This window comes from Xylocopa sonorina, chromosome 11 (genome assembly GCF_050948175.1).
Source record: "Xylocopa sonorina isolate GNS202 chromosome 11, iyXylSono1_principal, whole genome shotgun sequence".
Taxonomy (NCBI): domain Eukaryota; kingdom Metazoa; phylum Arthropoda; class Insecta; order Hymenoptera; family Apidae; genus Xylocopa; species Xylocopa sonorina.
In genome coordinates, this window is record NC_135203.1 from 5,301,807 (window position 1) to 5,371,217 (window position 69,411).

The following is a 69,411-nucleotide window of genomic DNA, read 5'->3' on the forward strand; positions in this document are numbered from 1 at the left end:
GCAGCCCTTCGTCGGTTTGGGGACGGCCCTCGTGTGGACAGAAGGTTTGACGTCTTGCGACAGGGGTGAGTCTGCTTCAGGTGTATAGTACGCGTACTGTCCTGGATAATTAGGGAATGTTCGTGGATTATTCTTAGTTTGAGCGCGCGTGGGCGCGTAATCGAGGTACCATCGTCGATTAATATTGGTTACTTTTAAGAAATGAGTTGAACGTGCTAGTAATTATTTATATGATTTGATTGAGATATTTTGTAATTCTTTTTGCACGGGGAAAGCAATTAATTGAAATCTCTGAAGCAAAAACATTTCAACCCCTTTCGATCGTTTTCAAGTAAAACGTTGTACAACTCAATCGTTCGAATCGTAGCTGGCAAAAGAAGATCGCACGGAAACGCGAGTGGGCAGACCTTTTTGATCCCCCTTCCGCTTCGCATAATTGCATAATTCGCAAAGAAACACGCCCCGTTTCACGATTCGGCGCAAAACCGAGGGACGAGCAGTTTTCCGCGCGGCGAGCGCCTCGTTTTTCTCGTTTTTGCGAGCGGAGCACCGCAACCACGGCGGGGGGAAACGAGCGGCTCGTACCGTTCGCGATGAGTCGCAAGAAGAGCGACGAAAGTAGCTGCACTCGCGTCCACGAGGACGAATTAGAGGTTGCTGATGCGGAACAGAGGCTTCTGATCCGTGGGGTGGTTGAAGCGAGTCGCCTGCGGGGTGCGAACGCAGACTGAGTAAAATATGTGACTTATTTCTCCGTTGCTGCTAAAAAACTCTCAGCCATAAAATTTCGTAACTCAAAAATTCCATGTTTCTAAAACATTGATAAAACCGTGTAGCGAATAATTCTTTCGTGCAATTAATTTGTCGAGTGCACGGAAATCAATCTAAAAGCAGGCACTATATTTTCGTTTAAACCGCTGATCTTCGATCTTTAAACCTCCGTCAACACGAATCACTTTGAGCAGAGCCTGCCGCGTCCTAGCAATTTTCCAATCAAAGGACAGAAGACAGCTAAGCGAGGAAGCCAGCGTCCCTGGTCGGTTGATACTTTAATTAAAAAACCAGCCGCGCGACACGGCGAACCAGGCGTGTCGATAATCAGCGAGTGTCCTTTGCCCCCTGTTTGCTCGCGTCCTTTATCCGTGACAATCTCGAGGAAAATCCTCGGCTTTCGACCGAGCGCATAATCCTGTCGCATTAAAGCGTCGTCTAGTCGTTTAAAAAAAGGAAACAGGGGGAGACAGAGAGATAGAGAGAGAGAGAGAAAACCGAGCGAACAAAGCGAAGAGGGCGAGAAAAGCGAGCTGTGTGTATTCTTTTCGCGTTGCTCGTGCCGCGAGAGGCTTGGCTCGGTGAAACGAGAAAGACGCGGTCAGAGAATGAAAGCGGCCGCGAGAGAGCGGTTGGTAAGGGATGAAACGTGGGACGAGGAGGTTCGAGGTCTCGTTGAAAAAAGAGAGACGAGCGAACAAGTCGGCGGCACCCTTGGGCGATGATACGAAAATAGTGACACGCGGCCAGCGGGATTGATCCGCGACACGTGCCCTCAATGCTGCAATCAACGTGGCTGACTGACGTTGCACGAGACGAGACCCGCAGCCGCGATGCTTTATTTATGAACGATTTGAAAGCCTATCCGATGGATCAGGATCGTCCGCGGCGTTTTAAAGGGAGGATCGCTGTTTGACGATCCGATAAAGGGCATCGCGGTGGTTCCTTTTTTTTTTTAATGAGCTGGGGTTACCCTGGTAAACGGCTAGTGTCATATTCCGCGTGGAAATCGGACTGAATGATTCATTTTTATTAATCGAAAAATTTGAGAACTCTTCTATTCTTTTTCAACGCGCTACAATTAATAATACTCGTGACGTATCAGATTCTGAAAGCGTCGCATAACTCCTCCAGCGCATCCCAACACGATTCCAACACCCCCGCGAAAGACTAGAAAAGAATATCCTCGAGAAAAACAAACCGCAGCGTTGAAAGCATTTAAAACAGCGGCCAATAAAGGGACAATCGATCAGTCCACGGTTCGACACTCGGTCCACAAAGGGCCTGTCACGAGCGAGGACGCTTTAAAAGGTCCGGGGGTGGAATCTCTCGTTGGCCACGACAATGAGAAGCCCGTGACAGGGATATCTTGCTACCCCCGTGGATATCCACTTATCCGTGCCGGCCACGGTGTCGTCCCCAAGATCTTGGTGGTGTCGCGAAATTTTCATCCCCCGCGCCACGAATTATTCCGTCGATCAAGGGGAACCGATGGGAGAAAGAGAGAGAGAGAGAGAGAGAGAGAGAGAGGGCCAGCGCTTCCCAGCGATATCCACGACCACCGTCCTGGGCTCCTTTTGTCCGCTCGAATTGCCGTCCCCTCGCGACCGAGATGCCTCTAAATTGAAAAGTCCATCCGTGGAAACGGTGGGACGGTCCTTCCGGCCCGGGTGTATTACGGACAGACGATATTGGACCATTGTGGGGCGCTCGTCGAGAAAAATATATGGCTAAATAGAACCGGTGGACGCGGTGTTTTATGGTTAAACGGAGAGCCGGAATGCGCGGGGAATTTATGTCTTATTCCATTGGACCCGGCTCGGTCTACCGTATTATTGATCCTTGATTAACCGGGAGCCTGGAACACTCGTAATTCGCTGAACCACCCCACGCGTGAGAACGTCTCCAGTTCACCGGATCGACGACCCTCGTTTTCGATTGTTTTCACTGGTAAGAAGGCGATGCTGGCAAAATAGAAACGATTTATTCTAAAGTAAAAGATATTTTCACCCTAATTGCGTGAAGTTTCTAACAAAATATTGCTCTCTCTATCCGTCGACGTCGAAAGTACTCTTCGAACCGAACCATCGAAGTATCACAAGATTCCTCACCATCCACCCCTGAAAGTATCTAATTATTTTGATCCTATCAGGAACAGTTGATCGAGCCCGTGGTTTCGTACACTGGGAGGTTCGATTTCCCTTCACCTGGTTCACCTGCGTCGCATTTTTCACGGGGATTAGTCGCGACGCGATCGCCGTCCACCGTACCACCCCTTCGTCGCGGGAGCTCCTTTGCATCGGCTCCAATTCGGGAGGATTTGTTTCGTCACTTGGGGTGTGGTAAGCCGACATGAGACCAACGCGCTCCCGGGCGCCGCTCCTAATAACGAGGAATTATCGCCGCGATACAATGAGCCCGCGGGAAATCCTCTTTGATGTCTACCACGGAAAATAATACCGCCCTAATAGAGCGAGATTACGCGCGACGCCGTCGTCGCGTCGCTCCTTTGCGACCACCAGCCAGTTCCTTGATTTGTGTGTTCAATTTCGGCCTCACACATGGAGGGGTGCTCGGTTTGTGGGCTGGGTTTTAAAGTGTAGACGAGAAATTCTCGGTTTAAAAGAGGAAGTTGAAGGAACGTGACTTTCCAAAATGAAAGCGCAAGAAATAAGAGACAGAAGTAGTACTGTATGTAACGTTTTCACTAAAGTTTGTTATTGAATTGATAGAAAGTGGAGGCTCGAGAGAGACGCTGACTCGAGGATTATCGTATTCACTGTATTTATCACGAATTAATCGTCAAGGATAAAATAGATTGCACCCCCTCTGCCTGCTGAGCTTTTCGCTCTTAATCCCGACACGCCTTAAACAAACCAGCGAAAGAAATCCAGCCGGTCGTCTCCCCCAAATCTCTCGCAAATTAAATCCCGTCGTCTCCCACAAAGCCGGCCGAAAATTACCCCCTGTCGAACCGCGATACAAAAATCACCGTTTCAATTACGGCGAGGCCGCAACGGCCGTGTCGAAGGAGCACGTTCGGTTGCCAGGAACAATCGCGCACGCCCCCGAAAAGTGTTCGCAAACGCGCCCACGCGGTCCCGCCCGTGCGACATCGGATGTATCAGAAGGCTAATTGTCTTTCGCTGTCAGTTGCACCCCCTATTCGGGCTTGTCCGAGGCACACCGCCCTCCAGGCAACGGCGATCGCCTCCGTACGACTCTTGGGCGCGCGAGCACGCCTCGAATTACACGCTACGAAGGATAAAATAATTACACGTCGTCCCCCACTCGCGCCTCCCTCATTTTTTTCTCTCGCGACGAGAGCCTCTCGTGCCTTCTCGTCCCACTCCTTCGCCACTCTGTTTCTTTTACTCGAACGTAACGTGTTTTAGGGGCGAAGTTGCTTATTGGAAGACTCGAAGGAGCGATTGATCTATAAATCGCGAGGGATGAAATAGGTTTCTGTTAGAAGACGTTTCAAGCTTATCGGAGTATTGTTATCTGCGGTGAAAATGATTCTACGTATAGTTAAGGAGCAAGGGGTGGCACGTGCGATTGGAGAAAACGCGAAAGTGCCATTTAGATAAACGACAGATAGTTTTTAGCGAGATACGTGCGGGTTTAACAAGCGTACGATAACGCCGTTTACCCCTTTCGTTGTCTAGCGAGAAGAAAGGGTTGATTCTAACGGGTTATTATGCCGTTTTCCATAATTTAATACTTCCTCGGTAACAGCGTTGATAATTACACGGTACCGTTCATTGATTGTTACTTGCTGTCTTTCCGTGCCGCGGAAATTGTCGATTCTCTCGCGCGAAATGGTCGCAGGTGATCGTTACGGGTAAGAAAGAAGGTGTGGCAAAATATAGACGCGGGAGTGCGACTTACTCCGTAAGTGTGGATTTAACGAAGTGACTTATCGATGGATCGTTCGCGTGTCTAAGAACGCGAACGCAATCGTTTGCAACTCCGCCTTGTTAATTGCTACTAAAATGGTCATGCAAATGTCACGATATCGCGCCTCCTCGTATTCGTCGCTGTTTAAAACGGCGACGTTCCTATCGGTAAAAGGACGATCGTGATAACGAACGAGACACCGGGTATTACCAATAAAACACCCGGGTAGATATTAATTTCGCGTCTACTTTCGCACAAATAATCGCGACTTCTCTCGTATCGCTCGCATTCGATCGAATGCCTGATGCAACTTTTATCGAAGCTACCGCCACGATCGTTTATAGTGTTTTATTATCATCGATAAATCGTACACACAATATACAATACATATATATCGTTACGCAACATTCTAATTTGCAATTCACTCGTTAACATTCCAAACCCATCCGCACACGCATTTAAAATTATCTTATACTACCATCCTTCGCGCAAAGGATTCTCCTGACGATCTTCGAACCATAAATTATATCGTCGCGCACGTTTAATAATTTATCCCGCCAGCATTGAAATCGACCGCGCATCACAATATCCCACGCGTTTTATAGCCACCGTCGCTATTAGCCAATCATTTTCTATACCGTCGCAAGTATCCCCGAGTCTTCTATTAAAGTTCACCCCCTTTCCGTTCATCCGTCACCCAGCGTCCTTTTACGCCCCCGTGAAACGCCGCGCACCTGTGCGCTCGCACACGCGAGAAGCCAGCGGGAAATCGAAGGTGGATAAAATAGAATTTATCGGGCCGCGTAACTGAGACATAAAGCGGCTCGTACCACTCGCTCGAGCAGATTCATTGGACAAGTTGTCTAACGGCGCCCCATGCTGTTCCCACAAATGGCGTACGCGCGCCGTTCAACGTCGACTCGGGACTTCCTGTTACGAGCGCGTCCGCGAGCGTGCAGGTGGAGAGAAAATCCCTGACAGGGTAGCTTCGCGGTGACGAAATAAACGACGCTGTCGGAGAACCCGTGGCGAGTCCCCAGTCCAGTCCTCTGGACGCTGATAATCCGTAAATTTGCGACGCGCGGACTCGAGTTTCCGGTTCGTTTCGACGGGATATCGACTGTCGCTCGCGACTATGATTATTCAAATGCCACTTAGCGGGTGTAGTATCTCGCGTGTCTGTTTTATTCGAATTCTTTTCTTTTTAAATTAAAAATTATATTTAGTGAGGTACGCGTGGTTTTTGTTTTTTATTGGTACTATTGTATGACTATCGAGCTCGAAGGGAAGCGGAATCGAGAGAATCTTCTGTCGCCCCTGTCCTGAAATGCGTGCAATAATATTAATTAGCGAAGAACATCTGAATTTTTGCTTTTAGTGATCTATTAATGCTTGGTGGTGTTACCTGAGGGAAGAACGCGACGTTGTCCTTTCGCCAGCTGTTCGATTCTGATTTCAGTGCATCAGCTTTCAGACTGTTCATCGCTGGCTTCCTGTCTGACTCTGATCGGCCAGGAAAAATGATTTCATTGCCACTTTTCAGGTTCCCATCGCGCATTGGATATTCTCGTTGCTTGAAATATTGTTGGTATTGATTTACCACTGGAAATTGAATCTCCTTTCGGGGTGGTTCGCCTCGAATGTACTCGTTCGAGGCTCCAGCCACTATTCTCTCTCTCACTTCGATCTTCGACTGACCACCTACTGAATAAATAAAAAATTCAAACACTTCATTAACCACAAACTTAATCTTGCAATTAACAACCGAATAATTTAAGTAACAAGGAAATGAATGAATTTATTGATTGATCGTACGATTCTCTAAGTCTCTTACCTCGTTGAGTAGTAATTTTATCGTACTCTCTATACTTCCCTCCATGGAACTTGCTGAAGAGCCTGAAAAATCCGCCGTTGTAATTATTCAGGTAATAAATCAGCCCGTTCATGTCTCTGGGACACTTGGGATACGCCTCGTAACACGCTCGACTGTTCCCTCGGTTGCTGTAGCCGAGGATCATCGCCCGGCCGAAATACAGCAGCGGTGACGCGGCGGCGACGTCGATTTTGGTCAGCCAGCTGAAAACGCGGATAAAAATCAATCGAGGCTCTCGTCGAACGGACGAACGTCTGACCCAGAAACGACGACTCGAATCGATGTCTCCGGGCGGCACGTACTCCGTGAAAACGTTCCGGCCGAGGAACTCGAAGAAGCCGGATCCTCGTTTGCCTAACGATCGGCCAGGAAGCCGCCCGCTGGCCATCTCGCAGAGTATCCTCGGCACACACTTGTGGTCGTCGTGGCGAGATATCGCGGACAGCGCGTCAAGTAGATTCAGCTGGAATCCGGGCGACAGACCAGCCGTCCCGGACGGGCGGTTCGATTGCTGGTAAACGGAAGTCGGTTTGGGGTTGCTCTGATCCGACTGCAACCAGAAAAGTCTCGAGAATTCTAGACGTGGACGGACGACGCGGTTCCTTGACGGATTTTGGGCAGGTTTATTTTTTTTTCTAGGGCGTTGGATACTTTTAGTGATCGTATCTTGCAAATAGGAATTGATTTAGAAGGTTTTTTTTTCTTTCAGTTTCTACGTTCATCGTTCTGGGTAGTATAATAAATTTATTAACGATTTTAAAGTGTAATATGTTCTCTGACGGATTTTGACCATCGATTTATTTTTTTTTTGGCGTTGAGTACTTTTAGTGATTTTACTTTGCGAATAGGAATTGATTTAGAAAGGTTTTTTTTCTTTTAGTTTCTACGTTGCATCATTCTGGGTAGTATAATAAATTTAGTAACGATTTTAAAGACTAATATGTATATTCTGTTTTTTAGGTGGAGTGTAATGGATGTGTTTAAGTGGCGCCAAAAAAGAAACCAGCGTCCCTCGTTTCGCCTTGATACCACGAGGAATGAATCTATCAATGTCCTAAAAGAACAATAAGAATTGAAACGGATTTACGGTAATGTTTTATGCACTTCCATAAGAACTCGTAATTAGTAATATATTAAACTCTTTACGAGGAGTAAAATTACAGGCATCTCTTAGACAGGATGAACAGGATGAAGGTTGGTATTAAATTTCACGGGGTAATTTATTGTTAATTTAAGTACGTATCAAATAATAAACTGTGCGATGCCTTTTACGACAATTCCACGGAGGTTTCCACTTGTCCCGCGTAATTATTTATTATTCCTATTAATACGCTCTTCTGTTTCAGTGGCCTCGCACGAGTACGATCGAGATGTGAAACAAGCCAGCGACATCAAATGGACCGAATTAATTATCAAACGTACCGTGACAGCATCGTTGAAAATACCCGAAAAAACGTCCATGAAAGAGATCTGTCTGCCAGTGGACCCGTTCCCCCGACCTTTTCCATTCGTCACATTGCCGCTTTCTCGATCGACGAGATCGACGGCCAGTTCATCGATACACCTACGCGATCAACGTTGTTTCGCACTTGAGTTACACGACCAGCAATAATATCGCGATTTACAATACTCACTGCAGTAAATCTGTCGCGTTGTAGTCCTTTCGAGCCTCGTCGAAGTCGCAGTGACGTGGATATCTTGGATACTGATACTCAGCACGAGCATCGTAACGAAGAAGGAAACAAGTTAGTACAAATCTGAACGCCAGTTCACAGGTATTCATTTTTTTTAATGTCTCAATCGATTTCTTTCTTTGGTACACTATACGCGTTGGATAATTGGTTTCGACAAATTTGTTATTTCGAATCGTCGCGCGTCACATATTAATTTTTTCAAATGTAATTGGTTTATCCCGATTTCGATGGACTTTGGGTTCGCCAAACGTCGAATTCCGTTCGCGGAACGCTCGAGTGTTTCGCCTTCGCGGATGATCGTGTCACAGTTCCACGGCAACTGGAACTTTCTTCGAAAGCGTTCTTGGTACACAAGCTCGTTCAGGCGTAGGTAGGAAGAAACGTCATCGCGGGCTACTCTCACTTCGCTGTGACCGTTTTTCGCGCGCGTGCCTCGTCCACGACGCTCGCGTTCGCCGCTCCGTTACGGTTTAAAACAGGTACGTCCTGGATTATTTTCCAACTCCTTTATTCATTAATCAACAGAAGTTCCATCGACGATACATCTCTCCTTCGTTCACCCAAATATACATGATTCCATATTTCGCTTACAAAAATTACAAAAAGCTATAACATTTCGTTTAACAGTGGCTACAAGGATTACGCAGAAGTACAATTAATCAACAAATATTGCGGAAGCAATCAGTTTCAGCTAACGGAACACGATGTTACGAACGTGTCCTGAAATCGTCGATTCTCTCTTGGTTAGTTTGACCTGCGTCGAACAGGATCGACGATCCAAGAGGAGAACCGACACAAGCACGCCGTCTCGCGATATTTACAATCGTCGCTGGGATATCGCGCTGGAACGGCACGAGTTTACAGTTAATCGGTGCGCGCCGCCTCGTCGCAGCCTCTTCCTCGTTTCGCCAGCTGATGACAGAGTCGCGGGCTGCCCACGATGTCGCCCAGGAACACGCTCAGCAAGTAGTTCTCCTTCATCGGGTTAGGCGATGATTTGTACTCGCTGGAAAACGATTGATACCCCGCGTTAGCGTCTCTAACGAGCTGGAATTGTGAAAGCGTCACGGGGCGCGTGCGCGCCCGCCGCGGCGGGAAATATAAATCGTGGCGGCGAACGAGCCAAAGCAACTGGATCGCTCGTGTTTTTCCGCCGCGCGCTAACAAGAGCGACGCGGAGTGTGATTAATGGCAGAATTTATGGGCGTGCAGCGCCGCAAATGTACCAGAAAATCATTTTCGCTATGCCGCTTTTACAATTAGACCCTCGAGTCCGCGTTACGATTCGTTCCGCACATCGATGAACGATTTATTATACCATAACATCCAAGACGATATAATCGAACGAGAACGAAATTGACAATCAGATTCCATCCGCGGGTATCTCATAAAAAAATCATGAAACCATCGAACCCAATATCCCAAACCCCTGCTACCTCGAACCACCCCCTAACCGCCAACGAAAATCCGTCCATCCCTAACCAAATTGAACCACGAGACACCTCCTCCCCCACATTGACCGCTAGGAAAACTCTTTAAACGTCCATTCTTCGGCCCCAGAAGTTCTCTGCGAGGGACTCGACGATCCCAGTCCCTCGCACGGTCCGTTAAATCTCTCGAAAACCTCTCTCGACCAGCTCCAACCTTCGATACATCCTACCCACTCGCCCCTTCGCGCGCCAGCTTGTCCGTACAGGTGACAGAAGCGATTAACCGGCTCGTCTCGTCTCCCACGCTGCGCGTTGCCCACCTCGTAGCCGGAGAAGTCGCAGATAAGCCGTTCGAATTCGGAGAGTTTCGAGAGACGGTCGTAAAACGACGGTGGTAAGGGTTGGCGGGGCGCCGCCAGCCGGAACGAAGAGTTATCAGGACGCATTAGGACGCCCGTAGGAGAGGGCCGCCATTAGGGGCTATCTGCTGCTGGCGTTACTTACAACCGAATCTAGCGCGAGCTTCGTGGCTGGCTACGATCGAGAACCGGTAGCAGGGATTTCTATTAGTCCTCGCTGGTTGGAAGAAAGCGACGGGCCATTTGGAACGCAGGGGGTGGCTGCCTGCCACTTGGTCGACTCCACGCGTCAGACGATTTATTTGGTCGATCATCCTCGACGTGGACGTCGAGGGAACGCGAGGGTTACGCGGGAATTATTCGGCGAGGTTCTATTCGTTTGGAAGTTTACGAGCTGGTGGTGGAGGTACCTTTAGGTGGAAGTTACGAGTGAGAGAATAATCGAGTAGACTCGTTGAAATTTTCTGAGTTACAATGTCGAAACGGACAAATGTGATTGTGTAGGTATTCTTCTATTCGAGACGATGAATGTCGATGATGTTTCCATTTTTGTTTTAGTCGAGGTACATTTCGATATCTGCGGTTCTAGTCGACCAATGGGTTTAGAGATTCATCGAGGTATTGTGTAAATTTTCTGCTCCCAACGCTTTCACTTCAGTTTCCGCGAACGATAAATCTTCTCAGAGTACAATAGAGGCAAAGAACACGCGAAACACCAGCTACAAACGTCCGTGATCCAACTGTCAATCGATTCCGAAGACTTCGATGTTCCAGCCTGTACGTGACCCGGCGTCGCAAGCGATCGAACTTCTTTCGTCACCCCCGTGCAATTGAATATCAACGCGACTTTGGAAATCGTGGATGTTTGAAAAAATTTCTCCTCTTCGAGCGAATACCTCGATGACCCAGAGAAATTGTTTCTTAGGCAGGGAGCAGTGTGTTTAAGTGAAAAAGTAGAGCAAAAAGAAGACGAGCGAGCGGCAGGGGTCAGGTCGCTGATCGATTCACGGCTGGTCGAGCAAACGGGCCAATAGTTTTCCACGAGCGCATTAACCAACCAGTTATCAAGCCTCGAGAGCAAAACGAAGATGAAAAACCAGTCCTCGATGCCGTAAACTTCGGGGTAATGGTTACGCGCATCCCTCGTTTCACTCGCACCTCACGATTATAAAGTTACAATTTCATAAACGATAACATCGAATGCGTAAGTAGAAATATACTTTCTCTTACATCGACTGAAGAATAACTTTGTGTTATTTGTGTTCGCGTCTAACCGTGTATAATTACACAGAGAGCAATGTTTTTATTGTATGTATCGTGTAAGAGGCGAGTTTCTTCGTATTACATTATGAATTCCGGGAGACTTATGCAAATGTACGCTGAAAGGTGTACAGAGTTCGTCAAAGTAAAGAGCGCGTCGTAATAATTAAAACATCAAACAAATCATCGTGTCTCTCTCTCTCTCTCTGTTTCTATCCTCGTGTCGATAAAAATTGCGTAAGTGTTGGTTAAAGATGATCGATCGTAGCCAATGCAACTTCGATAGTTGGAAAGAGAGAGAGAGAGATCGCGGACTTTGTGAATGTACAAATCAACGATCACGATGAATGAGGTAGCGCTTTGAATAATAAATGTGGTGTGAAACGATATAAACGAACGAGATTGAAATTGATGAGAGGATGGTAGAGAGCGGTTGAGCGTACGGGTGGATGCGAACAGTTTCAACAGGGTCGATGGAACCTCCGAGAAAACAGGAGCAGAGGCTTCTTGCGTAAACAAGAAACGATGTCGATGATGGATAAAGGAATCGGTAGTACGAGTGAACGTTGACGTACAGCGTTCGGATTCGATCGCGAGACATCTCGCCTTCCACTCGGTCTCTCGATTATACGAACGAAACCAGCTCGTGTCGAAATGAAAACGATCGACGCGACAAAAAAGTCGCGTCGCATGGAAAATCGATTAGCTGAAAAGTGGACCAGAGTTTCGCAATATAATTCGCTTCTTATGAACTGTCCAAGCGAATGGAAACAAGGTAGGGTCAAAAGTGTGGAATAATTGTGCGATAAGGTGCGAAAGAAACGTATGAACAGGCAGGTTTTACAAGTGGAGCAGCAAATGCAGCGTGTCGAGCAAATTACACGACTAGGCGACTGTAATAATTAGTTATGACAGTTAACGATCGATCGATAATTACGGAGAATCTAGTTTGGCCCCGACCGCGAACGCACGAAAGAGAAAATTATCAAAGTGCAAGATTACATTCGATTAAGCGTTACCTCTTCGCGAATCTTGACGAAGGATCTGCGAAACGTACCTGAAAACAACATTCCAATCCAGAGCCCGTTCCCGACTTCGTTTCCGCAACGTTTGGCTCGCATATTTAGCGCAGATCCTTTCGTAAATGCAAACGTTAGTGCCCAACTCTGACACCAGCTTCTTTTCCACTTGACCGACGTCCAGGATTTCCTCGTCATGGACCAACTGCGGCGCGCGTTTCACGCGGCTGACATACGTATCTGAAAACGAGCGGCAAACGGTGGTAAAGTGTGAAACACCGTTTCGCAATTATTAACATAAACTCTTGTAAAACCTCGCACCACACCATTCATCGAATTTCCAAACTTCCTCTCGTATTTCCTCACTCGAACAATATCTATCATTTATTTTATACCCCTTTTCCACAATCTAATTGTCTTAATTCGAACGTTTCCAATATTATACCCACGACAGCCCCTCACTGTCAGCCGGGTTAATGCACGGTACGTGTACCGATGCAACCTCTTCACGCGGCCAGACAGGTTACTGTCATCAATCCGAGTGGCGATCCTCGTTTCAATCATTCAGAACCGTGAAATGACGGTCTCTAATTAATGACCAATCGGCCAGACAGTTTCTTCAACGTTTACCATAACGAATATCGACGTGACCGACGCAACAGGATCGCGCGTTCGCCTGTCGTCGATGACCGCTCGTCAACTTGCAGACACGCGTCGTCGACTACTCGTTTCATTATATTATCGACTATCGAATCTGAGCATTCATTTTCCGCCAATTTCATAATTTCTCCGCGCAACGAACCCCTCGACTTTAATCCGCGAATACCAGCGTGAACGAAAAGCGAGCTCGATGCCATTGTCAGAAACGGTTGGCGCGTATCGACGTCAACGTTCTCCAACCGGAAACAGCAGCGCGTTATGCGGACGTTACATGGGACCCAGCCGTGGAAGTCGCAACAAGTGGAACGCTTTCGCTTTCGCTGCTCGCCGATTCGATTCACGCGTTCAACCACCGGTGGGTATACTCGGATTAGGATTATCTGGCTGGCAAAGTTCAGCTGGTTTTTCGCTCCAACCCGATCGGCCGCGAATTACCATGGGAGAACATTGAACTTGTTCGCGTCGAACGTTGTGGCAAGTGGAGGAACGCGAGTGTCGCTCTGGTTCTCTCGCGTGGAAGCGAAATCACGCGTTTAAGTGTCTCGCGTTCAAATCAGTGTGGTTTGTATTCTTTTCTAGCGTGTAACAAGGATTTTGGCAAGGATCTTGGTGTTGTCCGCGTATTCAATTCGAAGAAAAACGAGGAACCGACTTTTTACTTTGTTGGATCGAGTAGAAGCGTTCTCTGATGAAAACATAGAAGAAAGATGGTATTTACCTGGACTCAACGAGTACGCGAGCTTCTTCACGAAGTTCGAGATCCTCACAGCAGCGATGAGCACCGGGAAGCCGACCAGCTCTAGCGGAAGCTGGAACGCTGGTTCCTGTTGTGGAGCAGGCGCGGCGCTCACCAACGTCACCGCCAAGAAGTAACAGCCCAACAAGTGAAACACGCGGCTCAATCGCATCGTGGATTGCTACCTGGCGAACGAATCAAATTATTCCTCTTTAACTCGAATCACTCGGTCGACTCGATACTGCGTCTCACTACTTCGAAACTAGACAACACATTCGTCACGAGAGCGTGCGCGTTCGCGCTCGCTAGGGATCCATCGATCAATTTTCCACTCGCACGACTTCCGTTCATCTCTCCGCTTTCCAACGATCATTCATAACCCAGCCCAACTATGTACAGTTACGCGCTCTTGCGTTAATATAATCTCGACGAGCTCGAACTCTGCACTCTCCGCGATCTTCGAATTCAATCGTACACAGCGTGCGCGTGACTGTACATAGTTCTACTCTTACGTGGATCAGAAATTCATTTCTATCTTATCGATTCCCCATTGAAAGTTTTGATCGCGCTCTACGACAGTCACAGAGACACACAAACAGTTTCTACAGACTCATTCGATCGAAACTGGTTCCCCGTCCGATCGATCGACGCGTTGTCCCCTAAATCGGCACGGTGGTAAATCGACGATAATCGAGTCCCGCGGACCTGTTTCCCGTGACAGCACCGCGACCAGGAGGAGCACCGGCAGGAAAACGTGACAGCGAGCTAAGTTGTTCCTTTGGTAAAAACTCGTGGCTGAATGTTCCTCCGGGTGGCCGTAGGCCTGGTGCCGCTGGTTCGCGCCGCCGGTCGAGAGAAAGTGATCGCCCCTTCCTTGGCGTCGCGTTCAAACGAACGGCGACAGGCCGCGATTGCGACATTTCGCGCGTCACCAGAACCCGTACGTGACGTTCTCTCGCGGTTGGCTCTCTTCCTAGATCGAGCGCGTCCTCCGCGAGGTCGTCGCGGCGCTTTCGTGGACCCTCAGAATCGAACCTTGAACCTCTGGACCCGTTCCAGCCGCTTCTCGCGTGGTAAGTTCGCTTTGGACGCTTGGACACTTTGGTAAAATCGATCGTTTATGTTTGGTGCAACTGTGGTGGGTAATGGAGAACGCTTTTGTAATGATTTTTTGGGCTATTGAATGAGAAGTTTAAAAGGATTTTTAGTTTAGATTTGAGACGACAAATTTTGTGACAGTGGCTTGCTGTGAATACAGGAATTGTAGAGAGATTCGATTTTTAGGGTTAGTGGGTAGGGTTTTTGAAAGTTACGTGGAGTTTTTGTATAAATCGTGCATCGAAGATGTTGGCAGTCGTTTTTGTCAGCAGCGTTTCCAAACAGAATCTAGAAATGGTGCCAGCCACTTAAGTGCGATCACGCAGCCGATACTCCGTAAGAATATAATCGGTTTCTTGCGTGGCACAGTGAACGAGACGGATTACGCGCGCATCTAGTCGGAGCGTTGCTCAATGAACGCGATCCTCCGTGGTGGTGCCCTCGATCACGTTTGCCAGAATGTGTGTCGACGATGCACTTTTACCTCGCCAATGAATCGACGATCCTCTTACGCGATTAACTTCCTGCGTGGAAATTACTTTCCCTCTATCACTCAACATCCCCGTAATCACGATTTCGATTACTCGAACTCGATTATTTCGACTACTCTATCGAAAATTAATTATACTTCGCCTGAATCCCGTTCGCACGTGAGCGTAGATCGTTCGTGAGACGTCTAGAAGCGTCGCGACGCTGGCTCGCAACGGAGCAGCGGGCGGTCCGGGGTTTTTCGACGTGGATTACGATTCCTCGCGAGTTGGCGCGATAAACGGACCGTCTACGATCATTTTTGCTGGAACATCGCGGATCCTAACTGCTCTACGGTGTTTTTTGGCACTCGCTCGCTCGCGATCGTTCGCTTGGCATCGCGCTTAGGCCGATAAAGGCGCCGGAGATTATTACAATAACTTCTCGCCGCAGCCAGCGCCGCTGTAAATTGTCCGGATTGTTTTCGCGCGGAATCGCATCCACTTTTTTTTTTACTTCGAGGAACCGGAAGACGTTCTTGAGACTACGGTCGTACGCGTAAAAAGGAAAAGTGCTTTGCACGGAGAATTTACAAGCTGGAGGATGGGACGTGGTGTAGAAAAACTAAAAGGCGTGAGACACATACAATTTATACAATTTTATTGTTAAATTGCTACAGTACTGGTTGAACAAATTCGTACGGACGTAATTAATTTACTCTAGACTCACATACACACGAAACACAAGATTATGTTAAATACACATGAGAAACGATGGGTAGAAAATTATTTTTCCAACTTGTCGTGAGGCGATCGAACGCTGAGCTGGCGTTTTGATGCATTAAAGCCACGTAGATAACGAGCCACGGAGAGGATAAATTGGCGTAACGCACATTAGATCCAGCACTCTTTGCTCGTTCTGATGAGCGCGAGAAATAATCGCGAGAAGCGTGTTCCAGCGAGAGGGGCCATTACCTCTGTGACGTCTGGCCGCTTCTGCGAATGTTTTCTACGCTTGCCAGGCATTGTGCACCGATGGTAAACAATTTGTCTTCCAGACACTGTGCCGTGCGAGACGTGGAATCAGGTAGAGAAGTTTCGTGAACTTCGAACGATACAAAAACAGGTGAAACATAACAAGAATGCGTCAAGTGAGGAGCTTTTCAAAGGACTCGACAAGTTTTCTCAATTACTTCGCGTTTAAACATGTTTTATTTTCGACGGTGAAAAATACGCACAGCTACAGCTATAATACAGTTATCCGTAATTCTACACTTCGTGTAGAAACGTACAAGCACAGCGAAACACAGAGTTCCGCTAACTAACAAATAAATAATCGCGAGTTTAACATTTTTTTTCCTCTCGTAAGAGTACACGAGACATTTTAGACACTGCTGTATCTCTTAATCCTACGTCGATTGAATCCAATCTACTAATCCAACGAGTATCCATTGGAGTCGAGAACGATTATAATAAAACTCGTATCCTATGTACACTTAGTCTACGCGCAAATCTCTTTCGATCGACCAAAACGTACGATCTCAAAGCGTTAGCCAACTTCGACGTTCGTGTAACATTTCGAAAATCGTGTCGTTACGATTACTCGCGATCCGATTCTTCTTTCCACGGAGAAATTGTCCGCGAACTCTCGAATCGTCGTCGAAGAAACCAGTAAGGAGGATCCGTCCGCGGTATCACAGGCAGCGTCGTCGCGTTCCTCGTCAGGTCGTCGACGCGACACGACCGCGTCAGCGCAAACGGATCTTCTTCATCATGTTGAGAACGCTGGAGCCTGGCAGCGGACAGGTGGGGTAGAAGTTGTGGCATCCCTGACCCTCCAGCCCGGATATCAGCTGACCCATGTGCGCCGCGAAGTGGTACCTCGATGGCACTTCCGCCATAGTGCTCAAACTCGTGTCTCTGAAAAGTTTCCGTCAAAACGTTCATCGTCCGTTCCTCCTCCTTCATCGAACCGTCGAAACCGTCGCTCTACTATCGTCAAATCGATCGATTATTCATGAAAGATCGGCAAAGTTCAAGGTTAACTACCATTCTTATAGATCGAAGCTAGCGTTAACGAGGCATGCTCTGTTTAATCAGCTGCAGAAAGTACATTTGAATAATTAATTAGGCATGGATATATGTAGAACGCAGAATTGTCAAGTTCGATGTTAAGCGATTCCAGCGTGATCCCGCGATCGTTTATCTTGCCATATTAGTCGAATTAATTGAAAAATGAATCTGGATACCAGTGTCATTAATTTGAACACCTATCAAGCTGATTGCACGGTTATATGTACTAGATAAGCCCTGAATAACCGCGACACGCGAGACCTACATTAAATACCATCGAGTTATTCCAACTCCTCGCAAGCTCTCTTTCGATCCAATGAAGCGTACGATGTAACACTTCGACAGCCTTCCACGCGTACCTACGTTGCATCCGCGAAGCGGAACTATCGCGAGACATCGATCAAATCCAATAATTTCATTCCACACCTCTCGATAACCGTTCGCGTTTCCTTTTACCAGTTGTTATCCACGAATCGCGCGGTTCACTGACGTTCTCTTCGCGGAGAAAATTCCATAATTCACGTGCTCGCGAAAGCGCGTAGAGAGCAGAAGTTGACGCGTTTCACGAGTACGTTTTGCAAGGTTCGCGCGGCGAAAAGTGCGTTTCGAAACGCGGCAACGAACAGCCTGACGCCAGTGGATGGCTGATACGCGCGAAATCGGCTCCACTTTCGCAACGCTTGGCCATGATAAACTGGTCGGGGGTACCAGGAGGCACGTAAGAACAGGCACAAGGCGAGACGCCTTTTACTTTCGATATCGACGAGCGTCGGTAAACGCGCGCCCCGGAATCCGGTTACGCTCCTGGCGAATAGGATTGAAAATTATACGCGTACGCGACCAAAGAGCCTTTCCCTGGTGCACGCGTGCGCGCAGGCTCCGAAGAAACGCGGGAAAGATGGCCACTTCCGTTCGCCATCGACGCCACACGCGTGTCGTTTCTTCTCTGATCGAACTGATTTGGAATTGATGAATTCCTTTGAACTTTAATATTCTCATCGATTCTGTTTCGCAATGCATCTATACACGTATGCTGCTGAGCATTTATTAGCGCGATATACTTGTTAAGCTTTTGATTAATTGGTGATTTCTATTTCGCGTTTGAATAATTCAATTGTTTACTTTTGCTCCTCGTACAGATCTCTATGATTGATCGCTGTTTCTTATTTGCACAGTCACTTTCTAGCTACGTGGTAAAAACGAAATTACTACTTTGCGCTTATGTACAGATAGCAATGTTCTGTTTCTGATGGCAACCGTAGCTTCTCGCTGGAAGCTGTAAACAAAAGACTGCAAGAAACTTTTTCCTTGATCTACTGAACTGCCAAGCTGCCTCCATCAAATATGACAGAAACAAACTGATTATATATCTGGCAATATAATAATATATACTACTAGAATTATCGTGTATATAATCGCGTACCATTAGTCATCAACCAGAACAGCTTCCAATTAGTCAGTTGAAGAATGGCCTCGCAAGAAATTGTAAGATCCTTTTGTGATTCGATGGAAGTCATCGAAATGGATCGCTGCTTAATAAATCCACGCAGAAGTTCGCGTGATCGCGACGAGAAGTAACGATCGATGATGTCGCGGCAAAAAAATGACGTCTACGTGAAACGAGCGAACGCGTTTCTTGATTCTCTGGAGAGGAGGCGGCAGGAGGAAGGAACCACGTCGTAAGAAGCAATTTCGTCACGCACGGCTCGCGAAGAAGACGTCTCCACGGCTGTAGAAGGGAAACCACCCCCATAGACGTTTACGATAGCAACCCTGAGCGAACGCAAGACGGCTTCTTACCTTTTCCATCTTGATCGGTTAAGCGAGCCAATAAAAATCGTCCTCGCTACGGGACGCGGCGTTTACACACGCATAAAAGTAAATATGAAGATGCTGGGATACTTCCGGTACGTTAACCGTGGCGATCCTCTAAGCGTCTTTGCTCGATGCTCGTTTTACTTTTAACTCCTCCCCTTTTTTATTTATAATATCCCTTGTCTTCGTGTGTTTTAATTCGATTCAATTAGTTTGATTTTGCGTAAATTAGCATTGCGTTAATTAATCTTTCCAAAGATTTCTATGGCATCGACGAAAGACAAACTCTGACGATAATTTTATTCATACTCTCGCGAACGCCTACCTTTCGACGCAGGAATTAATCCGTTAATTAATTATGAGTAGGAAAAAAAGGCGCGCGGTCCGCGAGTAATTCAAAGCTTAATTGCTGTCAATTAGAGCACGCGTGGCCGAAAGTAAATTCACCTTTTCAACGGGGAAAGTGGAAGAGTCGCGGGTATTTTCGCGTGGCGAACGGAAGCGTCGCAGCCCTGCCGTGAATTAATCGTTAAAGCGGAACTGCCATTCCAAATCGTACATCCTGCGACATCGAAAGCGAAGAAGGAAGAGGAGTTTATCATCGATTGCGAAACGGAACGATCGATCATCTGTCGAAAGCGTCGTCGAAGATTGAAAAAAAATAAGTAATTTCAGGGACAAAACGCTGTCATTCCTGGCCAACCTCGACGCGTCGTAGAAAGTTGAAGGATTGGATAACCCGTGAAATGGAAAGTGCGGATTGTTATAGTAAGATAGAAGCGCACACCTTTTCAACACGGCTTACGTAAGAACTTTCACGTGGTACCTCGACCTCCTCCTCTCAAAAGGAACCACTGGCGCCTTAATGACCGGAAGTGGTAGCGTCATCCAGGTAAATTCGAAATTTTCGCGGCCCATATCTGGCTCGCGTTTTCTCTGCGATTTTATTGGACCGTTTATACATTTATACGATTTTCACTTTCTTCTGGACGGAGAATTGTTTCAATTCACGTTTGAAATATTGCGGTCGCGTATCAATTGAATCTCTCGTTCGTTTCTATTTTATTATTTCACTTGTACACAGCGATAGAAGAATTCCAATTACAGAAGACAGCATTGTTACACACGCGAAATCGAAAATAGAGAAGCTCAGATTAAAATCCACAGAGCCTGCGACTTCGAGTAGGAATCAAACAGAACGCGACGCAGCCTCGCAGTCAATATTTGGCCGGTTTAACATAACTTTGCTTTTAATCAGCGAGGAAAATTGTCACCGCTGCGGCCTCGCATTATCCAAATAACAGCCGCGCCGCGCGTTTCGATCGAAAATTGCGGGACACGCGGCGGTTATCCAATTCCGACGCGGCGTCGCGACGCTTCCGCGCTCGCGGACGGGAAAATTAGGGAATATCGCCGTCGACGCGGTTCGACTGCGTCTGTTCAGCGAGATATCGAACGGTTGCGTTCGTTTCGCTTGTCGTTTTACTCGTGTGGATCACTGCGCGTCGATCCAGGCGAATTTCTAGTTCCTGGCGTGATCTACAGATTCGCGAGTTTAATCCAACGATTTGACGTATAATTCTTGAACAGACGAGTGGGAGTACGTGTTTATCGTTGTTTGCCAGCGATGCGTTTAATCTCAATTAAATCGCGAAGGCGAGAGAACGTTCTTTTAAAAGTATAATGAAAAAGTAGGTTTATAGATTGATTCGTTGATAACTCACGCGTTGTTTAGGGATAGACGCGCAGATAGACGGTATTGATCTTGCAGTGTTGAATAATTATTGGATGATCGATGCATTAGCTGAACGTTAAGCACATACACTTTATGGGTAATATACATTATGCATGTTTGCTTTTCTTCCTGATATTAGCACTTTGTATCATTTCTGCCGATTATTCCACTGGTCGTTAAATTGTATTTATGGAACGTTTTCTGCGAGTGATTCGAGTACAGTATGACATATGTTCGAGACTGGTCATACATATGCGATCGATGGTAAAAAGGAAATCGTTGATATTCAAGCAATATGAAATCTGCAAATATTATCGAACGTTGATCGTGGAATCAAGGACGCGAGAGAATAATATCGAAACGAGAGACAGCTCGTAAGAGGAACGAGGACGATCGCTTCCGATTCAGTCCACGCTTAAATCGCGAGGTAACATGGGTGGCCACTGCGATATGGGTGGTGCTGACCTTTCGCGAGCCTCGTCAAGTTCGATCGCGCGATGCAAAGTTTGGATCGGTTACCAGGAACGGCGATCGAAAGTGAAAAGTGAAAGTGCCGGATTAGATGAAAGTAGAGGAGATACGAGCACCCTGCGCACCGTCGTAAAACTTCTACCGTGAAAACGTCGGACGTACACGAGGGTTCCGATCGTCAATCATTTCGTTAAACGGTTTCGCAAATTTTTCCGCGGAACCTAATTATGGTTTCTTTCGTTGCGCTCGATCTCGCCTCTTTCACCAGGTTCAGAGCGACTTATCGGCCGGCAAAAACAAATTTCTCGCCGTGGAACGTCAAATATTGACGAACGACCGCGCGAGAGCTTTTTCAGAGTCGTTGGCAAGAGTTACTGCTTGACTTCTCCTAACGACTTAAGTACATCGAGGCAGGAGAAGGTCGTAGAAAATGGCGAGGCGTGGTTACCTTTGGGTGGGACATGCTTGGTGATAATGCGCTATGAGATATGAAATTGCAGCTACAATGGAAGTCTGATTAATTTCGTGACGCTAAATAATCGATAAGAAATTATAACGTTAGATAAAATATTCGTATTAGCTTTATACATCGTAGAAGCTTCCTTCACCGTTTTCTTAACGTCGAAGTGTTAGCTAAATTGCTCTCTCGTTAATTATTGTTATTAAATCGATCGAACCATCACCTCGTGCTACGTAATTAATAAAGCGAGAGAGATAAGGTAACAAGGTGGGGATAAACGAACTGTTTACCTGATCAAATTTAACAAGGACCGTTCCATCTCGCTCAGCTGATCCTGATGAACGGACGAGGTCAATTCGCATATCAGCTTGGGCAAGCAAGCCGTCTTGATCGTCGCCATTATCCTGGCTCGTCGTAGAACCGCTGCAAAGTGATCCATAAACATAACATATCGTTAAGCTGGTCAGAACAATGTTTCAATTATAGATTCTCGGTTGCTTAGACTGGTTCGTATTCAGGAATATTCCGCTTAATTTAATCTGATTTATGAGCGGCGATTTAATTATTCGAATTATATCCGGCGATTTATTCCACGAGGAAACACGAGGTACATCCGATTAACCAGCGAATAGATCAGTCGGTTTAATCGTGCCCTTGGATCTTTTATTTCGAGTCTTCAATTCTCTCGTTTATTATAATTGCTCCAGTTGTTCTCTATGAAATCGTGTAAAAGTCACGCTTTTATTTCATAGCTTTCGAGAAATAAGTGGAGCTACGTGAAATCGCGAATCGAATACAAACTCGTTGATCGATCGCCAGTTGTGTTTTTCGAAATTGAATTTAGCACTGTATCTCGTAGCCATCGACAAGCTTCTCGATTTCATTTTTAGCGTGCAATTAGCACAGACTGGAGCCTCGTTACGGTGTGACGTTAATTAAGCTGAATGGATAGCGTATATCATGGAATACTTTGCTGCTGCCGAGCGTCATACACTGCGATAGTTGATCCAGCTTCGGTGATTACGTGAGAATGTCAATAAAAGAATGTATTAAGCGAAAAATGCCTGTCAGAGATGTTGTGAAAACAACGTGAGAGATTTATACTTGTTATCCAGTACTCTGTCGTAAAAATTCTTCACCGTCTGATCGACCATTATGTTACACGTGCCTTTAAAAGTAAATTATGCATGTACTATGCATACGTAAACGAGCTTTAAAATTGACCCGACTAAAATGACGCACTGTAAATGACCCACGCACTGTAAAGATCGCAGGTGAGCAGCGAAAAAGTGAGTCAACAGGATAAACACGCGTCGAGGTATGCGGACGCTAAAAATATTGAAAATCCCAGAAAATCCAATGACGCCGCATGAGCAGCGTCACCGAGAACAAGGTAAATTGCGATGAAAACCAGTAGAAAATTGTCAATCCCTCGATATCCATCGAAATCAAACAAAATCGAACGCGAAATTATTCAACAACTCCTAATCAAATGACACGCGACCAGAATCGTTTTCTCGTTACGTGCCAGGTCGTAATGGTCACACAGTTCTACCATTCTCACGGACATTACATAAACCATTCGCCTGATCAATCAAGTATACATTACACCTGTCTAAACTAACTTTGAACGCGACTTCGTTTCAAACTGAAAGCAGACAGTCCACTTTGGTTGAAGTATCTCGTCTCAGAGCGATCGGTACAAATCGTTCCACCCTTCTACTGAACTGTTCGATCGAAATTTTAGTACCATTCAACGTTCTGTTACATTCTAACATCAAATCGAAATTCACGTCTCCTTAAAGTCCATCGAGCCACACGTACCAACCAAAGAGGACCCTCGAAAGTTACCCCGTTCACATTCAATGGCTACCGTCTCCACCGTCCTCGCCAGCTCCTCCTTACCGTTCTCCTTCTCGTCGTCCTTCTTAACCGTCGCCAAGGCTATCCTGTCCCCAGCCATCTTGGCCTGCTCCGGTTTTTTCATCGCCTCCGTGACGTTCTGCTCAGCAGGCCTGCCGAAGATCGCGGCCAGGAAGTAGCTGTAGTCGCCGGCGAACATGAGGAACATCCCGAAGAATATCACCAGACGAACGGTGCCGGTGTCCATGGCCATGCTGCTCGCCTGTCCTCGACGGTGGTGTCGCCGCCGTGAAACGTGTCGCGTCCGCACCGATCGGCGATCCCCGATCCACTGTGCGGCCACCTCGTGGCCGACGATCCGCGCGGACCGGATCGCCCAAGCCCAGCCGCGACTGGTTCCCGCGTTTGAACTTTAGTCCGCTGTACGTACCTGCCCGCGTGCACATGGACAGCCGATTAAAATGGAAGCGACCAGCGATCGAGGACCGCGGAGAAACGATTTTTCTTGGATCGAATATTGCTTTTTGTTTTTTTTTTTTTTTTTGCTTTCGTTGATTCAGGGTTTTTGGACCTCTGAGACTTGATGAAGAGGGTAGATTGAGGAGGAGGATTTTTAGATGGTTAAAGGAAGGAGTATTGGGAATGGCGCGAGGGTGTTTGGGACGAACAGATGTGGTTAATCCTTCGAATGGATGCGAGTTTGCGGTTATTGCTCTTGTGCTTGGGAGGAATGTTAGTAATGATAATTTTTTAGCGAGTGTTTTATGGAAGATCGTAGGTTGTTTTTGTAGGTATTTTTAGTAACCGTTGCGGAAGGTTTAATTATTTTTTTACACGATGGAAATCGAGGAACGCGCAAGGGGTTTCGCAAGGATTCGAAAGGAGAACGTGCGGGTTACGCAACAGCGACGCCGCCAGTGCCTTAACCCAATTTTTTACGATGAGACAATACGTACTTATGAGAAGCATGGACGATGCGAGCAGCCGGTAGCCGAGGAGCCGTCGACTCTTAGCGCGGTCGACGTTACAGCCTTACTTTCGCTCTCTGTTCACTTCCACTTTCTTCCATCAGCTTCGAATCTCGGTTATGTAAAGAGAGAGAGAGAGAGACAGACAGACTCGATCTTGAACAACGATACACTTCACTGTAATTAAAATCGAACAGCTGCAACGATTCTGTTCGTTCAAAATCCCAAGGGTACTTCGTTATCTGAAAAAATCGATCCGTTAAAACCCGTCTGCAGTCCATAAAAGTCACTCGTGCGCGGCTCTACCGAAAGTGAAATCACTGACACCGCCACTGGCAACGATCGTGACGGAATTTACCAGGTTCCCGTCCTGGTACGATTTCGTACGATTTTTTTTTTTTTTTAAATTGATTACCTCGTCGATTCGCTTGGCGATCGAGGCGCGGATCGAACGGATGCGTCCACGACGGAGGAATTGAACGACGCGGCCGCGGTCTGCCGACGTCGCGGAATGACTGTGAATGATTCGAAACCACGGCGGCGGACCCAACGAGTTGTCAGTGAAAGTTGGGCACACGGTCGTGGCTCGCCGCGATCCGATCGGCCGATCCCCGTCCGTGGCTCGTTTGTTTGCCACCACGTCGGGAGAGAAACCGGTGCAATCCAGCGAGGAAAACGTCTCGAGCAACCGGGGGCGGAAACGAATTCTTTCCCGTGGAATGTTGGATACGATGAAAGTGATAAGCTTCGCGAGTCCGTTCGCTTATCGAGTTCTATTCCTTGGCAAACCTTTTCCGCTTACAAGATAGTTAATCGTGGAATAATTTGCAAATAATTTGCATTGATGAGGATGTGGGAAAGTAGAGAAAACAATGAATATTTTTGCTATCGTATATTTATTGACGTTGCTGTGTTGTTTGTTGACTTTTTGTTATATTTAATTGTTTTTTTTTTATGTAATGTATACAATTTCCCCTTCTTTCTCAGTTTATCTCTCGATGTACGTAGGACAATGGAAAGTTTTCCTTGGCGACCAGTTCCCCAAGGACAGTGATACGAGCCCGTCTAAATCAGACCAGCGTGGAACCCGTCCATGTACATCTGGTTCACTTTTATAAATTCTCTCGAGTCCGGTTAATCGAGTGCAATTACTCGTTCACCTTGAGGGTCTCCCTCTCGCAGGCGAGGTTCGATTTTCAGTTTCGTTTTGCCAGGTTCCCTTTACACACGCACACCGACGCGATACGTTTTAATCGCGAGCGATTATCGGTTTTATAATCGTGGAAATCGCGCAAAAGTGAAGCGGAAAATCTGCGGCCTGCGCACGCGGGAAATTAATTATCCTCTCGAGTGATCGCGCGCGGCGTAAACGTCGAGTTGTTTTATGCAAATCGTGGGTTACAGTGTTGAGAGAAAAAATGGAGCACGGTAAGGCGTAATAAATATTTTAATGAGGTGTAACGATTTCGATCTAATTTATTATTTCTTTGATTAGTAATGTATGCAAAATTGAGAACGTTTATTAGTGTGCTGTGCGTTAATCGGTTAAATGAAGAACGCAACAGGTTTCTCGTTATTCGTGCTCTTCGTAGCTGTACAACATAATGGCACTGTTATTTCGTAAATTTATACGATTATTATTTTTCACGGTGGTATCATTTTTCTAGGAACATCAAAAGTTTTTGCAGTACCTTGTCGCATTTTCTTAACGCGTGCTCCAATTACGTTCCAGCTAAATATAGATCGAGAACTTGCAACCTTACATTTTGCACAATGAAGTTCATTATCTAAATTGCACCATGATACAAATAATAAACGATACCCGTAAACCAGCAGCCAGTTGTTCAACGAGATAAACCTATTATTATTTCTTGCCTATTCCTGTTGTGCAATTTAGTATAATTCACTCAAATTACCGTTTCGAATGCCTAAGTATAATTTGGTCAAATTACTGCGCGCGGTTGTGTATTTTAGAATTATTTAGTCAGGTTACTACCGTATAGTGAACCATTAAAATTTAGCGAATTAACTTCTGCGTGTGTGCGAAAGAAAAAATCGAAACCAGATCGATTCCAATACTCCATTATTATTCGATAACTTGATTTATTTAGGAAGATCGTCCGCGAATACAAAAATTTAGCACTTCTCGTTTGCGAAAATGGTGAGGAGGCCCAGCAACGATCTCGCAAACGGTGTTGCGTTCCTCAAAGAATCACCGTGCACCTTTCTGACATTGTAACGCGATGAAACGACGTTCTCGAAGAGCCTTCCACGTTTTCTCCTTCTGTCGTCGCGTCGACGGTCTCCGCCGCTCCAAACGAACTTGCTCGCCTCTGAAATCGCACCAGCTCGCATTAATCAGTCTGAATGTACGAAAGTGCAATAATTCTCTGTCCTTTTAGCCCGTAATACATTTGAGAAAGTCACGATAGAACGTGACTCCGTTCCTAGCGAATATTGTAGCCATTTTGAGAGCGAAAGGTGAAAGCTGGATCGAAGGTACGTTACTCCATCCTTCTCGCTATAAATCATGGTAAACGAGTTACCATTCACCTTGATAATTATTCAATCTACTGTCTGCATCGAGAGATTTTTGTTTCCATTAAAATGCAGATACGGAACATTTCTAACGCGACGAGGTACGAAAAGACTCACGCTGATAAATGGCGGACTCCGAAGAAGCTTCGACGGAGGCGAAATTACTTGAATCCGATTTTTGGTAGCGCAGCTGCAGCTGCGGGAGGTGGACGACGTTGGCCAGGAGGTCTAGCGACAAAGATCCCGTACTTCCTGGGCGGAGGTTCCGGCGGCAGAGGCGGCGGAAAGGACGGTTCAAGTATCTTCGAATGCAACATAATACAATTCCATTAATTTCTCTTAATCTCTGCCAGGTGAATTAAATATTGAGCAGCTCAACGAGCAAATCAACCAATCGATGCAATCAACCAAACTTTCAACCCATTGGACAATTTAATTCTTAACTCGACATTATTTTTATTAATTATTACTACAGGTTCCTAAATTCGAAATTTAACTACAGACAAATCACTGTCGCGGTAACAACCATCATTAGGAAACATCTAATTGTACCATTTCCCGTCTAGATAAACGTCACAGATATCCGTTACACAATAATGAACCCGTTCTATATACACGACAATTATTATCAATGAAGGATTACCGGAGTCCATTATCCAAGCGATCCGTAGATACGTTACGTAATCACGCGACGCGCAATAATCCCGACGATAATACACGATAATCCCGAAACGACGTCAGCGTTAACCCTTCCTCTGCGAGCAGAACCGCGGCCAGGCCCGTTGAATGCGTCTTAACTAACCGAGTGCCATGGTTTTCCCCAATCTCGTTCCCCAGACATCGAAATAACTTTGCACCGTCGCTGTTCGCCGGTGGTGGTCGCGCGAGAGTTCCCTAACAGAATTCTCGAGCAATCTGCTCGTTCCTCCGCTTTGCGGGCTACCAGTTCGCGGAACCGTTCCACCCAACCTGTTACAACAACCGTCGAACATGGTGGCTCGTTGTAAACCGCGTCTCTCTACTTCTGTCTCTCTCTATCTCGATTTGGCTGACAATTACACGAGGAAAGTCCGTGTTGGCTCGAATAGGAACGCACCTTGAGATCCTCGAGCGAACCCGCCTGTCCCTCGCGGCCGCTTCGCACCCTGCGCTCACCCTCCCCTTCGACGACGTCGCCCGCAGAGTTCTCGCGCGATTTCCCGCTGGACTTGTACTGAAAATCAACTACGACTTAATGACAATCGACGAGTCTGTCGAGGGTGCGAGATCTCGGATGGAATAGGATATTTTTCGCTACTTTCTCGACGAGTCTCTCCAGCTCCGTGAGTTTGCCAGTCGCGGTGATCAGCTCCGCGCTCAAACGCCGCATCTAGATTGTGGGTTTTGGTTATTTTAGTTTTTTTTTTAGGATGGTTGGGGGTGTGTTTGGAAGCTGAAGATTTTGGGCGCTTAGGATTGTTTTCAGTGGTTCATTGAAATGGTTGCAGGGTTTTGAAATATGATGGAAGTTAGATCAAAATCTTTAGGCTCGTTTAGAGGGTTGTGGGTGCATCGAAGAGGTTTTAAGTTACTTCGTCATCGAGCTCCTGCGATGTTAATTTCTGCTCTTCTTTCTGTCGAAATTCAAGAGGATTGAAACGTTAGGAGATCGCAGTCGCGTTGAAGAGATTTGGAAGCCCCTATCGGACAACTAACCGCCTTGACCACCACCTCGTCGTACTCTGTCTTCTTATCCTTTAACGCCATTACTTCCTCCAGTCTCTGCAACAATCGTTTAGACGAGAGATGGGTGCTATTTAATTTCTACTAGCGAGTATCGATCGACGCACCGTTTTATTTTCCTCCACGATCTTCTGCATCTCCTTGTTCGATTTCTCCATTTTCTTCACCACCTACAGTTTCAACAATTTTATTTTGCCTGCCTCACCTTCGTTCCATTTATTTAAATAATTTTCGTTCGAGTTTTAAATTGATAAATGGTCGAGGATAAAAATGAATACGATGGAAATGAATATTCTTAAAGACAAGCCTCTCTGGCGGACAACACTCACCGTGGTGACGTACCATAACGCCACGTAGAAAAGCACGTGCATTAGTATGCAAACGTACACGTTGTCCAACACGTACGCCCGTATGAACGACTGCGAGGAACAACCAGATGGTAATTGGTGACGGTCACGCGATTTTTACGAGCTTTTACCTGGCGATCGTATATATCAACGAGCTTTAGAATGGGGTAGGACCTCGCCAGCCGAGAGAAGTAGCTCTGCCTTTGCAAGAACATTCTCGCGAGCGCAATCCATTAGTCGACTCGAAAGGGTTTACGGGAAAATTCTTTACGGAACGGGGTGGATAGAAGGGAAGAGAGGAAGAGCAGTCGAGAGACACGTCCCTCTGGCAGAGCGGAGACGGAAATCTGTCAGATGCCAGTTGGAAACGTTCTGAAGTGAACACGTTTGGATAATCGACAGTCGAGAAATCGAGGCGTTTCATTGTTTGAAGAGTTATTGTTAAATTCGTGATGGGAGACGGTTTTACATTTGATTCGTGACAAATTGTCAGAATTGTGAGAGTAGTCGTTTTATGGGAATTGTGTATGGCTTTGAAATGAGGTTCTATTAGAACGTTTACTCGATAGCACATAGTAACGCGTTCAGTATGGGGTGACTCACCGGTGGTTCATAATAAGTTCGTACTATATACGATAGCGTGGACCTCAGGTGAGTCACGCTAGTTTTTTACTATTCTTACGGTACTATCAAGACTTGGATTCAATTAGTTCGTGCTACGATATAGATCGTTGGCCGTAACAAATGCTAACAGAGCGAGCGCGCCGTGCAATACTTCTCTAAGCACGAGAATAAAATATTAAATCGTTTACATATTGTACAATCGATTGTACATGTCTGTTGTACAATCTGAGGTTCGATGGTTGACTTCTAATTTGCGACACAGTAGTCCTGATAAGAAGCAACGATAAATAGCAGAATTTTTGTGCTCTCTACACTTTACTGGCTTTTAACGATTGGTTTCTCTTATCTCATTTCGATCGCATGTGTAATAATTATGTAGATACTAATATAATTAATTGTGTGCGCAGGATTTCATTAGGAAACGAATAATACTAAAAACATTATAGGAGGTATTCCTAAGCGCCACTTTTTGGAAATGACGTCATCGTAAATTCCAGGAATTTTGGCGATTCTTGGAAGTGACGTCAAATTCTTAGAATTCTCCTCAAGATTGTTTTAAATTAATGATGATAAGGAAAAGGATTACGGGAGGCAATAGGAAAATGATAAGACTTATTTCATTCCTTTCAAATAATTTATTTATTTAATTAAACTCATGAAATATACAATAATCCTTCAATTTGTGTTCTTACAATTAAAGATACTAGTATATATCGTATAAAAAATTAGAACAATTTGTTTAAAAGTAAAATAGGATGATATATAATGTAATTAATATAATTAACTGCTTTTTCTCTCACTCCTTTTTCTTTTCGTGTCTTTTTAACTGTCCGATTAACTGCTGCTGACTATTTGGCGAGATTCTACAGCGTTCTCCTTCCACCATCTATAACAGAAAGGAAGCACGATTAACTAATCAGCAAAACCAAAATTATTCATCGCGCAAAGTATCTTAACAAATTCCTATCGTTGGATTATAAAGGAAACCTCGAGCACCGGCTGAAAAGGGCGAAAAAGTCAAATAAAACGTGAATGGAAACAGAAGAGCACGACGACAGAGACGAACGATTATTTAGATCCGCCTCGTGAATCATTGTTACCGTTCGTTAAGCGACTCGGCTCGAGATGAGGCTTGTCGAGCGATTTTATCGCTACCAGGCTCGTAAAGTAATTCGCCGGTGATTTATACGGAGATGCTAATTGGTCCGTGGCGTCCGCGCGCGCTTTTAGCGGGTCCGCGTTCGTAATTTCGCGAGGTTCGATCCGGGGAACCGACGCACACGAAATTACCGCCGCATTCTGCCCGAATAATGCCACCCTTCCGTCCGATTCGGACGCGACGCAGCAGCGGCTGAGCCTTCGAAGCGCGATCATTTTACCGTCCCTGAGAAATTCAGATTAATACGAGCGCTCTGGCTAACATTCAGAAACGATTCTGTAATATCCGTAATGTCCTCATTTTAAAAGCAGCGATAAAAATGCTTGCAATTAGCATCCACAACGAAATCTATCTACGAAGATAACGAGCGTATGCCACGAGCGTGTTAGTTAATTTATAGCATGCATGCGATTTAATTTTGGTTTAACACGGGGATATTATGTACATTAATATGTAATATTATTAATATCTAAGAAACACGGTAGATGAATTAATTATTCGGTACTGATTTCACGATAGATCGCAATTGAAACGCGACGCCGTAATTAGCAATCCATCAATCGGATTAAAAAAGACCCGGGTGCGGAATTAACGCGCAATTAGGTCTCACAATCGGCTGGATCAGGAATCGCGCGAATGCAACGGGCCAAACAGAGCCGTAATTTACCGGGGAACGTGGAACGAGCGTCGTGAAAAATTCAATGCGCCGCAACAATTCCCTCGCACGATCTGTCTACCGCTGTCGCGCAAACAAAAATCGATCATCGACGTGGTACCTATTACTCGTCCTGTAATTCCTGGCCACGTATACGTGTCCATTCCCGTGAAAAATGAATTTTATGTAACTCGATAAGGAACATAAGAATTAACGATACAATTTATTCTTCGTTACCTTACACATACAAATATTTTACCATGTTTTACCAATCTCACGTTTGTAGCAATTTACAGAAAATAATGCATGTAACTTTTTCTTTTTCTTGTTTCAAAAACTGTCGCGATCGATGGAAGTAAAACCCCACAGATAGAATTAAATTACCGTCAAGTCTCGATCAATTCGCAAAGGCCGCGTCACAGAAGCTCACGCAGCCGAGTCGCGTTTAAAGCATATTAGAAATTAATCCCCGGGCGATCGCTCGCCCTTTCGCGGGTCCGATCGGCGTCAGCATTCAATTAAATAAACAGGAATTAGCACATGAAAGAGTCGCTCGTCGCTGGCTCGAGCGATCGTCCAGAGAGAGAGAGAGAGAGAACGATAGCGGTACGGGGGTGGCGTTTCGAGCCACTTGTCGTTTCCCATCGCGGCGCCGGGGTTGACTGACTAAATACGAAGTTAGCCCCCGAGATGAGTCCCCGGGCCAGGGTTAAACCGCGCTTAAAAAAAGCTCCTCGCAAACACGCCGCGAGTCAACTGCGAAAACACTTGAGATCACTTAGAGGAATCACCGTTTAGTTTACCCCAGGCTGGGGCGCCCCTCCGCGATTTTCCGTCCCTGCCGTTGACGATGTTTATGTAAAACAGTAGCCGATATGGATCGACGAGCTTCCGTCCGGTTCCGTCTGTCTGTGTGCGTCGAACGCGGCCGCTGGATCCACTTGACGCGTCAAAAACGTCAGTTACACTGATACCAGAGGGTGGCGGATGGGCGCAGGGGGTGCGCTTTTGTCGCCGCTGAATCGAGAAACGCGAACGGTGGTAGGAATTTTAGTTTCTGACGGGAGAGGGGGCGGCGGTGTTGTTATTTCGAAGAGGGTGCCGAGGATCGGGATGAACGAGTGGAATCGGGGGTTCGACGAGAGTGGTTGCGTTAGTCTTGTTTAATGAAACAGGGTATACTGTCAATTAGATTAATTGAAACTTTCAGGATCCGCTACGCGCAGATTAATTACTCTAACTGAATTCTTCGACCGGAAGAAGTTTGTCCTTTGAAACACGATACCTATTTGCGCAAGAAATATCGCACGAGTCTTCGAAAAATCGCTACAATAAATAATACCCATAGCCAAAGAGAGAGAGCGACATCTCAACGAAACGCACCAGAGGACATATTCCAAAATCCTGTGAGAAGATCCGCTCCAGCGCGTTCGATGTGCCTTCGATAGACACAGACGAGAGCGTGGACGTGCCGAGCGAAATGCAATTTCCAGCCGAGGGAGCCTCGGTAAAACAAACTCTCGCGTCGTCTGGTCGTTTCACGAGCGAGTTATCGCGTGATCGGCGCGTAAGAGGCGAAGATAAAGGCGGGCGGGATCGAGCTAGGCGGAATCGACGGTGGGGTGGTGAATGGCGAACGGCGGCCTGGCGTTGGCAAATTGGTCGGGGCCAGGGAAAACAGGATAACGCCGGAGGATCGCGTGCATCCTGTGAACGCGGCTCGCCTAAATAGAGGCGGGGCAATAGCATCGGGACATAATCGATTTGCCGTGAACTCATCCGTAATTCGGGGCCACAGTCGGCGTGACAAGAAAGTCTCGACGCCGGCAAAGGCGCCAGCGAACCGAGAAATTACTCATCGTTCTGATTGAGGTTAATTAATTAGATAATTAAGTCTCCCCGCGACGTCGACGACGAGGACGAGGAGGACGAAGGAAACCGACGAGATGGAGGGAGATCTCTCTCTCTCTCTCTCTCTCTCTTTCTCGCTCCGTCTTTCCCTCCCAGATGATTTCGCGACGGTGATCTCCTCGTTATAAAAATGCTCCTCATTATTAGGAGGAACTACCCTCTGCGACGGCTTTATCTCGTTAATGTCCTCCCTTGAATCGGGGCCAGACTCTGGTACGGATGGCAGCGTGACGTTTCACGCTGGGATTCCTGCTTGGCGGTAAATTGATATTTGGGGAACGGTTCCGCTGTTTGACGATGGTAATTAGTTAATAAGTCGTAGGAGAAAGTGTGCTGGAACGCGACGCATTAGTGTCTTCTTTCGTTCCTCTCTCGCTTCATAAATTGATACAGATATTTCTTGTACACGTTTTTAATTAATTATGCAATATCGTTTCCAAATGAAAATTATCGTACGAACGTCGCAGGGCATCGCGCGGAAGACGCAAATTGTATCTTCGTCTGTAAAATTTCCAGCTCGGAAAATTCCGGCGCATTCGATAAATCCTCCCTTATCCTTTTATCCGACGATTTATATTTTATAAACGTCCTCGTGCCGAGAGGAGCGCGACGGTGGCAGCAGGCTCGCGTATGAAAGAACTCTTTACACGTGACACTTAACGAGAATCTCATAATCTTGCAGGAACGTCGATCTGTCTCTCCCTTCCACCCTCTTACCCTATCCTCTATCTCGGGCTGTCCCCCAGCGCGGCCGGAAAATCCCTTTGAAGCTCTGCCCATTGACGCTCGCGGTTTAATATTCCGTCACGAATATTAATGCCCTCCCAGCAACTGCCGCTCGTAAATCAGCGAACCACCCCCTCCGCTGATGCACTTTTCGCTGCGGTTTTCCCGCGTTCCTTCTCCACCCGTTTCCATCTCGTATTCCGTACATCCACGTATCTCTTCGTTTCTCCCTTAATTCCTCCACGTTCTTCCCTCCCCCGTTTTCTCCTCTCTCGGGTACCGCGCATACCACCTTCAACCCCTAACTCCCTCGGTTCCTCGACATCTTTCCTCGTTTCCCTTTTTCCTCCGCATTCCTGCTCCACATCATCCCCTTTGTCGTCCCTGCCACGTCTCTCTCTCTTTCTCTCTCTCTCTGTTTCTCTCCCTCAACCCTTAACACGGTGATTCTTTCGATCCACGCTCGCTCCCCAGACCGCGACGCAGTCTAGTTCCAACGTCGTCGCGAGGACAGTCACTCCCCCTCTCTCTCTCTCTCTCCCTCTCTCGGTGCTGATTGAGAATAATGCGAGGTACCAATTACTCGCCGGCATAAAGAGGAATTCATTAGCGGGAGAAACGCGCCGCTGGGGCATCTTTCTGTTTCTGCTTGAAGTGGGAGCGGGAGGGTGCAGGAGAGCGGGCTGGCGCGGGGGGTCGAAGGGGAGCACGACAACTGCAACGGTTGCACGCCGGGCTTTTGTGAGCGACGGGACGCGCATCGCTACCGAGCACTTCCTGCATTGTGCCTCGGGACGCGCCTGGTCGAATATTTTATTCCACCGGATCGCGAGACAGAGAGAGGTCAATGCTTCACGCTTGTCGCGCGTTAATTAGAAAGCAGGCTGCGGGGGAGGCAAGCGTTTCGTGGATCCCGCTTGTCTGCCCGCGGGCCTTTTTTTTTCCATTTCAACGTCCTTGGGAGAACTTTGCTGACCTACCAACGTCGCGTTCGTTAACACTGGTTACGAATATTTCGCGATACCTCGAGAGCTTTTACAGCTGATCGGAAGGTATACGAAATAAGGTACCTGCGCGTCGTAACATCTCGAAATGGTATCGCAATGCATTTATTCCCTAGAAACGCAGAACGTTCGCGAGGATACAAAATAGCGGAAATATCAGCCTGCAACGCCCAGAACGTCGTTCCACCATGGAGAGTGTGGGATCCGACAAGAATTCCTTTGCCTCTTATCGAGTAAGCAAGCTGCTTTCCTTCCGAGTCCCGATGTTCCACCGAGCATGAAATAAGTGTACACACCGGCGGGTCGGGACGATAAAGCGAATATCGAAGGGAAAAGGGCAGGACGCGTACGAACGGTCGTCCTCGAAACGCGGATCCTCCCTGTCCAATCGAATCCGCAGATAAAAAGAATCCGTCCCCGCTGTAAAACCATAAAGGTGTAATCGCGAGCCAGGAGGAGGAAGGAGAACGCGCGAGGGAGCAGGATAAACGCGGACGATCCTTGCAGAGGGAATTTATAACTTTGCGCAACAGTGCAAACGGAACGACGATCCCGCGCGTGTGTCTCGACCGAGGTATTTAAACAGAATGGATCTCTTTGACGTCCGCACGGCAAGTTCCCAAGGAGACATCGCGTACAATCACTTTACACCGCGTCAAAGTGACACAATCACTCGTAAGTATAAAACCCACCCTTCGGATTAATTCTTCACCGAGCTGTTCTATCACGCCATCAAGTCGTCGAATATTTTTATTACTACGAACAAAAATTCTGAACGTGGTAAATCGTTCAGCGCAAAAATAAAAATGCCAATCATCCGAGTCTATCCCCGATGAAAGAGAGAACCCCGCAACAATTTAAAAAACTGATAATAATAATAACAGACTCGTGTCGAAGGATGTCGCGTGCCGAAACGGTGCCTCGGATTACGAAATTAATTAAATGCATCGAGCGTGTCCGCGCGCACGGCGGCTGAATCATCCCCGCGGCCCCGGAATCCTGGCGAACAATAACACTTGCACCGTCGCGCTGTCATCCGCGGTTGACGGGGGCCGCACCTACCGTGCGCGCCGTCGGCTTGGGATGCTGTCAGTCAAGGACCAGCGAACCGTAAGGAGGGCCATTGTCGGCGAAAGTATAACAGAGAAATGGAATCGGGGGCTGTCGCGGGCCGATCGGGGGTCGAACAGGGCCAGGGTTGCCCAGGCCTGATTGGACGTCACCCGGGAGGACGCGTCGCGCCGTACCAGGGAATATGCTCTGACTGGAAATTAATTCGGCTGGTTTCCGGGGCGAACGACTCGGGAAAGTGGGGATGATTGTCAGATTGTCTGGTGAATCAGGATCGTTTGATTGCGACGGTGGAATTGATTGGTACGCGGGGCGATGTTTAGACGCGTCTAGCGAGATGGAAGCGTATCATGGAAGGTGTTGGCTTGATGGTTTTCGAGGATTTACTATGATGCGTTTATATCTTTGACCCGTTAATACATTCGCATTGGGTTATTTTTCGCGAACTTTTTATATCCGTTCTGTGTTCGATGCGTGTACTCGTTATTGCTTGATTTTAATTGCGTGCTCCGTATGCGATTAGTGGTTAGTTGGTTGATATTTTCGAACGAGAGGTTTGTGTATTTGATAGATCGTAGTTGATTGATTTATGAAGCGAGAGAGGTAAGATTTGGGAATGGTTGAGGGAGCTCTTTGTCCTTTTAGTTCCAAGGATGTGTCCATGCTGGTGCAGTGTTTGGAAGACGCATCTGTTTTTTAGGGTTTCCTTCTCGAGTGCTTTCCCCACTTCTATTTTTGTATACTTTCTATCGACATCCCACTTTCCTCGCCTTCCTCGAAGGTTCAACACTGTTTCGTCGCCTTCAGTTTTTACTTTGCCCTTGTCGAAGTCACGTAGGACTGAGTTGTACTGTTGAGTTTGCGTGGCATCTCGATGAAAGTCGAGGAACGTGCGATTTCGTGTGCGTATCGATAGAAATTGTTGTCGATGAAATTGTTAGTGTCAATGTGTCGCAATGTGTTGATGATGAAATACTGTGCTACAGTGATTATCATTGAAAAAAGAAATTGGGGACCACGGTAGATAAGTGAATCGCGAACGAGAGAAGAATCGGAGCGACGATAAGGTACTTGGTCGGTTCTTTAATCGCTACAGATGCGGCCTCTGAGCATTATCGTAACTCGCGAATTCGATAATTATAAATTATTCACGAAAATATTGCAAATAAGCGGTTCCATGGTGTAATGGTAAGCACTCTGGACTTTGAATCCAGCGATCCGAGTTCGAGTCTCGGTGGAACCTACGTTTTTGGCTTAGAAATACTTTCAATGTGCGTAAAAAAATTGAATAATTAATTAATTAAGCTAATTAACAATGCAACAAGTGGTTCCATGGTGTAATGGTAAGCACTCTGGACTTTGAATCCAGCGATCCGAGTTCGAGTCTCGGTGGAACCTACGTTTTTGGCTTAGAAATACTTTCAATGTGCGTAAAAAAATTGAATAATTAATTAATTATGCTAATTAACAATCCAACAAGTGGTTCCATGGTGTAATGGTAAGCACTCTGGACTTTGAATCCAGCGATCCGAGTTCGAGTCTCGGTGGAACCTACGTTTTTGGCTTAGAAATACTTTAAAAGTTTGTAAAAAAATTGAATAATTAATTAATTAAGCCAATTAACAATCCAACAAGTGGTTCCATGGTGTAATGGTAAGCACTCTGGACTTTGAATCCAGCGATCCGAGTTCGAGTCTCGGTGGAACCTATGTTTTTGGTCCAAAAACATCTTTAGCGGATGCAAATAATTTAATAATCGATTAACTATGGCAATTAACCGTCCAGAAAGCGGTTCCATGGTGTAATGGTAAGCACTCTGGACTTTGAATCCAGCGATCCGAGTTCAAATCTCGGTGGAACCTACATTTTTGACACTCTCGTCGAAGTTGATTCATTGGAAACTTTGAAAGTTACTCGAATCACGGCTGAAGGGGTTGAGGGTTGTTTGAACAAGTGGTTCCATGGTGTAATGGTAAGCACTCTGGACTCTGAATCCAGCGATCCGAGTTCAAGTCTCGGTGGGACCTGCATCTTCTTTTGCACAGTCTCATCTTCGCCGTCTCTTTTCAATTGTTAAACAAATCCTCGAAACTCGTCGAAAATGTGCAAAAACAACGATAACAAGCGGTTCCATGGTGTAATGGTTAGCACTCTGGACTCTGAATCCAGCGATCCGAGTTCAAATCTCGGTGGGACCTGTTTGTTTTTTTGCATTTTGAAAGTTTCAGCTAAAAAATCAATAATTCGAACCTCATTCAAGTCATTGCAGCTTACCAATTAAAGGTCTCGTTATTGCACCATGAATTCAGTTAACGTGGCAGCACCAATTTCGTTTCATTTTCAGTATTCTAGAGATACAGCAGACATTTAAGATGTCTCAGCACAATCTTTTACAATTAGATACATCGACAAACTAACATAATGCGTGCTGTAAACGACATCGCGTTGTTAAGGGTCGTATCCCATTAGCCCCACGCTATTTTGTCCTCGCACGATTTATGGGCAGGGACCAAACCTGTATGTGGTCCTTGAAAGCCTGAATGTGCCACCCAGATGTCCAACAATGGCCACCGGAGTAACGCAGGTATAGGATGTCATAAGATTGATTCTTTGGAAGAAGATACGACAGAGTGTTTAAGTACGAGAAGCAATTCGACGCCGCGTTGCCTTCGAAAAAGGGTGTATTGTTCCTAAAGAGTTCAACTATTGAACAGGGGTGGCAAAAGCTCTCCCTGATGGCCTTAAGGGAACGCTTCTCCCATAACATTGCCTATTATGGAATTATTAAATTAGAAACTACGGTGAGATATTCATTGATACGGTATGAAGATTTACAGTCAAATTAAAGGTATTGAAAAATGTTTTTTTTTTTAATTCCATGCAGTAGATTATGAAAAATCCGACCGAACGTAGGGTTCCATGGTGTAATGGTGAGCACTCTAGACTTTGAATCCAGCGATCCGAGTTCAAGTCTCGGTGGAACCTGGTGAAATTTTTGGATCGTCGCCCGTGTATTTGTTAATACACGATTTAAAGTACATATGTGTGACAAGAATACATAAGAAAACGATGACCACACGGTTCCATGGTGTAATGGTAAGCACTCTGGACTTTGAATCCAGCGATCCGAGTTCAAATCTCGGTGGAACCTGAAAGATTTTTTTTATTGGGACAGTTTTATGATAATTTTCGAAACGCTTGCAAGCTCCCGATAAGGGTGGGAAAAACTACCCCTTTCAAGCGGTCCCATGGTGTAATGGCTAGCACTCTGGACTCTGAATCCAGCGATCCGAGTTCAAATCTCGGTGGGACCTGTTCTACCTTTTTTGCAATCGCTTTTTTATCAGATTAACAGAAGAATCTTCCTTTTAATTCAATCAGCAATGATTTCTGAGTATTTACTTCTAATTTCTAGAAGGGATATGGCGATAAGACGATACAATTGTTTCAATAAGCAATTCATTCCTTCAAATATGTATAGAATGTTTACCTTTTGTTCTTGTATAAGAGAAATGTATCAGAAGCATACTGCACTAAAAATAACGTAGTTGGAAATAGTTTAAACTTGCCTACAGTAGTTTGTTTAGACCCAATTCAATAGTGGATGCAGTCCGCTCTCGTCAATCAATGTAAAGTTAGACTTATCCTTTCTATTAACAAATACTTCATGGCACAGCTTCAACTTTAATTAGCTTTCGATTTTTACATAGAAGCTGCTTATTGATGTCCAGAAATATTATTTTACACATACATTGCATAATACCTTTTGCAAACCATTTGAAATATAAAAGATTATTTAGAAATGGTAAGAGAACAATTATTTATCAATAAGTGTTTAATACAAAATAATCATGACAGAGGAATTAAAAAAAATTCCTTCGAGCCGGATTCGAACCAGCGACCTATGGATATCCATCTGGTAATTTCCAACTACAGTCCACCGCTCTACCAACTGAGCTATCGAAGGCTTGTTGAGATTGTTTTTTTACTTTCTCCATATAACCTACAGTCATCTTTCTAAACCATTAATCTTATCTAAACTAATCAGTAATCACAGAAAACCTATAACATTTACAGCTCTTCTAACTACCAATAATGAAAAAATGTTATATACACCAGAACAACTTTGCTCATCGTACAAGACAAAAATCTGAATAAATAGGTCAAACGATAATCAATAAGACCAATATAATTAACATATCTAACCCAACTGCAGTATCGATTCGAAGCAAACACTGTCTTCTAAACTTTATTTCAATCTTGGTATTCTACTTTACATATCCTTGTTCTCCATCAGAACAAAAGTGAACGACTGAAAAAAAATCTTCGCACGCGGGATGCGTCTGTCGCCTAACTACGAGACGTGACCGTTTTAATCAAAGATGGCGATACACAGCACTGTTAGAACTATTACACTAACAATACTTCTCTACCCAAAAAAGAACGAAGACACGTCGAAAGTCGCGGTTGGGCATCGTCGAGGACGCGATTTAATCTCGCGATCCGTCGTGCTCGCGATCCAGTTATCACTTATTTACGACGTCTCGAGGCGGCGGACGAAAAAGAATCGCGTGTCAAAGCCGAGGGCCGAGACTGAGCGTCGTGAAAATTTTATGCCCCGCAGGAGTCCTCGGCTCTATCCCGTGCCGCACGCCAATCACCATCAACCCATCGTAGCCAGCCGCCGTTCTTTCATGGCCCGATACAGTTTACATAAAACTATAAAATTATGGCCGTAGCTGCCGAAAAGGCTCCCTGAGAGGAGGCGGGAGACAGGATCCAGGAGGAGGCGCGAGGAGCGTCGACGAGACGGCGGTGGTACGCGACGCAGAGGTGGCTGGGACGGAGGCTATATCGTAAACTCGATGGGGTATTTTTACATGAAGTCATTAAACCCGGTTTACTGCGAAACAAAGTGCCTCCGCGGGTCTGCGCGGCCCTCGCACCCCCGTACACCCGTCCCCTGTGTTCGTCGCGTCGCTTAATTACTCCTCATCGCCGAATTAAGGAGGCCAGATCGCGCTCCGCTTTTAATGAGAGACGAATGTTTAATGAGCGATCCCCGTGGCCCCGTATTTTGCGCATCCCAGCGACAGTTCTCACGGTGTAAAGGATAAATTGTTGTACCGCGCGCTGTACCAGCCTGGGATTTTCAATTAGCCAAGAACGCGAGAAGGGAAACGGAGGATTTCTCGTATGAAAAGTTTCATACTCCCTCCTGTTCCAGCTCGTCTCATTTATAATAACGCGTTTAACGCGAGATATATAAGAAGAGAAAGCTCGGAAGAGTATTTTATTTATTCGTGTTTTGCACAGCGAGAATAAAGTCGAAGCGAAGAGATATTTTCAGGACGCACTCAAATCTGGATTTCTTCAGCTCGAAAACTTTCAGATATCGAAGAGTAAATTATGCGGTAGTAAATATTTATTTATTCGTGTTTTTAAATTAACTTGCTAGCGAAGGGAGAAGGAAATGAATTCGTAGTAACATTTCGCGTGGTAGAGTCGAAAGTCTGGGTCTCATTTTCTGAAAAACTTCCCCCGATTCGCAGCAATCTCATCTCACGACGGAACCAGCGCAAGTAGATTCGTCCGGGTCATGGTCAGACACGGAGGAGCAGACGCTTCGCGCGGGTCTCGTACGGACGCGTACGTTTCTCGTTTTGTGTCCCGGTCAGAAATGTCCACGTTGACCCAGAAGCAACGGATTCGGATACTTCAAGCGAGACGTACCGCTGGCGTGGCGGATTTTTGCTCGCAGGACGAGAGGTACGCGAGGAAATCGAGGTCAAGCTTATCGGGTTTATGACGTGCAATCAAGGAAGGAACGAAAGCGATGTTTCTTTAATAAAACTGCTTACCCAGCTGATGGTATTTCCAGATATTCTGTACTCTATCTCCGCGCTTCTCGTATTACCAAAAACCTTAGACTCTTAACCCAGTTTTCTATCTAGGAGCGCGGAGGATTCAAGGTTTTCATCGAACATCGAAGGCAAGGGAAGTATATATACTTCTCCCTTGGTTTCGATTAACTTTATACGTTCCACGAATCCATTTGAATGCCAAATACGATCCCTTCTCGTTTAAAATTCCATTCTCTCCCGGAGCATCGCTGGCAGCCATCGCGAATTACTATTAACAAACGATGCCGCTCGTTAAACTCGCTTACCCTGAAAAACCGTTCGCGGAAGCCGTGTCCCGTTTACAACTCAATTCCTCAACCTACATCCCCCCTGAGCTCGGTACGTTCTCGCGTTTAAAACGCGCTCGCTCATCAGGGGCGTCTGCCGCCGTTCTCCGCGCGCATACATTAAAATCCACCTTAAAACCGCGCGAAACGGAACAGGGGTGCGGAACGACGGGACGAGAGATCGTATACGGTGGATCGCGTTGTTAAAACGCCGCGTAGACAAACAATTTTTAAGGGGTAGTTAAATCGCGACGCCCGCGCGTCCCATCGTGGTAATCATTCGATACGACGCGAGGCGCGGGAGGAGCCGTTTCCGCCGGGATACGTTTTACGGACGGTCTCGTCGAGCGCGTTTTACCGGTATAAAAAATTTCGCGTCTTATTTAAACGTTCCCTCTCGAGCGCGCGGCGCGAGAGGAAGGCCGAGGAGGGAGACGAGGGGCGAGGTCTAATATCGTTTTTACGATATAAGTTCGAGGGTGTGCCCGCGGAATCGCGAAGGGTTAGGCCCGTCGAACGGCGTGCGCGCGGCTTTAGAACGAAACGGATTATAATTGACGCCACGGCCATAAATCTCGGCCGTTTTGGGGTTTTATGATGGAAACGGGAAATTGGCCAGGGATGCTTCCGTCTATTAAAAATATGCAAAGTTTCCTTAACGCTGAAACGTCGATATCGGTCTCGTGTTTCTTTAGGATGACAGCAGTTTAATTTATGAATTTTATTCAGAATTCGTCTGCCTCTTTCAATTCCACGAGATTACGCTTCGAGACAATCGTGAACGTAACCCTTGTTCTCGGTGGGAAATTTGTAGCTAGAGAAGAAGAAAGCAGGCAAAAGCTGCTCGAAGCTCACTTTACACCCCCGCGATTTAAGGAATACGCGGTGCGCTCATAAACCATAAAAGATTCCAGTCATAACTCGAACGGTATCGCATTTTATTTAATTGCCCAGCGGCTCTTACCGGAGGGGCGCCGCGAACTTTCCCCGTGCATAATATTATTTATTGCCGAAGAAGCTGTTAAAGTTGAACGGCAACTCGCGCGGAATTAAACGCGATAAAATGTTTGTTATCCAATCGTGTCGCGCCTCTAACGCTCTCCCAACTGCGCTCTATCAGGTCGCCCTCCTGGCTCGGGGTATCGGCGGGGGACAAGGCCCGCGCGTTTTACAACCGCGAGAACCGCTCTGGGCGGCTCTCTCGCCCTTCGTGGCGTGGCGCGAAGATCGCTCGAAGATGTCGATCAGTTAACGCGACTGCTCGCGGCTGATAAGCCCGCCACGTCGCGCGTAAATCCTCCTTAATTCACCGTCGAGAGCCAGTTTTATCCGGCCGCTACCCACCGTCGTGTATTTCGCAGCCAGGCCTCTCTATGGCAGGTGCACCATTCGACGCCCGTTTACAGTTATGGCCCAACAGGCACTCGATACGCCGCCGCGGTTTTATCGGACGATCGAGTTTTCCGTGCTTCCGTCAGCTATCAGCCTCGAACCGCTCGTCGAATGGACGGTTCCTTCTCTGCCCGGGATTGTCTCGTTTCGTAGTGACGTCGAGGATAGTTTGTTGATGATTGAATGGAAGTTTTGTGGCTGGCCTCTATGCACGCGTGCATAAAGGTTCCTTTTTATTGGGATTTTCATGATAGATATTTGATGGACGTGACTGTTTCGGAGAGATACGATGTTGATAAAAGTATCGAATAATTTCCACGTTGATAAATGCTGGTATAGATCGTTGTAAGAGTTATTCTCAAGCGATTTTTTAAGCTTCCAAAAGCTTAAGTTTCTGACTCCAAATTAAATTCTTATATTAATCCGTATTTGACTACGCTGTGTTTTAATAGAAAATTAATTTGAATACACACAGTCGAGCTATAAGAGCTTGCAGGAGATTGCATGAAACGGCACGATTTTCGAATGACCTCGAGGATCGGTTCAGGACGGTGTGCCAAGATTCTCGAGACCGTCTGGGCCCGTCTGGTACCCACGATCTACCCGCGGACGAGCGCGCAATTCCGCGCGGCGAAGTGTCAGGGACGATGGCCCGTGTGACTCCCGATTACACGTCCCGTCATTACGGTGCCGGTATTTTATCGTCCGGCTGAGTTACGGGGTTTCCGCTCGTTAACCGGAAACTTCCAAGGGACCGTCACGGTGAAATTTAAATTGGGAAAGTATTTTACGAGCGCCGCGACAGTTTCACGGTAGCGTTGTCACATCTTGATGAACTTCCGGTAACGATCGCGCGGTAACATCCTACTCCGGTTCCCGTTTTCGTTATCCGCCGTCGTCTCGGTGGAATCTGCCAGGAAGATCGGCCGTTTCGTCGAGATTAACGAACCTTGATCGCTTATTTGGCTCATTTATCCGTGATTGCAGACCGCAGCTCGCGATTATCATAACCGATTGCTATATGCACGCGTCTGTTCGACTTGACTCAACACCTGTAGATTTGGAAGCGATCTATTGGACCAACATACGGCGCACAACTACAGTAACTGAGAATATATTAAAATGGTGCTTGGTTCAGTAATAAAATCGTTCGAGTACATATTTGAATTTGCCAATGATCTTTTAACCGCGTCCACGCGAATCTATCTTATTTATCTTTATTTCTACCAAACAATTTGGCAAGAAAGTGCTCGCTGATAAAGTGTTTGCTCGCCAGATGATACGCGTATCTACGGAGAAACGGAACGCAGCTGTTTACGTATCCTACGCGCGTAGCCTTGTGACGAAGAAAAAAGAGAGAAGAAAGCGCAGGGGGACGCGTGCCTCGCGATAGATCACCGCGCACTCGATAGGAATATTTCACGCGACGTCGCCGTCGCGAGTGGAGGTGAGTTTTTCCGCGACTGATTTAAGAGGCTCGAAACCAATGCGACAGCCGCGACGAGGATATCGGACGGACACGGTCGTGTGATTAATGTTGATACCGTGAAACGTCCAGTAATAATGCGTTCGCGTGCGCCGAACCGGCCCGACGAGGGCGACGAACGGGCAATTTGTGTGATTTTACTATTCGCGTTGGCGTTTTGTAATTGTGATTGATGAGCAACGGCGGCCACGTTAGACGCGGCATTGTCGCGAATATGCTCGCTGCGGGAAAATTATCAGCCGCGCTTATCACGCGGTTGGTGCCGGTAATCGGGCGTGAACCGTGTTCGCACCTTTGATTATCGATACTCGATTTAAACGGGTATACATTCGACGCTCGAAACGGTGAAACAAATTGGCTGCGATAATCTTTCACGCTTTTTCGAATTTTCAACCTACACGCTGCACGATAGAGTTATTCGTTCGCTCGTACCACGACCATCTGCCTCGACTCGTTCCAATTACCGCAAAATAAACGATCGAATAATCGCGCGTCAGTCTCTACCACAATCAGCACATTTTCACTTGGCGCAAAGCACACACGGGGCATCGTGGCGGGAGCGAGCGAGAATGCCCGCGCGACACGCATCGCCGGGGGTAGGCATCGTCGAAGGGACGGCGTGCCTATAATTTGTACAATTTTAATCAATCTTTAATGGCGCGTCGTGTACGCGGCGTAATCTGTCATCAGGAAGCGCATTACTTACAACGCTCGGCCGTGGCAAGGCTTAATTCAGCCGGTAATTGGAGGCTCGATGCATTTTTGATTCGCGGGGCCGCACGCCAGGTAGCCGGGACGGCCCGAGATCCGAGATAACCGGGCATCGCGACGCGAGAAAGAGCCGGTGGCTTTCGTGGAAGCGGACGATAACGCGCGGACTACGCCTCCGCGCTCGATTATCTGAATTACATGTATAATAAATGAATTATCGCGTTCGAACGCGCGGTATACGCGTTATGCAATTACCGATTAAGCGGCGGACACGAGGATTTCGCGGGCACGGAATCGCGTCACGTGTCGATCGTCGATTCATTAAAAATGATCGGACAAGGAAAGCCCATTACAGTTGCTACGGTATAATTGGCAGCGATAGATGATATCCGAGTCCTCGTGCGCGGACACGGCGATAAGGGTAGACGGACGTCTAACGATGTGTTAAATGTGTAACCATTTTTACGTGGAATAATTTTTATCGGTTATAAATAATTAATTGCATAGTTGTTTGAATTATTGAAAGAATTCGCAAAAAAATTATACCCAGGTCCCACCGAGATTTGAACTCGGATCGCTGGATTCAAAGTCCAGAGTGCTAACCATTACACCATGGGACCTTCTTGTTAGACGATGCCTCATTGCCACTCATTTCGGGTCGATCGATAAATTTTAATCGATAATGATGTTCGTTATTATTCGCTACTTATATCGTTAGTTATTAATAAACGTCGATAGTATATAAATCGCGTGCGAGAGTTATTTATATCCGAACAGAATCTCTGAGAGAGTTAGAATACGTACGCAAACGAAGTATAAATATACTTTCTATATAACCACTGCGTGTATAATCGTGCAACTGTAGCACTACTATCTGTCGCGAGTTCTTTTACAGTTCTAATCGCATAACAAATAATTACGTACATCCGTCGACACAACTATTAACACGATCGACGCGAGCACACATCAACACGCTCCCTTTCACGTTTCGATAACACGCCATCCCCCCCCGCCACAATCTGCAAACAAATCCCGATCATCTCGTTCATCCCTCGAAGAGAAGGATGGACAGCGGAGAAAAGAAAAGCAAGGAGAGGAAAATACTGGTAATTTACAAACCCCTCTCCCAGATTCCCGAGGCTCGAGGATCCGCCACCCCGTTCGACGCGTGGGGCGAAAGGAAAAAAGCCTCTTGAGCCATTTCACGAGTGTCGTCCCGGATCGGAAGAGGGCGAACAATATATAAATTCAGAACAGCCCACACCCCCCGTCAGGGGTGAAAGTGAACATAGATTTCGAAAGCATCGACAAGCGACGGAGAAAGGCGGGTCGCGCGGAGGGGGTGGTTTCGATGGGGCGGCGAAAAGGGGGCTCGGTGGCGCGAACCCTCGCGCGTAGTCGCGACGGCGTGTCAACCCCTAATTGAACGGAAGCTGGCAATAAATATTATGTTTCTTTTTCGTGGGGCCGGTTTTATAATGGCATCGGGTCTTCGCAGGCTGGCGGCGGAAGCGGATGTGCAATCAGTGTGACATGTGCTCGTGGCGGGCCGGCGCGAATTTATTTTCCTCGCGTCGCTTCGTTCACGGGGTTGATCCCGGAACGAGCGATTAAACAGAAATTGCCGCTCCGCTTGATGCGCGCCGGCGTTCTATTATTTGTCTACTTTCCAGCGCGGAAATTGAGTCACGTCACCTTGAGCGACGCGCAGGTGTGGAGGTGCGCGCACTTCTTTCTATTGGTCGCTTTGGGAACATTCATTTCCAATTCCATTTTTCTCCTTCTTTTCAATTCTCGTTCGATGAGTCACGCTTATCAGTCGCGCGTTGCATAGATAACCGCGCGCTTCTTTACAAAATATTAATCCATTTCGAAACGAAAAATGCTTCGCCGAGTAATATCTGATAATTAGACGGCTGACGTTCGCGTTTTCATATGAACGCAATCAAACGAATAAAACCTGAGTCGATTTGCTTTACCGTGATTGACGCGCAGGTGCGAGCACATCCTCTTTCGACTATTTAATTTCACCGAGAAACCAGATTCCCGCTTCCTTCTCGTTTCGAGTCTTCCCTTTTTAATTAATGAGATAGATTTTTCAGTTTCGATACATTTCCTTGCGAAGAGCATTAAAGTTCAAAGCCATTGCCATCGAACGACAGCTTGAAAGCTGAAATAAAACGACGCCTCGATCCTGAATCAATCCACGGGAACAGATTCATTCTCCGGCGCGGTGCATCGAAATCGAATATTAATGGAAGCCAAACAAACCGCGATCGAGGAGGCCTCGTGACACGCAACGCACTTAACACCGATCATCCAACGGCGTCGATATGATTAATGAAAGGGGACGAGGCATGTGTGAAACGCGTTCGCGAGCGCCATTCATCAAAGGGAGTCGAAAGAACAGGTGGGCCATCGACCCCTTCGCTTTGTCTTTTCCTCCACCAAGAGCAGACCTCTCTCTGCCGTTTCCCTTCGATTCTCTCTTTTCATTTGAATTCGTGGCACACAGGGTGTCCCTATCTATGCAATTAATCCAAGCTATGCCATAATAACGTAATAGACAGGTGAGCAAACTATATAATTATCAATAGAAACGCAAAACTCCTATTTTTTCAGCTCTCGAACTTGTTGCTCGACATTTTCTCGCGTTTCGATCTACGTGTCTCGCAACGTTTCGCGCCGACACCCTGTAGGAAGGGAAAATGGCGAACGTTCCTCTGCAGCAAAGGGAGGATCTGAGCGTGTCGCAGGGCTGCGACTTCCGGTTCCTTTCCGATAATTAGAAACAGCCTCGTCTCGCGATAACAATAATGCCGCGTGGCGCGGCCCTCAAGGGTGGCGAGCCAACTCGTTCGACATCAAAGCGATGCCCCCCACAGGCCGCGCTATGCATCAAGGCATCGCTAATGAGATTCACTTTACGGGGTTTGTCCCGCGCCGTGTCTCCGTCGCGTCGATGCCACCCCCTCTTCGTCTACGTTCGATTATTTTGATCATTTCGCCGATAGCCGCGTTTCACGCCTTTGACAACGATGGAACGCGGCCCCGACGACAGCCTTTTCAGACTGCCAACGATCGCGTGCAATTGGAACGATTCCTCTTCTTCTCTTTTTTTCTTTTTCGCTCCCGCGCGGGAACACGCCGCGCGTCTACTTCGTTTTCAGACGCGTTCGTTGTTAAAGGGCGAATGGAATAGGTGAGAGGATGTTCGCGGGGGTGCGCGCTTCGGCTCGACGAACAGGGTGGGAAACAGGAAACGCGAGGAAATGAGAAAGGGGTGAAGTGTTCTGAGATAATGATGGAATATTAATAAATTGAAAGTAATGGAGCGTAACGAATATTATAATACCGTAATTCCGTTCCACGGATATCGTTCTGTTCCCCTTTTTGGAAATGGCAAGATTGGATCGTGATTGCAGCCTTCATTACCACGACTGTTCCGTCTAATTGAGACCTTCGAACGATCGCGAGCCGGCGTTCTCTCGTATCAACGTTGCCGCGAACCCAATTTTTCCGTCGTAAATTCTAAGCAGATCCGAGGGAAGATCGAGGACGCGTGCAAATTCATCGTCGATATTTTACGGGATGTTATTACGTTCTTAAATTGAATGCCAGTTACGTAAAGATTCATTGCCAGGTAACAGACAGTTTATTAAAGATTTTATCATTGCACGGCATTAAGCGAGCCGTGGCGCGGGCATATACGTTACCAATTATACGCACGACGGTCTTTAACCGTCTCCAGATACGATTATACGTTTCCGTTACATCGTGTGCTTAATTGGATCGATCATTTCTACCTGGGTAATTTCAGCCTGACGGCAGCTTGCATTAACGATCTGTGTGCACATTGCCTACACCGCGACTAGTAATCCACCACGGTCATCGATACATTTCGCACAAGTATTTCGAGAATCGTGTCGATTCGATATTCGATCGTTCTGTGCAATCGTTCACCCATACAACATATGTGATTCGCCTGCACTACACTTCGTAAAACGAACAAAATTAAATAAACATCGCAAAGAAAAATAAAGACCATGAAAAGGGGTAGACCTTTGGCTCCACTGTATCGTTTCACTCCGATTTCATTCAGTTCGTGACATTTCACTAGGAGACTACAAGATCGTAGCCAATCGCGTCGCCCCTCTCCGTCATAATTAAAAGCAGAGAGAAAACAGCTAAACCCACAATCCCGCCGTCTCATCCGCGGTCCAATTAACTCGCGAGCTAAACAAACGTCAATCACCGCACAAAAGAGACCGGCGACGAGACAATCGGCACGGACCGGGGCGAGCGACGAAGAGGCCGCCTCGAGCGTGTTCCGGCCGCCTGGCTCCCACGTTACTTTTCCGCACTGTTAAGTCCGCTGTTAATTCCCGTTAATGCTTCCCGTTAATTACGTATGCATCTCGATGCACGCGAACGGCCGTGGAGGCGAAACGGCGGACGGGTGACGAGCGCGCATTATGATGCACCCCTGCGACGGCACGTGACCGGACCGCGAACCGGGCCGGATTTTAAAACGCGCGCAGCGGTGAAAAACGGAGGAAGGCTCGTCGAGGGGTTCGACTTCCTCATCCTCTTCGAGAGAGAAAGGGAGAGAGAGAGAGAGAGAGAGGAGGGGCTGAATTAACGGTGGAAAATAAAGGCAGACGCGGACGTGGGTCACGGCTGGTGGCAAAATGGCCCGTGACTAAACGCGATTTCTATTCTGTTAAGCCCGCCTCCCGTTTCGGCGCCACGGAAAATTGCTCGCCGTGTTGCTCGATCGTTTCAAGTGTTACGGCTGCTGAACATTATTAATAACGGGATGTTGACACGTTCGATGGTCGAGGGTTTAGCGTAGACGTTCCGACTCCTACTCGTGTAAGCGTGAGCAAAGATTCTAAGGTTATAATTATTATTCCTCATTGTTTTCTAATGAATTGTATGCATGCGGTGAGATAATAGATTGAAAAAGAGAATTAGAAATTAAAATGATCCTTCGAGTGCGTGTCAATCATTCCAGTGCAGCAATAACGCCGCTGACCATACCTGTGCATAACGTATCGCGCACCAGACAGTGAATGCATCAAGATAATTTGTAACTGACCCCCATGGCGGTGGAAATTGAAACAATTCAGCCCCGAGGGGGAGATCCTCGTGTAAATAAATTGATAAATAATCGCGGACCGTTTTAATGGCGCGGTGACCGGAAGTCAATGGAATATTTTTACCCTGTGGCACGGTTAATCGCGCGGACCTGCCGGAATTATTGTTCCATCTAGCGATCGCCATCCATCGATTCATCCGTCCGCGCGTTCCCTGGCCGCGTCGACAATTACGTATTCATGGATATTTTAATGAACTATCGCGGCGAGACGCGCTCGTCCACGTAGCCGGCCCGTTATCGCCCCGAGCCGCTTGCAACGCTTCGATTTCGACCGGCGATGATGGATTAAAGCGTGAACGCGTTACATCGTTCATTATGCGCGAGGGGTCAAAGGAATTTCGTTTGTTAGGAACGCATATCCCACAGCGAACATTGTACGAAACAATTCGGGTGCGAAGTGAATCGCAACAGATTGTAAAACTCCCAAAATCATACGAGAGAGTTTCACCCCTCTTCCGTTAACTCAGGTCAGATCTGAGGAAAGCAACGGCGCGCAAAATTCATACAAAACGCGTAACATCCTCAAAAATGACCAATGTTCCACTTCTAACATATTCCTGCAATGCATTTCTGAAATTAACAAACGGTCCCAGTATCCTCGAGCGGAACCAGTCAACTTGGCCGCGGTAAGTGGGTCAAATCAGCGGGGGTGCCCATCGGGTGAGTCCCAGGCGGTTTTCACCCCGTCGAGGGCCTCGGCCGTCCCGTTTTCACGCGCGTGCACGCGTCGCACAATTTTATCGAACGAAATCAGCGTCGGTAGCCGCGTGACGAGAACGAGCGCGGACAGATGCCGCGATGCGGGCACTATCTGCCGATGGTATCTGATCGTCACGCCCGTGTATATACGGATCGTTACTCTAAATAGCGCGCCGGTGATCGTTTCACTTTTACGAGTCCCGACGATAATGGAGGCTTCTATTATAGCCTGGTACGCCTCCCGCGAGCGGCGCGGGGGCCTCCTTTTGCTCGTATCCACGGCGTTCCTCGAGTTTGACCACCCGCGGCGCGATTGTGTCAGCCTTAATGGTTCTCGCTCGTACGGTGTTGCGGAAAACGCAACGGAGACAGAGGGAACGGGGACGGAGGGCAGCACGGGGAGAGAAAAAGAGAGGTGGAGGGAGAGGGAGGGTGAAAGCGAGGCGAGAAAGGAAGTTCAAAGGGCAGAGTCGAAAGGACGAGCCACGGTTTTGCTTCTTTCTGCTCGGTGAACCGAGCGAGCGAGCGAGTTATTAGCCTCGTCTTGATGGAGATGAATATCTCGGGGACGGGAGCCTGGTGCCGCCAGCGGATTGCAACTTTGTAACGTCGCGCGGAGGGTGAGTCACGCGATGGTTTCTCGCGGACGCTGCGGACGGTTTTTGCCGTCGCGCTTCTTCGACGCCGTCGAGTTCGCTCGATGAACGAAGCGGAGGAGGCGCGGCTCGAGAAGCTCGTCAGGGATAAAGGATCGAGTTTCGTTTCGAGTTTGAAAATTCGCTGATGCTCAACCTCTGCTGGACAAAGAGACGCGCACGAGTAAATCCAACGAAGCCCACCCTAAGCTCACCCAAAACCTCGCCAACCCTTCCCGACTTATTAACGCTGCACCCCGTACGGCATTCAACATCAGTTACGAAAGTTAAATCCACCGTTCGGGAAGTGTCGATGGCAATTGTCCGGCAGGTTGACAAATGGCCCATCCGGCCAGCAGTGGATTCTTGTAATTTTAGATTACACTTGGCCGAGCCCAGGGGCTACGGTTAACGCATGGCTGGGCAACCCCCTGGCCCGAGCATCACGGAGTATCTTGTCCAGAAGGGTTAGATTAGATACGTCGTTCACTTCGGGCCATATATCTGTTCGACCCCGTCTTTCCATAGCTATGTCGCGCATCGCGCGCTCACGCACACTCGCGCGCGAGTACGCGCGCGTTTATCGACCACGCGTGCACGTACACTGGCCAAGCGTAGCTGTCCGCGCGAGGACGCGCGTGCGAGCGCCGCGGTGAGTTACGGGGCTGCGGACAGAGTGATGCATTGCCCTGGACCCGAGAAGGACCAGATCCCACGGGAATCGAACCGGCGGAACGGGAGGTAGGAGGGTGGTAGGAACACCCTTGCGCCTCACACCATCGGGCGCAGTGACAGGGAGCCCGGTGAATTATTGGAATATCGACGCCACCGGGCATTAAATGCTTCAATTACGATTATTATCGAAATGCAGCCGGAATTATGCGCGGCCGTGCACGCAGCGATACTTGAACGCCGCGCAACCTGAGATCTTCGATGCACCGGATAAGGGATGCATTTTTGTTTTTTTTTTTCTCTTAGAGGGATAATTGACGGGGAGTTCGGTTTCGCGTAACGTGTTATTTCGACGGAGGGGATTTAAGTAGTCAGCTGTGAACCATCATTTAAGGCCGGCGAAACTTGTTGGAATTAAAAGTTTTCTTGGAACTTGAGTGGAACTCGATCGAATTAATGTCCTAAGCGAGCGCACCGCGGGCGAAAATTACGGACGGTAGCGACGAATGCTTAAAAAATTCTGCAGACCGAGAAACGTTTCATCGGAATTACATTCGCCTCTGTTTTACGAGGAACTTTTGTCGCTTGGAATTATTATAGGAAAAGCGTGTAACAGCCCTCGCTGGCCAACGCGATAACGTTTATTCCCAACGTTTCCACATTTCCTCCTTATACACTCTTCCCTTTTATAGAACATAAAAGGCAGAAACGCTGGCGATGTAAATTTTTCGAAAACCGTTCCCTTTTTTCATCATCATTAAACGAACCCTTTAAGTAGTCCAACCCCTGGCAGCGTACTAGACTGAGGAACCGTGAAGAACGGTTTGTCGTCGGGGGTAGCAAATAAAATAAAAGTTGTATCGCGTAATAAATATATGCCTGTGTATAGAAGGCCACGTCGCAGCGACTGCTAATGCAGATAAAGTGTATAAAACGCGGTTATGGATTCGCACTGGTTGCGCCTTGCCGCGGTAAAACTGTCCCCGGTAAAATACGCCGGGGACCAGTATCGAGGGTAAACGTTATTGTTGCACCGTATAAATCGCGGTTGATCGCGGAGGAGTACGGATCGTATATCAAAACTACTGCCGCGCCGCGGCGGCGGTAATTTGTGGCCGGTAATAGAAGAGGGAGAACGATCCCGTCGAAATTATTAGCCAGAAAATACACGAGCTCCCCGCGTAACGCCATTTCAGAATTGCCAGCCTTGTATACAAGCGCGTCTCTGTATTATACCTCGTCCTTTTGCCGTGGGTACTTTGCGCGAAACGGAGCGCGAGCGTTTCAAGTATGGCGGCTATAAGTTGGGAGACCTTCGAGGACGATGAATCAACGTATACACTCGTGGTGACTAAAGGCTGACGCTCGACTATGGATGCTCATAGGAATTTATATATTTACGAACGTAATTAAGAAAATGGGACCTAAACGGAGACTCGTGTATTTATAATTTCTGAATTATTCTTAAAAGTATTTAATCGAATTTGTAGGTGTCTCAGGAATGCTGAATAGCTTAATCAAATCGTGCGTTCAGAAGGTGTAACGAAGTACTGTATCAACCATTCCAACTACATCGCAATTCGCGATTAATTCCCATGAAAGGCGAGCAGCGATGAAGAAGGAACAGGCAGAGAGACGGGAGCGTAGAAAGGGACCGCGAGATCCACCGAAAAGGAGGCAGAAGCCGGTAATAGAGAAGTTTCGAGGCGAGCTCGTTAAAACTAACTCGTAGCCTTTTCCCAATCGCTAATGCGTCCATCCTGGCCGCGTCCACGGGTACTTTATTTTTATTTAAAGCAGCGAAACCCTCTGCGGGCCGATGTCGGGCTGGGGATCCCTCCTTGTCGCGTTCGTTTCATCCCCCGGCCTGCACGATCCGATCGATTACCGCGATTCGAATAAAATGTAAATGCCCGTCGTGCGAGCGCCGCGACTCGTGTGTTATGCAAATCCCGTTCGACGGTAATCACTGAGTGGAAGCTGATGTCTTCCTTCGCTCGCTAATGGCCCGGGAAAATGAACGCGGAGGAGGGAAAAAGAAACGAGAGGAGGAGGAAGTTGGCCAGCCCCCGTCGCGCGAAAAAAGGAACGCCGCGATCCTGGGGTAAACTCTCGATCGCCAGAGGCTTCGTATCGCGTATACCGCTCGCTGGAAATGCTTATCGTCTCGTTGAAACTCTCGTGAAAGAAGGAACAAGCGGAACGGAACCGGGGCGCTCCACCTCCCGGGGTTGTACTCGAGGGTGCACTTGACTTCAATAGTTTAACGAAATTGCCGAAGACACACGGACGCCTGCCTCTCTCTTCCTACGGGAGACGATCTGATTCCCGGAGCTGCTACGATATTTATTCGACGAGGACCGTCTGGCCCCGATGACCGAATTCGATCGCCGTCGACGCCTCCACCCTCGCCTCGCCTGCGAGAAATTGGATTCCCAGCTTCGAAACTGGCTGCTTTTTCACGGTGTTTCTCGTTTTCGAGCGATACCAGGGCTGGATGAACGGGTCGCGAAGTAAACCGATAGCCGGAGACGGAGCCGTGGGTCGTTAAGGAAAATGATACGCGAGTTATGGTCTGCGGGAGATAGAAAGATACGGAGAACGAAGAGCGGTTTGCTTGTCTTTACTGTATATTACTGTGTTTAAATCATGATACGGACAGCGGCGGAGCAACCACTGTCTGATATCGCTGTTTCTCGTTCACCGCAGAATTGATCGGAATCAACGCAACAGTCAGAAATAGATGGACATATAAAATCAAGTTCGCGTGCGACGTCAAGTGACTCGCTCGAGCGACATGTCCGTTTGGACACTTGAGATGCCCGTTTGCGGTCTCTGCATTTTTAACCCGATACCCTCGTTTCGTTAAGAGACTTTCTAGTTCCCAAGCAAATATCGCGGTTTGTAATAATCGACCAGTTAATCATCGTCGAAGTGAAAATTGCTTCGGGACGAAGCAAATTTCGAGAGCCACAGCGAAGCCAGGACAACGCGATGTAACAAAGAAGAAGATGCCGTGATCCTCTCGTAATCAATCAAAAGCCTACCTGGCGAGCCTGCAAAGTCCCAACGTCACCTCGAACCACGGCGAGTCCATCCATTACATTCCTGCCCGCTAATTTCCACCACTTACGCGTTGTAATTAATGCCATCGCGTCCAGGCCGCCTCCTATCGAGACAATCGACGCGCAGTGGCTTGCGCTTGTAGTGACAGTAAGCGTGACGCCAGCTCACGATCAACCTGAAGAGGGGGGGGGGGGGAGGGTGGTGATGATCGAAGGGACGTGGCAAGGGTGGCGGGCGTAGCTGCAACAGTGCCGATAGGCAAATCGAATGGCGACGGATCGGTGTGCTCGAGGGTGTCCATCGAACAAAGACAGCCCTGACGAAAGACGAGATCGTAGTGTCCGGTGCATCCGACGCGAGACAGAGAGGCGTGCAAGAAGCGCGGGTGGAGAGGAGAGAGAGGTCGAAAACGAAGCCGATCCGCACAATTGGTGGGCGATGCGCGCGCGCGCGTGGCTTCGACACACGTCCGAATCGAAAGGACGCGAGGTGCATGCCGGTGCATTCATTGCATCGGCTCCCGCGCGCGTCCAACGCGATGTCCAGTTCCGCAGGATGATTAATTAGTTGTCGTCCGTTCCATGCCACCGTGTCACTCTTGTCACGGCTTTGTCACTTCGCTGCAAATACCGCCGCGGCTAGAGCGCGTCCCACCGCCCCGACGAAACGCAAACACACAGACTCCGCGCGGGATGGATCCTGGCCCTCGTGGGTCTGTATACGTACACGCGGCCCGTTGCAAAGCAAATTGCATTGTAACCGGGGCTGCAACAGGCGCGCCATTAATCAATGCCCGGTCCACGGGGCCGCGAAACGTTCTGCCAATTTCCAAGTCGACCCGCCGCGAGACAAAACCGCGCGGACAGGAGATACGAGGAGGGTACGAAGGCGGAGGGTTCCACGGGTGGATCCTGATGAGGTCTGCGAGATGGGCGCGTGGAAGCTCTGGAAGATCGTCGTTTGTTGAAAATATTGTGATCTTGCAACGATCGCTGTTTTGTTGATTAGTCGATGAGACAAGAATTCGATTTCAATCGATTCTCATGACAAATTCCTGGTGCACTCGCTTCGATCGAGGACGTAACTAGAATTTTGGGACGCATCTAGCATTCGTCGTGACGAGCAAAGAATCGTAACCAAGCTTCGAACTCGAAAACGGTGAACAATGCGGGGAGCGTGACTGCTTTCCGTTCCGCTGGTTCATTGTGTGCGACAGTGGTGCCCGTCGATTCGCAGAGGACCGTTCCGAGGACCGTAAGACGGTATTAGCCGAATTGAATTCGGGACTATCGTCGTTGCATAGCGGGGACCGAATGCACTGGCGCATTCGGGGTATCGACCCATTGACTGAGAGGCTTCTGGTTACGGCTCCCTATCTGCGCGTCATGGCCCTTCGACTACGAGCTCTGACATGGGAATCCTCTAATAAGCGGCCGGTGAACCAATTTCGTTAAATTAAATGCTAAACTGATGGGCTCGTAAAATGAAACGTTCGTATCGTCCTCCACGTGTCAAAGACACGAATACGGATAGAAAGAAATGGAAGACGGACATTTATTAAACTGCCCCCTCCCCTTTTTCCATGTAACTCGATGTATCGTTAGAGCGTTCTAATAAATATCGAATAAAAAACATTGTAAAGATACACATAACTCCAACTACACTCGTAACGAATCCATCAAAGGCTTTCATCTCCTGCCTGCGATTAATCACGAAGGAACCAACGCTCTCGTCCGCTCCTGAAAACCCGAGGAGTTAATTAAATTAACATAAAACCTGGCGAAAAATAAAAAGAGGTTTCCGCCAGATTTGACGGACAGGTTCGCGAACCCAGTTCCGTTTCCCTCTCGCTCCGGACACGGTTAATTAACCAGAGGGTTCCGTGGCCTCGACCAGCGAGAACCAGCGGCCCCCCGTGAACCTGAGATCTGATAAAAATGGCGCATCCGGCTGGTCGGCTGTCGGCGAAAAAGGCTCGCTCCTTTTCCGCGCGGCGGATCCGCCTCGAGAGAGGAAGCTGGCCGAAAATTTCGCGCGATAAATACGTAATTACGACGACGAATGAATCACGTTGCTCCAAGAGGAACGCCTTCCAAGAGACGTGGCGGCTTTGGATGCTCGGGGACGATGTACGGAAGGCAAGGGAAACGACGACTTCCTCTTTTTCCGTCCAGGAAACGAGCCACGTCCGAGAGGATTCGACTCTAATCGCGCTAGCTTTATTGTTTGTTCGTCGAGAAAATAAAATCGGACGGAAACGTGCGAAAGTGTACTATCGCGTGTGTAAGAACGCGATTGCGTTAGCTTCTTACGCGTTCAACTCACAATTCTGTTGGGAGGAGATTGATAGAAATTATTTAGTTCCATCTGCTTCGTCATTCGACTACTTCTCGCTTTGTCTGAATGTACGTATGTATTATACACTATAATCTCGACGGACGATAATAATTGCATCGCTATTGGTCGGCCAGGACGATCGTTCCTCCCTCTGTTCCCTTTTTACGTCGTTCAGGACGAACCGTTATCTCCGTCACGTACGAGCAGATTGGAAAGCAGAGGGAAACGTATTTCGTCACGTCTCGTCGCGATAACCGCGGAAAAAAGCGAACGGTGAATCGGTCGGTAGCGGGAGAGGAAACATGGAAATTTGATAACGCGTCGCGGCGTGATTAAAGTCTGCCTCTCGCTTTATGCAAAGCTGCGGATTTGCTCGACAGATTCGACCGGATAAACATCCATCTTTTATTCCCCTCTGCAACACGGATCGATCTGAAATTTTTTTACCACCGTCCAAGAGATCACACGATACATATACATCAACTTTAGAAAATGAATCGCTCGATTTTAATTAAAAAAATCGATCCTCCAATCCCAGCTCCTCCGCCTTCTTTCAAATCCTTAAATCCACTCTAACACCCCCAGAAATCTACCCTTGAACCCCCGTGCGCCGCAACACCGCGAGGAATTCGGGAGCCCGTCAGCCCTGGTAACCCTTTCGTCCCGTCATTAAATGATCCGCGGCCGAGTCGCAGCGAATCCTCGGCTTTAAGATCTCAAGCTGTTGCTAAGGGATTGATGGTGTTACCATGGCAACTGGTGAGGGCCTATTGTTGCACCCTGTCGGATCCCGCGGCCCTCTCGCCCCTCCGCCACCCAGCGGTGGTCGCATGGCATATTTATTTGCATGTAACGTAGGTACGTTCGTCCACACGCACGCCGCGCGTGTATCAAGCCGGGGCTCCGCATGACATGTACCACGAGCGTGCGTTTATGCATCTATGCCAGTGGTACCAAACCCCTTTCGTGCGTACCCGGGGCAACGTCCTACCTTTAAAGACGAGCGATCGAAAAGTTTCTCGCGGCAACTCCGTCCGTGGACGGAGGGTTGGAAACTTCCTCTGGTAAACTGCGGAGGATCTTGTTCTTGCGTCGAGAATGGCGGATGCGTCTAACGGGGGTGTGCTGGCTTCCGGCGGACGAAAGGGGTGGACGCTTGTTGACGAAGGCTCGATCGAACTGGGTCGAAAGAAACCACCGAGTTTTTAGGGTGAAACGGGGAAGTTCTTTGGTGAACGGAGAGGCGCGTCTTAACGATGGCTATCGAGATTGTAGGGAAATGGTGTTATTGTAGGGGCGAAGTTCCGAAGAATTGCGTGAGGAAATGTGTGCGCCCGTATCGGGTTAATAGGTTAATAGAGAGAATGGAAGCGTAGTTTCGAGAAGCAATAACCGGTCGCGGTTTTACAATCTAACTTTGCGATAGTGGCTTGTCTGGGCAGGGTAAATATCGCTGGGAAAATGTCAGGTGGTTCTTGTGCGGCGCGGTGTGTTTCTCTTTGGTCAATTCGATCGTACAGTGTAGATGGGGGATATGGATCTGGGGAATTGAAGTGGTATTAGCTGAATCGTCGATTCTGTTAATTAATATTCCATTAAATCCCGTCTCGAATTAAGCAGTCTTCAATTATTGAGCCGATTTTCGTTCCATCGCGGCATGATAATTCGCCGTAATTATTCGCAGGGGATAGAGTCGTAAATTGAATCGCTGGGATCGAAAAGCGAAACATGATTAAAATATCCTGTTTATCTTTCATTAATCCACGAACGAATCGAATTTCCTCAACTATTACGAGAAGCGAACGATTAAAGCAACTGCAACGATCAGAAACCCCAAAATCCTCACGGCACAAGACCGAAAATCACTTCCGACGAAAATCAGAAGCTGTATTTCCCCCAGAGGCGAACCAGTATCCTGCATTAATCCGCGCGTTCTCCCTCCGCGACAAGGAAACGAATTATTTCAGACGAACAGCAGTGATTACCAGGCCACATATCCCCGTGGCAGGAACAACAGGCACGCATCCTTCCAGACGGTCGGGCGCTCGTCCCGTTCGATGATTACCCCAAGTTATTACCTAGATGCCGGGCGCTTTTGTGCCAGCCTCGCGTACGACGCAACAACGCCGTCATCGGTTTCCTGCCGATTCGTATTACGGGCTGGCATTGTGCGTCCTCCCGAGGACACACCGCCGCTGAAGATAGGAGCGCGCGGAGAGCGTATCAGAAGGACGATGGAAGGAAGCTCCTGGAGGATCGTCGTTTCCGGAGCACCGGCTGCAGCGCGCGCCGCTTTGTCCCCGTGATTATCAGCTCGCATCGGTTCGTGGAAGGAGCATCCTTCCCGTCCACGAGCTCAGGCTGCATAATAGGGATGATGCACTCATTACTGCGAGCGTCGAGGCAAGGATCTGCTTTCGAAGCGTTTCGTATCCGCGGCGCGATGGGGCGCCGAAGGGTGGAGAGAAATTTTACCTGCCCGAGTAATTTCCTCCTGCTCGATAATGCCACGCGGTGTGGTAGGTGAATTTTCCGCGATGCTCCCTTTAACAATTATTTTCCATCCAACGGACAAATTGCTAATTATTGCTCTTCCTTTTAATGCAGAACCGTGTATTCTTGTCAGAACGAACCAATTGCAGAAGCCAAAAAGATTTCCTTCGCTCGCCCGTGCGCTGAGCCACCGTCACGGCGTGCTCGACGGAATTTTCATAATCCCTTTTGATACCGTGTTAATTATTCGCCGCGGAGGCTAAGCGCGACGCGGACGGTCGAAAAGCGAGCAGCTTCGGTAACAAGGCCCTTTGTGCCTCTAAACGAGGGAAAAAAGCCGCTTAGAGCCCATCCCCTCTGCGAGCGAACGGTGGATCGCCTCGCGCGGCCGTAGCGCGCTGTAAACAACCGACCCTATTAAATTGTAACGAGTTTCTGAATAAACAATAAAACGAAAGAATAGCCCGCGAGAGAATTTTCCTCCGCTCGCCTCGCCCCGATTAAAGGCTAAAGAACGAACGCTCTCGACACCCGTGGACCGTTGGAAGGGCCTGGCTCCTCGGCCTCGTCAAAGGCGACTTTCTTAACCGTCGACCGTTAACTCTGTTAAAGCTTGACGGGAGGCGCGAAAAGCGAGCCGTTTTACTTATGAATATTACAACCGAGACAACCCTTTTCGTACTTAAGCGACGGCTGCCGGCGTAAAACCGTGACCAACTCTTGCGACGCGCAAAGAGCGTCGAGAATTGCTTCAACGCGGTGGTTGTTGCGATACGCTAATTTCTGTTTGATGAATATTTACAGGGAACGAGGTATTCTATTCCTCTTCCTTTATTCGACGCGTATATTGGTGGCTTCGAAAATGTTCTACTATTATTGGAAAAGAAAAAAGTAGTCGAGGAACTCGAGGAGAAGAACTGACTTGTACAAAATTCAATCCAGATCCAATCGACAGGCAAACATTCGCCGATCCAGGAAACGAGGCAACGGGCGAAAATTGTGAAAATCTCATCGCGGAGCGCTCGTCGTATAAATCAGAAAATCCTCTGGCCGGGATTCAGCGATTCGGAACGTGACAAAGCTGGATTCGTCGAGCAGAATGGAGACAAAACCGAACGCGGGGGAGGGCGAGAGGGTATAAAAGCGCGGGACGCGGAGAAGGAAGAGAGACCCGGACCCTGTCGACTCGAGGGTCGTAACTTTTTCGCCAGGATTATAAAATTAACGTCGAGCGTCGTCCCGCGCCCCACCGCGTTCCTCGCCACCCTCTTTCCGGCCTGTGTCGCGGCGCGTATACGCCGCCTCCCCGGAGGGCCGCAATAATCGTGAACGTCAAATTTAACGTTTGCGCTCGGTCGATGCAATCCATTAGATATTGCTCGTAAAGAGGCCTCGTATCTCGGCCGTGCATGCACGCGCGTACACACGCGCGCCTTCGAGCGTGAACGACGTTTTTTTTTTTGAGAGAGAGAGAGAGAGAGAGAGAGAGAGAGAGAGAGAGAGAGAGGCCACTTTCGTACGCGGGACCACCCCCAGCCCTCTTGGCGTTCGCGAATGAACGAACCAACGATCGAGCTACGTAAAAATTTTCCCATTCTCGACGACTGGCCGGACAATTTATACGTGGCCACTTCTGCGAAACGCTCGTCCACCATTCGACGCGAAATAATATCCCCTCCCCCTCGCTCCTCGACGGTGCGATCCTCCTCTGCGATTCGTTCGAGGCATCGAAACGATCCAGGGGCCATCGATCGTTTCCGAAGAGCCGCGTCTATCCACTGCTTTGTTTTCACCACTATTTTTTACGCTTTGCCGGGATGGAACGTGGATCTCTGTTAAATTGGATTTCGAACTTCCAACTTTTCTGCAAGATTCAGTTATATTAAAATGTTCCCTATTTTTTGACAGTATTACGATACCGTCGTGACGCGAGGAACTCGTAACGATTTCATCTAAAATTCGCACACGTCCGGACAACCGCGGGGACATAACCGTACCGTAAAATGTCCAGTCGTTAACGCTGGAGTGAAAGACAGACAGGGAGCGGAACGACGACTTCTGAAAACAGAACAAAACACGTTTAAATCGTTCGACGCGGTCATCGAAGGGCCGTTCGAGGGGGGTCGCCCGGCAGTTAGCCGCGGGAAAATCGTTGCTTCGCCATCAGCTACGCCTTTCGCGAGGTCGAGTCTAATCGCGAGGGGTGGATCGACGGGTGGCCCGCGTGCTTTCCCTGCGCGAAACGTAGTTTCGGCCAGGATCGTTACCAGGTACGTACACGTGCACCGGGCGTATTCGTGGCTCGATATCGCCCTCGATATCTTAACGATACATCTGGCCCGATACCAGTCGATCCGACTGCCTAGCAATCTACGCGGGCGCTGTGTATCGCGCAAACAACCGCGGCTGCGAGCCGTGGTCAAACACGGATCACGATAATACGACTACTAAACACCGGGTGTATCGCTGCATTATTGCTCGTATCGACGCGTATGCATGCACGCGGCACCGTTGAGCAACAATCAAACGTAGAAGGGGGAGAGGGAATGAAACGCACCCCCGTAGTTTGTTTCGCGGAGGAACGCGGGGGATGAACGCGGTCGAGATGAAACGAGGACTGGAGGTAATGGGCTGGGCTCGAGATAATCGCGAGACGAACACGCTTTACGTGGAAAATATTGCAAATATAGGAAATATGATAAATATTGAGTCACTGGGGATAGTGTGCGCAGCCACGAGAGAAATTCCTAAAACTCGAGAGCAAGATTCGAGCGAGACGAATCAAGCAAGGTTTTATAAACCTTCAATCCTGACTACCCAATGGAAGCATCAAGCGCATATGTACGTTCCCATCGAACGACGATCATATTCACAGTCATTTCGCACGTGAATCTCGAAAGGCCAAAGTACCCAATAAAACAGAGCCAGTCTCAGAGTCCGCGTCTAAATCGTTCACGTCCACAAACAAACCGCACGGTTTCATAGAAATCGCGTTCCCTTGATATGATCAGCTCGAATTCCCCGCGCTCCAACCGTCTGCGGACTTTAAATCGCCCTGACGGCCATCAGACATCGCGGAAAAATTACGTCCGCGGACGCCAGGGTGGATAGACCGCGACCATAAATTATTCCCGGTTTACGAGCGCGCGGCTTTCCCTCCGAGCGAAACCGGAATTGCGTTTAATTCGTAATAAAGCCGCGCGCGAAGCGTTCGTCCTTAGCTGGCCACGACGAGCGTTCGTCCGCGAATCTCGCGCGTCCTGATCCATCGTTCGTCCGCGGTAAGTATGCACGTGAAAAAGGATACCAACGCGGGGGTGGCGTGAGAATCTCACGTTTCTCCCGGCGGCGGGGAAACTCAAAACCAGAAAGCCATCAGCCGCTTACGCGGCTGCCGTCAGTTTACAGCGGCTTGTTGCCTGTGGCAGGTGAAACGGAAAACGGCGACGCGCAGCGATATTCCGTTTCGAACGCTAATGGATTTCTTTGGACTCCGCTGATCCGCGAGTTGTCGCCTCTTTCCATCCCCTGTCTGTTTTCACGCCGAGGAAAATCGCGCCTGAGGACGAATTAAATGAGGGGGTGGAACGGCATCGACGAGTGGCACGCGACGATATAAACGGTCGAATACACGGTTAATGAAACACGTATTCGCGTAGGTATTACCAAGATTTACGACGAACGAAGCGAGCGATGAATATCGGACGTTGGACGGGAAAAAATTCAATGAACGTTCTTCTAATTACTTCCCATTCGTTTCCCGGGAAGGGGCACGGCAACTGCAACGGAGAACACTATCTTCGCAATTTCACGCAGGGTGCTTAAAGCACTAGCCCGCGAATTTCACTAGACGCGACCTGGCTCAGATTTATATCGTGGCCCCGGTAAACAAGCCCGTAGATCAAGCCGCCTGCACTGGTCCCGTAGGGGGATGAAACGCTCGAAACTACTGACGCGATCGAGGGCGAAAGAAACACTGTCCTGCCGCGACGAACAGGTAGAAAAAAGGGGTGAAAGAATGAACGGAGAACGCGATATTTATTATCGTCCAGCCCCGTCAATTTTCTCATAATATTCATTTAATCGCTTTGAAACCCATTGAGACATTGTAGCCCACTTCTATCTGATTAACGATTTTGATGATGACCTATAATTGAGCTATAGAGTTCTTTTCTTGCATCTACATTAAGTATTCGAAAGAGACAGTGAATAAAGGATTAGAACACCGTGACTGCACCAGCAGGTACCCTTTAAGTGAATTTGGAGAACCAGCCTTCACTCTGGCCTCTGATGGCTCGATTTTCGATCAAGTCGGTTACATGGGGCGCCGTAACGCGACCTCCTGCCACGCAAAACACCACGGACACCGTGGCCACGGCCGCAGCAATATCACCGTGGATGTTATAACACTGTTAACACCCGTGATCGCTTTCAATCCACGTAGTTCATCATCCCGTATTGGCCGGAACGCGTTCGAAAGCCGAGAGTATAGAGTGTTGCGGGGTTGCAACGAGGGGTTGGAACGACGAGAGTATTCAGCCGCTGGCCGAGGCTGGAATCATCGCTCGCGCTGTTCGAGATCATCGAGCGATGGCTGGTAGGCCCAGATAGGCATAAATCTGGGATTTTCGCGCGGACGCTTTAATTTCGATCGGCCCGGCTGTATTTCCAACGCCTCCTGGGCCGGGTAATCCTTCTTGACCGTTTCGACGTTTCGAATGGTCAATTTGGAGCTTGTCATTTGGCGAACGTTTCGCGAATTCTCTTTTTTTCCGCTCCCTCCCTCCTCCCTTTTTTTCAGGGAGATCGAGTGTTGTGTAATATTTTTTTATTTTCCATCCGACAGGTGAGAAATCTCTATCGTTCCGGACTTTTTGTCCCAAGAGATTTTTATATCAATACCCGGACGCGTTTCGTTCGAACACAGCGAAAGCTTTCCCGTGTTTTTGAAACTTCCGATAGACGAGCGACAAACTTCGCGCCGTCGGATACGAACTATCGAGCCGATCGTTTACGAAGCGACGCGTCTGTGGACTATCATCTAAATGAAACTCCCTCGGGTGCAAAATCATCGAGCCACGGATGACTCAGCCGGTTCGAAAGGGTTCGTTTAATGGTGGCTGACCAACGAGTGCCTGCTACTCCTCTCGTTACTTTTCAGGACGACTCGATGGTGGTACACGTTTCGAACCAGTCATTAGCCACCCCCTCCAGCCCCTCCATCGAAATTGTCACTCGCCTAGCACCGATGGATTCCGTTATAACGATCGAACCGCGAACACGACACGCGGCTGACGAGCGAACGCGTAAATAACGACATCGTCCGCTCGTACAGGTAATTGCTTTCAGCCGTGGCTGCTTCATTAAGCCGTAATGAAAAGACAGAAAACATAGACAAAGAGAGAACAGAGGTAGAGGGGCGTGCGCGCGTAGCCCCAAAATCGAGGTATATCATCGTGGGCTGCGGCGCGATACCCAGCTCGGGGGTCCACAATGATGATAATCATCGTCGTAGCCATCATCGTCATCTCCATGGACAACGAGCCACCCTTGACGCGAGGGGGCCGGGCTGAAAGCCGCGGTGATTGCGACTCCTCGATTTATTGAACGGCCCCCTGATAAAACCGGTGGCGTTATGGATTTCTCGAAATTTACATGAAAATCGAGTCCAGGTCTTATTTTAATTGGGAAACGCAGCTGCTGATCGATGCCCGTTGGAGTATTGAATTATCGCGCACGTGCGACCGCTTTCAGCTTAAATTATGTGCAATTTCACTCTGATTTAACAGGCTGCGTGAAACGCGCGCGAAAACCAAGGGTGACTAATTAAATATTATCGTTTATCGTCTTCGAATTTGTTACCTTGCAATCGAACATTAAAAAGAACCGGATACCACCCCAACGCGTTTAAAATCGAGGAAGAAAGAACGAATAATCTTTCTACGGTTGCTCGAAACACAGACGACGCGTACCAGCGTCGATCGTTCGCTCGCAGGCTCGTAATGGCTTTAGCGGGAATTTTTGAAAAACACGTCGCGCGAAATCCAGGGGCGTAATACGGCATGAAAGGTCCGTAAACCGGAACGGTGGTCGCGCGTGTCGTTCGCTAGCGGGCAGTTTCGACTGGTGCCACGGAAGAGCGGGAAAATTTCGACGCGCCAGGGAAAATCCCAGCGCGGCGCGGAAAAGGGGCTGAACGGCGTTGCCGTTCGCCAACATTCGGTGGTGCTGGCTCTCTCCATCGACGACGCGATGGTCGCCCGACGCAGGACCGGTTTATGGGCATTGCGCTTTCGTCCATGGCGCAATCAAAGCGAGAATCGAATGGCGGGCGTACCCGAGCGCAATTTCACAGGGCATGAAACACTGACTTCATTATCCGGTTGTTAATCCTGCGCGGCGTGGCCGAGTGCGACGCGGCGTTCGCGCGCGAGCCGTCGATAAAATTCGGCTCGCGGCTCGAATTTTCGCGCGTTCGAACACGGTGGATCGTCGGATCGTTCGGGACAGCCGATTTTCGAGAGAGAAACGCGATTCATTCGCGGAGGGGGCGAGCGTGGATTTGCAGCGACCAGCTCGACGATTGAATCCGCGCGAATCCGGCACGATGGAGGCTTGCGAACGTTTTGGTTGGGATTAAAGTAATTCTTTGCTGCGCTGTGGTTACCTGATTCAACGGAGAACGATGCGCTCGAAACGGACGAGCGGGGAGGAGCGACAGGGGCGAGGGTGGTTTTCGGATGCGTGGTGAGGGTTGGTTGACCCACGTCGAAAGCGTTTCGTTATTTATTGACCGCGATCAACGTCTCGTCGGCGAGGGCTCTCCTGAAATATTTAGTAGCCTGTCAGACGATTAGACGAGCGAAGAAATACCGTAGCCACGATTTCGCACGCGAACTTTTCGTTCGTGGAAAGTGTGATCCTCTGTTGGTGCTTCGAATATTTTATACGCTTCCATCTTTCTACCTTGAGTTCGTAGATGGTTTAAAAATATTGAAAACTACTCGAGTCACTCGAAAATCGAACTGATCTAGTCGCACACGCGTTCTGACGCTGCGTAATTCTCAGAGAGCGAAGTTTAGAAGTGTCTCACTTCGAGATGCCCAAAAGCACAGCTCGCATTAAACACCTGGCTTCGTATTCAGCGGCAATAAAATCGGAACCGAAGAATGCAGGGTGTACAATAACGAAACGGAACACAGGTAAGGAGGCCGACTACTCAAGGGGCTAACAACCTCTGCGTCTTCCAGCCAACGATTTCGAATAACGCGAACACTCGAGGAGGGTTAGCCATTGATCAAGAGCGAAAAACGGTGCGCGGCTCGGCCGCAAGGCGAGCTCGCCGGGATCAGGAAGTAGAAACGTGTTTACCGGCTCGCGACCGTAACGCATCAAAGGGGTTGCACGTGTGTTATTTCCATACGCGGAATGCTTATCGGTACACGCGCGCCAGTCGTGGTATTTCCAGCTTTTTAAACCGTACGCGTGCTTCTGCGTATGTGTAAATACGAAAGGAGAGGTTGCCGCGGAGGGTGATTCCTGCGAGTGGAACGGGTCAGAGGTGTTCTTTCAGGGAAGATTAAAGGAGGAAGATTGCGAGTGGATACGTAACGTTGTGAAAGGACTTTTTCGTATAATCCTTGCTACGCTCTGTCTCTTTTAAGATGCTGCGTAAGAATTGTAATCAATTATTCCCTCAGACATTAATAATTTCATATTTTAATTTTCTATTTCTTCTTCAGAACAAGGAACATTATACTTCTCGAACGATTTCTCTGTCACACCGTATCGAAGACAGCTGTACCTCGACCGGGTCACGAGTATCAGCCAGTACAGGAAGTAATAAACGAGTTGAATGGTGGTGTGTTCATAATGCAAAGCCCCTCCCCTCTCTTTCTTTCTGATCACTCTTTTACTTGCTCTCCGTACATTTTTCTCCCTCGCTTTCACCCTCCTTCTTCGATCCACGCGAGGATCCCTGTCTCTGTTCGACGCTCCCCGGTCCGCGCACCCCTCTCCCTGCTGCGCGCCATTACAGCCGCACGGTGCACCCTTCTCACTTTTCCCGTGTACATATAAGACTGCACTTAACGCATTCATCGGATCAATGCACACGAATACGCGCGGCCACGCGGTGTCCGTTGACGCGTTGCGAAATCT

General features: G+C 47.9%; 4 protein-coding genes and 12 non-coding genes across 16 annotated transcripts; 10 read left to right on the plus strand and 6 right to left on the minus strand.

The window, feature by feature from the left end:
* Positions 1-5,930: 5,930 nt before the first annotated feature.
* LOC143429275 (uncharacterized) lies at positions 5,931-8,327 on the minus strand. The gene is made up of 6 exons (XM_076904806.1): positions 8,179-8,327; positions 7,967-8,108; positions 6,847-7,094; positions 6,506-6,747; positions 6,077-6,375; positions 5,931-5,993 (listed from the first exon to the last, which is right to left on the minus strand). Exons 1-6 carry the CDS (start codon positions 8,325-8,327, stop codon positions 5,931-5,933), a joined length of 1,143 nt encoding a protein of 380 aa, XP_076760921.1.
* A 700-nt stretch (positions 8,328-9,027) lies between these two features.
* On the minus strand, positions 9,028-13,919 carry LOC143429166 (uncharacterized). Its single transcript, XM_076904642.1, has 3 exons — positions 13,685-13,919; positions 12,345-12,546; positions 9,028-9,244 (listed from the first exon to the last, which is right to left on the minus strand). The coding sequence occupies exons 1-3, from the start codon at positions 13,872-13,874 to the stop codon at positions 9,103-9,105; spliced, it is 534 nt and encodes a 177-aa protein (XP_076760757.1). The 5' UTR covers positions 13,875-13,919; the 3' UTR covers positions 9,028-9,102.
* Positions 13,920-16,934: 3,015 nt separating this feature from the next.
* Positions 16,935-23,986, minus strand: Geko (geko). The gene is made up of 3 exons (XM_076904619.1): positions 23,727-23,986; positions 22,112-22,244; positions 16,935-17,187 (listed from the first exon to the last, which is right to left on the minus strand). The coding sequence occupies exons 1-3, from the start codon at positions 23,935-23,937 to the stop codon at positions 17,016-17,018; spliced, it is 516 nt and encodes a 171-aa protein (XP_076760734.1). The 5' UTR covers positions 23,938-23,986; the 3' UTR covers positions 16,935-17,015.
* Positions 23,987-26,788: 2,802 nt separating this feature from the next.
* Positions 26,789-29,070, minus strand: LOC143429276 (uncharacterized). The gene is made up of 7 exons (XM_076904807.1): positions 29,020-29,070; positions 28,886-28,951; positions 28,762-28,803; positions 28,488-28,559; positions 28,287-28,414; positions 27,308-27,492; positions 26,789-26,985 (listed from the first exon to the last, which is right to left on the minus strand). Exons 1-7 carry the CDS (start codon positions 29,068-29,070, stop codon positions 26,789-26,791), a joined length of 741 nt encoding a protein of 246 aa, XP_076760922.1.
* An 8,510-nt stretch (positions 29,071-37,580) lies between these two features.
* Positions 37,581-37,652, plus strand: Trnaq-uug (transfer RNA glutamine (anticodon UUG)). The gene has a single exon. It is a non-coding gene; the product is annotated as a tRNA-Gln (tRNA).
* Positions 37,653-37,735: 83 nt separating this feature from the next.
* On the plus strand, positions 37,736-37,807 carry Trnaq-uug (transfer RNA glutamine (anticodon UUG)). Its single transcript has one exon. It is a non-coding gene; the product is annotated as a tRNA-Gln (tRNA).
* Positions 37,808-37,890: 83 nt separating this feature from the next.
* Trnaq-uug (transfer RNA glutamine (anticodon UUG)) lies at positions 37,891-37,962 on the plus strand. Its single transcript has one exon. It is a non-coding gene; the product is annotated as a tRNA-Gln (tRNA).
* An 83-nt stretch (positions 37,963-38,045) lies between these two features.
* Trnaq-uug (transfer RNA glutamine (anticodon UUG)) lies at positions 38,046-38,117 on the plus strand. Its single transcript has one exon. It is a non-coding gene; the product is annotated as a tRNA-Gln (tRNA).
* Positions 38,118-38,199: 82 nt separating this feature from the next.
* Positions 38,200-38,271, plus strand: Trnaq-uug (transfer RNA glutamine (anticodon UUG)). The gene has a single exon. It is a non-coding gene; the product is annotated as a tRNA-Gln (tRNA).
* Positions 38,272-38,364: 93 nt separating this feature from the next.
* Positions 38,365-38,436, plus strand: Trnaq-cug (transfer RNA glutamine (anticodon CUG)). The gene has a single exon. It is a non-coding gene; the product is annotated as a tRNA-Gln (tRNA).
* Positions 38,437-38,535: 99 nt separating this feature from the next.
* Positions 38,536-38,607, plus strand: Trnaq-cug (transfer RNA glutamine (anticodon CUG)). The gene has a single exon. It is a non-coding gene; the product is annotated as a tRNA-Gln (tRNA).
* Positions 38,608-39,322: 715 nt separating this feature from the next.
* Positions 39,323-39,394, plus strand: Trnaq-uug (transfer RNA glutamine (anticodon UUG)). Its single transcript has one exon. It is a non-coding gene; the product is annotated as a tRNA-Gln (tRNA).
* A 94-nt stretch (positions 39,395-39,488) lies between these two features.
* On the plus strand, positions 39,489-39,560 carry Trnaq-uug (transfer RNA glutamine (anticodon UUG)). The gene has a single exon. It is a non-coding gene; the product is annotated as a tRNA-Gln (tRNA).
* A 91-nt stretch (positions 39,561-39,651) lies between these two features.
* Trnaq-cug (transfer RNA glutamine (anticodon CUG)) lies at positions 39,652-39,723 on the plus strand. The gene has a single exon. It is a non-coding gene; the product is annotated as a tRNA-Gln (tRNA).
* A 560-nt stretch (positions 39,724-40,283) lies between these two features.
* Trnay-gua (transfer RNA tyrosine (anticodon GUA)) lies at positions 40,284-40,376 on the minus strand. The gene is made up of 2 exons: positions 40,340-40,376; positions 40,284-40,319 (listed from the first exon to the last, which is right to left on the minus strand). It is a non-coding gene; the product is annotated as a tRNA-Tyr (tRNA).
* A 6,360-nt stretch (positions 40,377-46,736) lies between these two features.
* Trnaq-uug (transfer RNA glutamine (anticodon UUG)) lies at positions 46,737-46,808 on the minus strand. Its single transcript has one exon. It is a non-coding gene; the product is annotated as a tRNA-Gln (tRNA).
* Positions 46,809-69,411: the final 22,603 nt, after the last annotated feature.

Bases quoted from the DNA above. Each gene is read 5' to 3' on its own strand.
- LOC143429275 (XM_076904806.1), bottom strand. From the start codon at position 8,327: ATGAATACCTGTGAACTGGCGTTCAGATTTGTACTAACTTGTTTCCTT. The intron at 7,095-7,966 runs GTACGTTTGATA...TTCTGGTTGCAG, and splicing joins TTTTCAACGATGCTGTCACG to TCGGATCAGAGCAACCCCAA. The intron at 5,994-6,076 runs GTAACACCACCA...CACGCATTTCAG, and splicing joins ACGTCGCGTTCTTCCCTCAG to GACAGGGGCGACAGAAGATT.
- LOC143429166 (XM_076904642.1), bottom strand. From the start codon at position 13,874: ATGCGATTGAGCCGCGTGTTTCACTTGTTGGGCTGTTACTTCTTGGCG. The intron at 12,547-13,684 runs GTAAATACCATC...GCTCGTTTTCAG, and splicing joins CGCGTACTCGTTGAGTCCAG to ATACGTATGTCAGCCGCGTG. The intron at 9,245-12,344 runs GTACGTTTCGCA...ATCGTTTTCCAG, and splicing joins GATTGGAATGTTGTTTTCAG to CGAGTACAAATCATCGCCTA.
- Geko (XM_076904619.1), bottom strand. From the start codon at position 23,937: ATGGCCATGGACACCGGCACCGTTCGTCTGGTGATATTCTTCGGGATG. The intron at 22,245-23,726 runs GTAAGGAGGAGC...ATCACTTTGCAG, and splicing joins GGACGACGAGAAGGAGAACG to CGGTTCTACGACGAGCCAGG. The intron at 17,188-22,111 runs GTAAACAGTTCG...GAAACTTTTCAG, and splicing joins TCCTTGTTAAATTTGATCAG to AGACACGAGTTTGAGCACTA.
- LOC143429276 (XM_076904807.1), bottom strand. From the start codon at position 29,070: ATGGAGAAATCGAACAAGGAGATGCAGAAGATCGTGGAGGAAAATAAA. The intron at 28,952-29,019 runs GTGCGTCGATCG...CGATTGTTGCAG, and splicing joins TCGTGGAGGAAAATAAAACG to AGACTGGAGGAAGTAATGGC. The intron at 27,493-28,286 runs GTGCGTTCCTAT...TTGCATTCGAAG, and splicing joins GTTCGCTCGAGGATCTCAAG to ATACTTGAACCGTCCTTTCC.